We start from the raw sequence: 72,089 nt of genomic DNA, 5'->3' as shown, positions 1-72,089 counted from the left end.
GAACTGACATGGGACTGAAGTGTCTCTCTGCTGGACTGGAGGAACTGACATGGGACTGAAGTGTCTCTCTGCTGGACTGGAGGAACCACACTGGGCGATACAGAAACTGGGGTGACAAATGATGATAGTAAAACGCTGTAAAAAAAAATATATATATATATATATATAAATAAAATAAATGTATGTGTGTGGTATACATAGTTTTATTTTATATTCTGTATGAATTTGGAACCAAACCAAAATCTTATTTTCAATCTTTCTCTCCCCAACTCCATTCCCCAACTCTCTCCCTCGTTCTTCTCTTAGACTGAGGCAGTGTAATCTATCGGAGTTATCCTGTGAGTCCCTGGCCTCTGTCCTGTGTTCAAACTCCACCCTGAGAGACAATGACTTGGGGGATTCAGGAGTGGAGCGACTCTCTGCTGCACTGGGGGACCTCGCTGTGCCTTGAAGGTTTTGGTGGTGATGGTCTCACACAATGCTGTTGCAGTATACATGTAATATTGAGTGCGAGTGTGTTTGAGTGTGTTTCACTCATTTCAATGCCACCTGCTCTCTGCAGGATGTCTGGTCACAGAGGAGGGCTGTGCTTCTCTGGCTTCAGTTCTGAGGTCAAACCCCTCCCACCTGAGAGAACTGGACCTGAGCTTCAATCACTCAGGAGACTCTGGAGTGAAGCTGCTCTCTGATAGACTGGAGAAACTCAGGTAAATGGAAAATGTTGCTTCTGTTAACACCTCATTGCTCAATGGGCTTTCAAGACCCTATTTTACATGGTGAAATCATCAAGGTAATCTCCACTGTAATCAGGTGCAATAGGTCCTACATGACAAGTTAGTGTAGGAGGAGGATCCACATTGTAGACTGGAGGAATTTCCCCACTTTGAATATCGCTGAACAGATGACAACAATGACTGGAGGAACTGTATGAACAGCACAATGAAGTCTGTCTCTCAGTCTGTCTCTCTGTCTGTCTGTCTGTCTGTCTCTGTCTGTCTCTGTCTGTCTCTCAGTCTCTCAGTCTCTCTCTCTCTCTCTCTCTGCCTCTCTCTCTCTCTGCCTCTCTCTGCCTCTCTGCCTCTCTCTGCCTCTCTCTCTCTCTCTGCCTCTCTCTCTCTCTGCCTCTCTCATATTGTGGAACATGGTGGAGAAAACAGGATCAAAACCAGGCATGATAAAATGTGAGTCTGAATACAAATGTGATATAGAAGAATATGATGTACAGGAACCTGTCCAGCCCCAACATGTTATTGCAGATCTGAATCAGCATCAGTATGCAAAACATGTGACCTAGATGACGACACCTTGTAGAGTTTCCTAGGCTCCTTCCTGTGTGTTTTCTTCTGTACATGCTTGTGAGCTCACCATGGACCCTGGTTGCATAGCCAGCTTCTGAGGAGAACAAGAGACTAGAGCGGAGACAGATTCCAGGGATAGTAAACTAGAACGACTTCCGCTACTCCCTGTCTGTGTGCCGTACCCAGGGCCTGTCTGTGTGCCGTACCCAGGGCCTGTCTGTGTGCCGTACCCAGGGCCTGTCTGTGTGCCGTACCCAGGGCCTGTCTGTGTGCCGTACCCAGGGCCTGGCTGTGTGCCGTACCCAGGGCCTGGCTGTGTGCTATACCAGGGCCTGTCTGTGTGCTGTACCCAGGGCCTGTCTGTGTGCTGTACCCAGGGGCTGTCTGTGTGCTGTACCCAGGGGCTGTCTGTGTGCTATATACCCAGGGCCTGTCTGTGTGCTGTACCCAGGGCCTGTCTGTGTGCTATACCCAGGGCCTGTCTGTGTGCTGTACCCAGGGCCTGTCTGTGTGCTGTACCCAGGGCCTGTCTGTGTGCTGTACCCAGGGTCTGTCTGTGTGCTGTACCCAGGGCCTGTCTGTGTGACGGATATTATATCTCCACCTTAAACTGACGGATATTATATCTCTACCTTAAACTGATATTATATCTCTACCTTGAACTGACAGATATTATATCTCTACCTTAAACTGATATTATATCTCCACCTTAAACTGATATTATATCTCTACCTTGAACTGACGGATATTATATCTCTACCTTAAACTGACGGATATTATATCTCTACCTTAAACTGACGGATATTATATCTCTACCTTAAACTGACGGATATTATATCTCTACCTTAAACTGACAGATATTATATCTCTACCTTAAACTGATATTATATCTCTACCTTAAACTGACAGATATTATATCTCTACCTTAAACTGACGGATATTATATCTCTACCTTAAACTAATATTATATCTCTACCTTAAACTGACAGATATTATATCTCTACCTTAAACTGACGGATATTATATCTCTACCTTAAACTGATATTATATCTCTACCTTGAACTGACGGATATTATATCTCTACCTTAAACTGACGGATATTATATCTCTACCTTAAACTGACGGATATTATATCTCTACCTTAAACTGACAGATATTATATCTCCACCCTAAACTGATATTATATCTCTACCTTAAACTGACAGATATTATATCTCCACCTTAAACTGACTGATATTATATCTCTACCTTAAACTGATATTATATCTCTACCTTAAACTGACGGATATTATATCTCTACCTTAAACTGACAGATATTATATCTCCACCCTAAACTGATATTATATCTCTACCTTAAACTGACAGATATTATATCTCCACCTTAAACTGACAGATATTATATCTCTACCTTAAACTGATATTATATCTCTACCTTGAACTGACGGATATTATATCTCTACATTAAACTGACGGATATTATATCTCTACCTTAAACTGACAGATATTATATCTCTACCTTAAACTGATATTATATCTCCACCTTAAACTGACAGATATTATATCTCTACCTTAAACTGATATTATATCTCCACCTTAAACTGATATTATATCTCTACCTTGAACTGACGGATATTATATCTCTACCTTAAACTGACGGATATTATATCTCTATCTTAAACTGACAGATATTATATCTCTACCTTAAACTGACGGATATTATATCTCTACCTTAAACTAATATTATATCTCTACCTTAAACTGACAGATATTATATCTCTACCTTAAACTGACGGATATTATATCTCTACCTTAAACTAATATTATATCTCTACCTTAAACTGACAGATATTATATCTCTACCTTAAACTGACGGATATTATATCTCTACCTTAAACTGACAGATATTATATCTCTACCTTGAACTGACGGATATTATATCTCTACCTTAAACTGACGGATATTATATCTCTACCTTAAACTGACGGATATTATATCTCTACCTTAAACTGACAGATATTATATCTCCACCCTAAACTGATATTATATCTCTACCTTAAACTGACGGATATTATATCTCCACCTTAAACTGATATTATATCTCTACCTTGAACTGACGGATATTATATCTCTACCTTAAACTGACGGATATTATATCTCCACCTTAAACTGATATTATATCTCTACCTTGAACTGACGGATATTATATCTCCACCTTAAACTGACAGATATTATATCTCCACCTTAAACTGACAGATATTATATCTCTACCTTAAACTGACGGATATTATATCTCTACCTTAAACTGACGGATATTATATCTCTACCTTAAACTGATATTATATCTCTACCTTGAACTGACGGATATTATATCTCTACCTTAAACTGACGGATATTATATCTCTACCTTAAACTGACAGATATTATATCTCTACCTTAAACTGACGGATATTATATCTCTACCTTAAACTGATATTATATCTCTACCTTGAACTGACGGATATTATATCTCTACCTTAAACTGACGGATATTATATCTCTACCTTAAACTGACAGATATTATATCTCCACCTTAAACTGACAGATATTATATCTCTACCTTAAACTGATATTATATCTCTACCTTGAACTGACGGATATTATATCTCTACCTTAAACTGACGGATATTATATCTCTACCTTAAACTGACAGATATTATATCTCTACCTTAAACTGACGGATATTATATCTCTACCTTAAACTGATATTATATCTCTACCTTAAACTGACGGATATTATATCTCTACCTTAAACTGACAGATATTATATCTCTACCTTAAACTGACGGATATTATATCTCTACCTTAAACTGATATTATATCTCTACCTTGAACTGACGGATATTATATCTCTACCTTAAACTGACAGATATTATATCTCTACCTTAAACTGACGGATAATATATCTCTACCTTAAACTGATATTATATCTCTACCTTAAACTGACAGATATTATATCTCTACCTTAAACTGACAGATATTATATCTCTACCTTAAACTGACAGATATTATATCTCTACCTTAAACTGACAGATATTATATCTCTACCTTAAACTGACAGATATTATTTCTCTACCTTAAACTGACGGATATTATATCTCCACCTTAAATTGATATTATATCTCTACCTTCAACTGACGGATATTATATCTCTACCTTAAACTGACAGATATTATATCTCTACCTTAAACTGACGGATATTATATCTCCACCTTAAACTGATATTATATCTCTACCTTAAACTGACAGATATTATATCTCTACCTTAAACTGACGGATATTATATCTCTACCTTAAACTGACAGATATTATATCTCCACCCAAAACTGATATTATATCTCTACCTTAAACTGACAGATATTATATCTCCACCTTAAACTGACAGATATTATATCTCTACCTTAAACTGATATTATATCTCTACCTTGAACTGACGGATATTATATCTCTACCTTAAACTGACGGATATTATATCTCTACCTTAAACTGACAGATATTATATCTCTACCTTAAACTGACGGATATTATATCTCTACCTTAAACTAATATTATATCTCTACCTTAAACTGACAGATATTATATCTCTACCTTAAACTGACGGATATTATATCTCTACCTTAAACTGATATTATATCTCTACCTTGAACTGACGGATATTATATCTCTACCTTAAACTGACGGATATTATATCTCTACCTTAAACTGACGGATATTATATCTCTACCTTAAACTGACAGATATTATATCTCTACCTTAAACTGATATTATATCTCCACCTTAAACTGATATTATATCTCTACCTTAAACTGATATTATATCTCTACCTTAAACTGACAGATATTATATCTCCACCCTAAACTGATATTATATCTCTACCTTAAACTGACAGATATTATATCTCCACCCTAAACTGATATTATATCTCTACCTTAAACTGACAGATATTATATCTCCACCCTAAACTGATATTATATCTCTACCTTAAACTGACAGATATTATATCTCTACCTTAAACTGATATTATATCTCTACCTTAAACTGACAGATATTATATCTCTACCTTAAACTGATATTATATCTCTACCTTGAACTGACGGATATTATATCTCTACCTTAAACTGACGGATATTATATCTCTACCTTAAACTGATATTATATCTCCACCTTAAACTGACAGATATTATATCTCTACCTTAAACTGATATTATATCTCTACCTTGAACTGACGGATATTATATCTCTACCTTAAACTGACGGATATTATATCTCTACCTTAAACTGATATTATATCTCCACCTTAAACTGACAGATATTATATCTCTACCTTAAACTGATATTATATCTCCACCTTAAACTGATATTATATCTCTACCTTGAACTGACGGATATTATATCTCTACCTTAAACTGACGGATATTATATCTCTACCTTAAACTGACAGATATTATATCTCTACCTTAAACTGACGGATATTATATCTCTACCTTAAACTGACAGATATTATATCTCCACCCTAAACTGATATTATATCTCTACCTTAAACTGACAGATATTATATCTCCACCCTAAACTGATATTATATCTCTACCTTAAACTGACAGATATTATATCTCCACCCTAAACTGATATTATATCTCTACCTTAAACTGACAGATATTATATCTCCACCTTAAACTGACAGATATTATATCTCTACCTTAAACTGATATTATATCTCTACCTTGAACTGACGGATATTATATCTCTACCTTAAACTGACAGATATTATATCTCTACCTTAAACTGACAGATATTATATCTCTACCTTAAACTAATATTATATCTCTACCTTAAACTGACAGATATTATATCTCTACCTTAAACTGACGGATATTATATCTCTACCTTAAACTGATATTATATCTCTACCTTGAACTGACGGATATTATATCTCTACCTTAAACTGACGGATATTATATCTCTACCTTAAACTGACAGATATTATATCTCTACCTTAAACTGATATTATATCTCTACCTTAAACTGACGGATATTATATCTCTACCTTAAACTGACAGATATTATATCTCTACCTTAAACTGACGGATATTATATCTCTACCTTAAACTGATATTATATCTCTACCTTAAACTGATATTATATCTCTACCTTAAACTGACGGATAATATATCTCTACCTTAAACTGATATTATATCTCTACCTTAAACTGACAGATATTATATCTCTACCTTAAACTGACAGATATTATATCTCTACCTTAAACTGACAGATATTATATCTCTACCTTAAACTGACAGATATTATATCTCTACCTTAAACTGACAGATATTATTTCTCTACCTTAAACTGACGGATATTATATCTCCACCTTAAATTGATATTATATCTCTACCTTCAACTGACGGATATTATATCTCTACCTTAAACTGATATTATATCTCTACCTTAAACTGACGGATATTATATCTCCACCTTAAACTGATATTATATCTCTACCTTAAACTGACAGATATTATATCTCTACCTTAAACTGACGGATATTATATCTCTACCTTAAACTGATATTATATCTCTACCTTGAACTGACGGATATTATATCTCTACCTTAAACTGACGGATATTATATCTCTACCTTAAACTGACAGATATTATATCTCTACCTTAAACTGACGGATATTATATCTCCACCTTAAACTGATATTATATCTCCACCTTAAACTGACGGATATTATATCTCTACCTTAAACTGACGGATATTATATCTCTACCTTAAACTGATATTATATCTCTACCTTGAACTGACGGATATTATATCTCTACCTTAAACTGACGGATATTATATCTCTACCTTAAACTGACGGATATTATATCTCTACCTTAAACTGACAGATATTATATCTCCACCCTAAACTGATATTATATCTCTACCTTAAACTGACAGATATTATATCTCCACCCAAAACTGATATTATATCTCTACCTTAAACTGACAGATATTATATCTCCACCTTAAACTGACAGATATTATATCTCTACCTTAAACTGATATTATATCTCTACCTTGAACTGACGGATATTATATCTCTACCTTAAACTGACGGATATTATATCTCTACCTTAAACTGACAGATATTATATCTCTACCTTAAACTGACGGATATTATATCTCTACCTTAAACTAATATTATATCTCTACCTTAAACTGACAGATATTATATCTCTACCTTAAACTGACGGATATTATATCTCTACCTTAAACTGATATTATATCTCTACCTTGAACTGACGGATATTATATCTCTACCTTAAACTGACGGATATTATATCTCTACCTTAAACTGACGGATATTATATCTCTACCTTAAACTGACAGATATTATATCTCCACCCTAAACTGATATTATATCTCTACCTTAAACTGACAGATATTATATCTCCACCCTAAACTGATATTATATCTCTACCTTAAACTGACAGATATTATATCTCCACCTTAAACTGACAGATATTATATCTCTACCTTAAACTGATATTATATCTCTACCTTGAACTGACGGATATTATATCTCTACCTTAAACTGACGGATATTATATCTCTACCTTAAACTGACAGATATTATATCTCTACCTTAAACTGATATTATATCTCCACCTTAAACTGACAGATATTATATCTCTACCTTAAACTGATATTATATCTCCACCTTAAACTGATATTATATCTCTACCTTAAACTGACGGATATTATATCTCTACCTTAAACTGATATTATATCTCTACCTTGAACTGACGGATATTATATCTCTACCTTAAACTGACGGATATTATATCTCTACCTTAAACTGACAGATATTATATCTCTACCTTAAACTGACGGATATTATATCTCTACCTTAAACTGACAGATATTATATCTCTACCTTAAACTGACGGATATTATATCTCTACCTTAAACTGATATTATATCTCTACCTTAAACTGACAGATATTATATCTCTACCTTAAACTGACAGATATTATATCTCTACCTTAAACTAATATTATATCTCTACCTTAAACTGACAGATATTATATCTCTACCTTAAACTGACGGATATTATATCTCTACCTTAAACTGATATTATATCTCTACCTTGAACTGACAGATATTATATCTCTACCTTAAACTGATAGATATTATATCTCTACCTTAAACTGACAGATATTATATCTCTACCTTAAACTGACAGATATTATATCTCTACCTTAAACTGATATTATATCTCTACCTTGAACTGACGGATATTATATCTCTACCTTAAACTGATATTATATCTCTACCTTGAACTGACAGATATTATATCTCTACCTTAAACTGATAGATATTATATCTCTACCTTAAACTGACAGATATTATATCTCTACCTTAAACTGACAGATATTATATCTCTACCTTAAACTGATATTATATCTCTACCTTAAACTGACGGATATTATATCTCTACCTTAAACTGACAGATATTATATCTCTACCTTAAACTGACGGATATTATATCTCTACCTTAAACTGATATTATATCTCTACCTTAAACTGACGGATATTATATCTCTACCTTAAACTGACAGATATTATATCTCTACCTTAAACTGACGGATATTATATCTCTACCTTAAACTGATATTATATCTCTACCTTGAACTGACGGATATTATATCTCTACCTTAAACTGACAGATATTATATCTCTACCTTAAACTGACGGATAATATATCTCTACCTTAAACTGATATTATATCTCTACCTTAAACTGACAGATATTATATCTCTACCTTAAACTGACAGATATTATATCTCTACCTTAAACTGACAGATATTATATCTCTACCTTAAACTGACAGATATTATATCTCTACCTTAAACTGACAGATATTATTTCTCTACCTTAAACTGACGGATATTATATCTCCACCTTAAATTGATATTATATCTCTACCTTCAACTGACGGATATTATATCTCTACCTTAAACTGACGGATATTATATCTCTACCTTAAACTGACAGATATTATATCTCTACCTTGAACTGACAGATATTATATCTCTACCTTAAACTGACGGATATTATATCTCTACCTTAAACTGATATTATATCTCTACCTTAAACTGACGGATATTATATCTCCACCTTAAACTGATATTATATCTCTACCTTAAACTGACAGATATTATATCTCTACCTTAAACTGACGGATATTATATCTCTACCTTAAACTGATATTATATCTCTACCTTGAACTGACGGATATTATATCTCTACCTTAAACTGACGGATATTATATCTCTACCTTAAACTGACAGATATTATATCTCTACCTTAAACTGACGGATATTATATCTCCACCTTAAACTGATATTATATCTCCACCTTAAACTGACGGATATTATATCTCTACCTTAAACTGACGGATATTATATCTCTACCTTAAACTGATATTATATCTCTACCTTGAACTGACGGATATTATATCTCTACCTTAAACTGACGGATATTATATCTCTACCTTAAACTGACGGATATTATATCTCTACCTTAAACTGACAGATATTATATCTCCACCCTAAACTGATATTATATCTCTACCTTAAACTGACAGATATTATATCTCCACCCAAAACTGATATTATATCTCTACCTTGAACTGACGGATATTATATCTCTACCTTAAACTGACGGATATTATATCTCTACCTTAAACTGACGGATATTATATCTCTACCTTAAACTAATATTATATCTCTACCTTAAACTGACAGATATTATATCTCTACCTTAAACTGACGGATATTATATCTCTACCTTAAACTGATATTATATCTCTACCTTGAACTGACGGATATTATATCTCTACCTTAAACTGACGGATATTATATCTCTACCTTAAACTGACGGATATTATATCTCTACCTTAAACTGATAGATATTATATCTCTACCTTAAACTGACAGATATTATATCTCCACCTTAAACTGACAGATATTATATCTCTACCTTAAACTGATATTATATCTCTACCTTGAACTGACGGATATTATATCTCTACCTTAAACTGACGGATATTATATCTCTACCTTAAACTGACAGATATTATATCTCTACCTTAAACTGATATTATATCTCCACCTTAAACTGACAGATATTATATCTCTACCTTAAACTGATATTATATCTCCACCTTAAACTGATATTATATCTCTACCTTAAACTGACGGATATTATATCTCTACCTTAAACTGACAGATATTATATCTCTACCTTAAACTGACGGATATTATATCTCTACCTTAAACTAATATTATATCTCTACCTTAAACTGACAGATATTATATCTCTACCTTAAACTGACAGATATTATATCTCCACCTTAAACTGACAGATATTATATCTCTACCTTAAACTGATATTATATCTCCACCTTAAACTGATATTATATCTCTACCTTAAACTGACGGATATTATATCTCTACCTTAAACTGACAGATATTATATCTCTACCTTAAACTGACGGATATTATATCTCTACCTTAAACTGATATTATATCTCTACCTTGAACTGACGGATATTATATCTCTACCTTAAACTGACGGATATTATATCTCTACCTTAAACTGACGGATATTATATCTCTACCTTAAACTGACGGATATTATATCTCTACCTTAAACTGACAGATATTATATCTCCACCCTAAACTGATATTATATCTCTACCTTAAACTGACAGATATTATATCTCCACCCTAAACTGATATTATATCTCTACCTTAAACTGACGGATATTATATCTCTACCTTGAACTGACGGATATTATATCTCTACCTTAAACTGACAGATATTATATCTCCACCTTAAACTGACAGATATTATATCTCTACCTTAAACTGACGGATATTATATCTCTACCTTAAACTGATATTATATCTCTACCTTGAACTGACGGATATTATATCTCTACCTTAAACTGACGGATATTATATCTCTACCTTAAACTGACAGATATTATATCTCTACCTTAAACTGACGGATATTATATCTCTACCTTAAACTGACAGATATTATATCTCCACCTTAAACTGACAGATATTATATCTCTACCTTAAACTGACGGATATTATATCTCTACCTTAAACTGATATTATATCTCTACCTTGAACTGACGGATATTATATCTCTACCTTAAACTGACAGATATTATATCTCCACCTTAAACTGACAGATATTATATCTCTACCTTAAACTGATATTATATCTCTACCTTGAACTGACGGATATTATATCTCTACCTTAAACTGACGGATATTATATCTCTACCTTAAACTGACAGATATTATATCTCTACCTTAAACTGACGGATATTATATCTCTACCTTAAACTGATATTATATCTCTACCTTAAACTGACGGATATTATATCTCTACCTTAAACTGACAGATATTATATCTCTACCTTAAACTGACGGATATTATATCTCTACCTTAAACTGATATTATATCTCTACCTTGAACTGACGGATATTATATCTCTACCTTAAACTGACAGATATTATATCTCTACCTTAAACTGACGGATAATATATCTCTACCTTAAACTGATATTATATCTCTACCTTAAACTGACAGATATTATATCTCTACCTTAAACTGACAGATATTATATCTCTACCTTAAACTGACAGATATTATATCTCTACCTTAAACTGACAGATATTATTTCTCTACCTTAAACTGACGGATATTATATCTCCACCTTAAATTGATATTATATCTCTACCTTCAACTGACGGATATTATATCCCTACCTTAAACTGACGGATATTATATCTCTACCTTAAACTGATATTATATCTCTACCTTAAACTGACAGATATTATATCTCCACCCTAAACTGATATTATATCTCTACCTTAAACTGACAGATATTATATCTCCACCTTAAACTGACAGATATTATATCTCTACCTTAAACTGACGGATATTATATCTCTACCTTAAACTGATATTATATCTCTACCTTGAACTGACGGATATTATATCTCTACCTTAAACTGACGGATATTATATCTCTACCTTAAACTGACAGATATTATATCTCTACCTTAAACTGACGGATATTATATCTCTACCTTAAACTGATATTATATCTCTACCTTGAACTGACGGATATTATATCTCTACCTTAAACTGACGGATATTATATCTCTACCTTGAACTGACGGATATTATATCTCCACCTTAAACTGACGGATATTATATCTCTACCTTAAACTGATATTATATCTCTACCTTGAACTGACGGATATTATATCTCTACCTTAAACTGACGGATATTATATCTCTACCTTAAACTGACAGATATTATATCTCTACCTTAAACTGACGGATATTATATCTCTACCTTAAACTGATATTATATCTCTACCTTAAACTGACGGATATTATATCTCTACCTTAAACTGATATTATATCTCTACCTTGAACTGACGGATATTATATCTCTACCTTAAACTGACAGATATTATATCTCTACCTTAAACTGACGGATAATATATCTCTACCTTAAACTGACGGATATTATATCTCTACCTTAAACTGATATTATATCTCTACCTTAAACTGACAGATATTATATCTCCACCTTAAACTGACAGATATTATATCTCTACCTTAAACTGACGGATATTATATCTCTACCTTAAACTGATATTATATCTCTACCTTGAACTGACGGATATTATATCTCTACCTTAAACTGACGGATATTATATCTCTACCTTAAACTGACAGATATTATATCTCTACCTTAAACTGACGGATATTATATCTCTACCTTAAACTGACAGATATTATATCTCCACCTTAAACTGACAGATATTATATCTCTACCTTAAACTGACGGATATTATATCTCTACCTTAAACTGATATTATATCTCTACCTTGAACTGACGGATATTATATCTCTACCTTAAACTGACAGATATTATATCTCCACCTTAAACTGACAGATATTATATCTCTACCTTAAACTGATATTATATCTCTACCTTGAACTGACGGATATTATATCTCTACCTTAAACTGACGGATATTATATCTCTACCTTAAACTGACAGATATTATATCTCTACCTTAAACTGACGGATATTATATCTCTACCTTAAACTGATATTATATCTCTACCTTAAACTGACGGATATTATATCTCTACCTTAAACTGACAGATATTATATCTCTACCTTAAACTGACGGATATTATATCTCTACCTTAAACTGATATTATATCTCTACCTTGAACTGACGGATATTATATCTCTACCTTAAACTGACAGATATTATATCTCTACCTTAAACTGACGGATAATATATCTCTACCTTAAACTGATATTATATCTCTACCTTAAACTGACAGATATTATATCTCTACCTTAAACTGACAGATATTATATCTCTACCTTAAACTGACAGATATTATATCTCTACCTTAAACTGACAGATATTATTTCTCTACCTTAAACTGACGGATATTATATCTCCACCTTAAATTGATATTATATCTCTACCTTCAACTGACGGATATTATATCCCTACCTTAAACTGACGGATATTATATCTCTACCTTAAACTGATATTATATCTCTACCTTAAACTGACAGATATTATATCTCCACCCTAAACTGATATTATATCTCTACCTTAAACTGACAGATATTATATCTCCACCTTAAACTGACTGATATTATATCTCTACCTTAAACTGACGGATATTATATCTCTACCTTAAACTGATATTATATCTCTACCTTGAACTGACGGATATTATATCTCTACCTTAAACTGACGGATATTATATCTCTACCTTAAACTGACAGATATTATATCTCTACCTTAAACTGACGGATATTATATCTCTACCTTAAACTGATATTATATCTCTACCTTGAACTGACGGATATTATATCTCTACCTTAAACTGACGGATATTATATCTCTACCTTGAACTGACGGATATTATATCTCCACCTTAAACTGACGGATATTATATCTCTACCTTAAACTGATATTATATCTCTACCTTGAACTGACGGATATTATATCTCTACCTTAAACTGACGGATATTATATCTCTACCTTAAACTGACAGATATTATATCTCTACCTTAAACTGACGGATATTATATCTCTACCTTAAACTGATATTATATCTCTACCTTAAACTGACGGATATTATATCTCTACCTTAAACTGATATTATATCTCTACCTTGAACTGACGGATATTATATCTCTACCTTAAACTGACAGATATTATATCTCTACCTTAAACTGACGGATAATATATCTCTACCTTAAACTGATATTATATCTCTACCTTAAACTGACAGATATTATATCTCTACCTTAAACTGACAGATATTATATCTCTACCTTAAACTGACAGATATTATATCTCTACCTTAAACTGACAGATATTATTTCTCTACCTTAAACTGACGGATATTATATCTCCACCTTAAATTGATATTATATCTCTACCTTCAACTGACGGATATTATATCTCTACCTTAAACTGACGGATATTATATCTCTACCTTAAACTGACAGATATTATATCTCTACCTTGAACTGACAGATATTATATCTCTACCTTAAACTGACGGATATTATATCTCTACCTTAAACTGATATTATATCTCTACCTTAAACTGACGGATATTATATCTCCACCTTAAACTGATATTATATCTCTACCTTAAACTGACAGATATTATATCTCTACCTTAAACTGACGGATATTATATCTCTACCTTAAACTGATATTATATCTCTACCTTAAACTGATATTATATCTCTACCTTGAACTGACGGATATTATATCTCTACCTTAAACTGACAGATATTATATCTCTACCTTAAACTGACGGATAATATATCTCTACCTTAAACTGATATTATATCTCTACCTTAAACTGACAGATATTATATCTCTACCTTAAACTGACAGATATTATATCTCTACCTTAAACTGACAGATATTATATCTCTACCTTAAACTGACGGATATTATATCTCTACCTTAAACTGATATTATATCTCTACCTTAAACTGATATTATATCTCTACCTTGAACTGACGGATATTATATCTCTACCTTAAACTGACAGATATTATATCTCTACCTTAAACTGACGGATAATATATCTCTACCTTAAACTGATATTATATCTCTACCTTAAACTGACAGATATTATTTCTCTACCTTAAACTGACGGATATTATATCTCCACCTTAAATTGATATTATATCTCTACCTTCAACTGACGGATATTATATCCCTACCTTAAACTGACGGATATTATATCTCTACCTTAAACTGATATTATATCTCTACCTTAAACTGACAGATATTATATCTCCACCCTAAACTGATATTATATCTCTACCTTAAACTGACAGATATTATATCTCCACCTTAAACTGACAGATATTATATCTCTACCTTAAACTGATATTATATCTCTACCTTGAACTGACGGATATTATATCTCTACCTTAAACTGACGGATATTATATCTCTACCTTAAACTGATATTATATCTCTACCTTGAACTGACGGATATTATATCTCTACCTTAAACTGATGGATATTATATCTCTACCTTAAACTGACAGATATTATATCTCTACCTTAAACTGACGGATATTATATCTCTACCTTAAACTGATATTATATCTCTACCTTGAACTGACGGATATTATATCTCTACCTTAAACTGACGGATATTATATCTCTACCTTAAACTGACAGATATTATATCTCCACCTTAAACTGACAGATATTATATCTCTACCTTAAACTGATATTATATCTCTACCTTGAACTGACGGATATTATATCTCTACCTTAAACTGACGGATATTATATCTCTACCTTAAACTGACAGATATTATATCTCTACCTTAAACTGACGGATATTATATCTCTACCTTAAACTGATATTATATCTCTACCTTAAACTGACGGATATTATATCTCTACCTTAAACTGACAGATATTATATCTCTACCTTAAACTGACGGATATTATATCTCTACCTTAAACTGATATTATATCTCTACCTTGAACTGACGGATATTATATCTCTACCTTAAACTGACAGATATTATATCTCTACCTTAAACTGACGGATAATATATCTCTACCTTAAACTGATATTATATCTCTACCTTAAACTGATATTATATCTCTACCTTAAACTGACAGATATTATATCTCTACCTTAAACTGACAGATATTATATCTCTACCTTAAACTGATATTATATCTCTACCTTAAACTGATATTATATCTCTACCTTAAACTGACAGATATTATATCTCTACCTTAAACTGACAGATATTATATCTCTACCTTAAACTGACAGATATTATTTCTCTACCTTAAACTGACGGATATTATATCTCCACCTTAAATTGATATTATATCTCTACCTTCAACTGACGGATATTATATCTCTACCTTAAACTGACGGATATTATATCTCTACCTTAAACTGACAGATATTATATCTCTACCTTGAACTGACAGATATTATATCTCTACCTTAAACTGACAGATATTATATCTCCACCTTAAACTGATATTATATCTCTACCTTGAACTGATATTATATCTCTACCTTAAACTGACGGATATTATATCTCCACCTTAAACTGATATTATATCTCTACCTTGAACTGACGGATATTATATCTCTACCTTAAACTGACGGATATTATATCTCTACCTTAAACTGACAGATATTATATCTCTACTTAAACTGATATTATATCTCTACCTTAAACTGATATTATATCTCTACCTTAAACTGACGGATATTATATCTCCACCTTAAACTGATATTATATCTCCACCTTAAACTGACAGATATTATATCTCTACCTTAAACGGATATTATATCTCTACCTTAAACTGACGGATATTATATCTCTACCGTAAACTGATATTATATCTCTACCTTGAACTGACGGATATTATATCTCTACCTTAAACTGACGGATATTATATCTCTACCTTAAACTGACAGATATTATATCTCTACTTAAACTGACGGATATTATATCTCCACCTTAAACTGATATTATATCTCCACCTTAAACTGACGGATATTATATCTCTACCTTAAACTGACGGATATTATATCTCTACCTTAAACTGACAGATATTATATCTCCACCTTAAACTGACAGATATTATATCTCTACCTTAAACTGATATTATATCTCTACCTTGAACTGACGGATATTATATCTCTACCTTAAACTGACGGATATTATATCTCTACCTTAAACTGACGGATATTATATCTCTACCTTAAACTGACGGATATTATATCTCTACCTTAAACTGACGGATATTATATCTCTACCTTAAACTGACAGATATTATATCTCTACCTTAAACTGATATTATATCTCCACCTTAAACTGACAGATATTATATCTCTACCTTAAACTGATATTATATCTCCACCTTAAACTGATATTATATCTCTACCTTGAACTGACGGATATTATATCTCTACCTTAAACTGACGGATATTATATCTCTACCTTAAAATGACAGATATTATATCTCTACCTTAAACTGACGGATATTATATCTCTACCTTAAACTAATATTATATCTCTACCTTAAACTGACGGATATTATATCTCTACCTTAAACTGATATTATATCTCTACCTTGAACTGACGGATATTATATCTCTACCTTAAACTGACGGATATTATATCTCTACCTTAAACTGACGGATATTATATCTCTACCTTAAACTGACGGATATTATATCTCTACCTTAAACTGACAGATATTATATCTCCACCCTAAACTGATATTATATCTCTACCTTAAACTGACAGATATTATATCTCCACCTTAAACTGATATTATATCTCTACCTTAAACTGATATTATATCTCTACCTTAAACTGACAGATATTATATCTCCACCCTAAACTGATATTATATCTCTACCTTAAACTGACAGATATTATATCTCCACCTTAAACTGACGGATATTATATCTCTACCTTAAACTGACGGATATTATATCTCTACCTTAAACTGATATTATATCTCTACCTTAAACTGACAGATATTATATCTCTACCTTAAACTGACAGATATTATATCTCTACCTTGAACTGACGGATATTATATCTCTACCTTAAACTGACGGATATTATATCTCTACCTTAAACTGATATTATATCTCTACCTTGAACTGACGGATATTATATCTCTACCTTAAACTGACGGATATTATATCTCTACCTTAAACTGATATTATATCTCTACCTTGAACTGACGGATATTATATCTCTACCTTAAACTGACGGATATTATATCTCTACCTTAAACTGACAGATATTATATCTCCACCTTAAACTGACAGATATTATATCTCTACCTTAAACTGATATTATATCTCTACCTTGAACTGACGGATATTATATCTCTACCTTAAACTGACGGATATTATATCTCTACCTTGAACTGACAGATATTATATCTCTACCTTAAACTGACGGATATTATATCTCTACCTTAAACTGATATTATATCTCTACCTTAAACTGACAGATATTATATCTCTACCTTAAACTGACAGATATTATATCTCTACCTTAAACTGACGGATATTATATCTCTACCTTAAACTGATATTATATCTCTACCTTAAACTGACGGATATTATATCTCTACCTTAAACTGACAGATATTATATCTCTACCTTAAACTGACGGATATTATATCTCTACCTTAAACTGATATTATATCTCTACCTTGAACTGACGGATATTATATCTCTACCTTAAACTGACAGATATTATATCTCTACCTTAAACTGACGGATAATATATCTCTACCTTAAACTGATATTATATCTCTACCTTAAACTGACAGATATTATATCTCTACTTTAAACTGACAGATATTATATCTCTACCTTCAACTGACGGATATTATATCTCTACCTTAAACTGACAGATATTATATCTCTACTTTAAACTGACAGATATTATATCTCTACCTTAAACTGACAGATATTATTTCTCTACCTTAAACTGACGGATATTATATCTCCACCTTAAATTGATATTATATCTCTACCTTCAACTGACGGATATTATATCTCTACCTTAAACTGACAGATATTATATCTCTACCTTGAACTGACAGATATTATATCTCTACCTTAAACTGACGGATATTATATCTCTACCTTAAACTGATATTATATCTCCACCTTAAACTGACGGATATTATATCTCCACCCTAAACTGATATTATATCTCTACCTTAAACTGACGGATATTATACCTCCACCTTAAACTGATATTATATCTCTACCTTAAACTGACAGATATTATATCTCTACCTTAAACTGACGGATGTTATATCTCTACCTTAAACTGATATTATATCTCTACCTTGAACTGACGGATATTATATCTCTACCTTAAACTGACGGATATTATATCTCTACCTTAAACTGATAGATATTATATCTCTACCTTAAACTGATATTATATCTCTACCTTAAACTGACGGATATTATATCTCCACCTTAAACTGATATTATATCTCCACCTTAAACTGACAGATATTATATCTCCACCTTAAACTGACGGATATTATATCTCTACCTTAAACTGACGGATATTATATCTCTACCTCCTTAAACTGATATTATATCTCTACCTTAAACTGACAGATATTATATCTCTACCTTAAACTGATATTATATCTCTACCTTAAACTGACAGATATTATATCTCTACCTTAAACTGATATTATATCTCCACCTTAAACTGATATTATATCTCCACCTTAAACTGACGGATATTATATCTCTACCTTAAACTGACAGATATTATATCTCTACCTTAAACTGACAGATATTATATCTCTACCTTAAACTGACGGATATTATATCTCTACCTTAAACTGACAGATATTATATCTCTACCTTAAACTGATATTATATCTCTACCTTAAACTGACAGATATTATATCTCTACCTTAAACTGATATTATATCTCTACCTTAAACTGACAGATATTATATCTCTACCTTAAACTGATATTATATCTCTACCTTAAACTGACAGATATTATATCTCCACCTTAAACTGATATTATATCTCTACCTTAAACTGATATTATATCTCTACCTTAAACTGACAGATATTATATCTCTACCTTAAACTGACGGATATTATATCTCCACCTTAAACTGACGGATATTATATCTCCATCTTAAACTGATATTATATCTCTACCTTAAACTGACAGATATTATATCTCCACCTTAAACTGATATTATATCTCCACCTTAAACTGACAGATATTATATCTCTACCTTAAACTGACAGATATTATATCTCTACCTTAAACTGACAGATATTATATCTCCACCTTAAACTGACAGATATTATATCTCCACCTTAAACTGATATTATATCTCTACCTTAAACTGACAGATATTATATCTCTACCTTAAACTGACGGATATTATATCTCTACCTTAAACTGATATTATATCTCTACCTTAAACTGATATTATATCTCTACCTTAAACTGATATTATATCTCTACCTTAAACTGATATTATATCTCCATCTTAAACTGATATTATATCTCCATCTTAAACTGATATTATATCTCTACCTTAAACTGATATTATATCTCCACCTTAAACTGACAGATATTATATCTCTACCTTAAACTGACAGATATTATATCTCCACCTTAAACTGACAGATATTATATCTCTACCTTAAACTGACGGATATTGATTAGGATTTTTAAAAATGTATCACCGGTGCGTCAATCGACTCTAGAGGGTTAACTCCTGAGGTTCTGACCTGTTGCACCCTCTATAACCACTGTGATTATTATTGGACCCTGCTGGTCATCTATGAATGTTTGAACATCTTGAAGAACAATCTGGCCTTAATGTCCATGTACTCTTATAATCTCCACCCGGCACAGTCAGAAGAGGACTGGCCACTCCTCAGAGCCTGGTTCCTCTCTAGGTTTCTTCCCAGGTTCCAGCCTAGGAGTTTTTCCTAGTTGCATTGCTTCTGTTTGGGGTTTTGGCTGGGTTTCTGTATAAGCACTTTGACATCTGTCGATGTAAAAAGGGATTTATAACTAAATGTGATTGAGAGAGGAGGAGGGAGAGTGATTCTATATCAGCAGGGATGGGTAAACTTTTGGGGGGGTGGACTGATTTGTTGGTGGAAAAAGGGCTTTATAACTAAATGTGATTGAGAGAGGAGGAGGGAGAGTGATTCTATAGCAGCAGGGATGGGTAAACTTTTGGGGGGATGGACTGATTTGTTGGTAGAAAAAGGTCAGTTATTAAAATATACAGGTCCATCATCATTCCTCCATTCTTTCTATCTGGTTCAAGACGTTCAAGTGTGGCCTGAAGAGGGGTGTGGTCTGAAGAGGGGTGTGGTCTGAAGAGGGGTGTGGTCTGAGGAGGTGTGTGGTCTGAAGAGGTGTGTGGCCTGAAGAGGGGTGTGGCCTGAGGAGGTGTGTGGCCTGAAGGGGGGTGTGGCCTGAAGAGGTTTTCTAACCCCCCCTCTTTAGGATGCACACAAAGATGAACAGTCAGCTAGAATGCAGTGTAGCCTGTTAAACCTGTCTGGTGATGACAACACTAAAGTTACTTACAGCTTCTGATCAGTAATGTAACAGGTGGGTTAGAATCTGATCCTCGGTCTGATCTTAGTCCTGACTCGGGGAAGAACAGGTGGGTTAGAATCTGATCCTCAATCTGATCTTAGTCCTGACTCGGGGAAGAACAGGTGGGTTAGAATCTGATCCTCAATCTGATCTTAGTCCTGACTCGGTGAAGAACAGGTGTGTTACTGTCATACAGCCTCCATTTTGACTGAGACACAGAGGAGACTTGACAGACAGCAGAGTGACACAACACACAACTACAGTGAGTATCTGTGTGTGAGAGAGATGTTCTGAAAGTTTGTTTGTGGTGTTTGACTGTATGCTGGTTTTGTGTACCATGTCTAAGTGTGTATGTCTTTCCCAATATTAGCTTGTGAATGTTTGTTTCATGTCCAAGTTCAGCTGTTTGTTTGGTGTGTGTGTGTGTGTGTCTATGTGCAAATGAGTAGTCTTGCATTATGTCTGTTTTTTGGGTCATTTGAATTTAGTATTAATGAACCGTTTGCTATCATGTCATTCCAGATCAGTACACAAGAACCTCAGCTCTCTTCCTCTCCTCCCTGTCTGCTACGGTGGGCTCCTCTCCCCCTGTCTGCTACGGTGGGCTCCTCTCCTCCCTGTCTGCTACGGTGGGCTCCTCTCCCCCTATCTGCTATGGGGGGCTCCTCCTCTAAGAAGACTGTATTTGGGGGGAGAAAGAAGCAACAGGACTCAGTGTTGACCTGGAGTGAACTGAAGGGGGCACTATCCAGTAAGAAACAGAAGAGAAGCATCAATATTCCTCCTCTGGACAAACTGTCAGTGGATAACCTGAAGAGGGAGGTCCTTACTCCCAATAATACGTTTTCAGTGGCCGGGAAGAGGAAGGAGTCGCTGTCAATCAAGAGGCTGTCATTGGGTAACTCTAGGAAGGAGTCAGTGTCACCGAAGTCTCTCTCTCTGGGTAAGAGGAAGAAAGGAGAGCAGAAGATATTCTCTTTGCTTAACACCAAGAAGGAATCACCTCCTCCACCACCAGCCAAAAATATATTCTCTCTGCTTAACACCAAGAAGGAATCACCTCCTCCACCACCAGCCAAAAATATATTCTCTCTGCTTAACATCAAGAAGGAATCACCTCCTCCACCAGCAGCCAAAAATATATTCTCTCTGCTTAACACCAAGAAGGAATCACCTCCTCCACCACCAGCCAAAAATATATTCTCTCTGCTTAACACCAAGAAGGAATCACCTCCTCCACCACCAGCCAAAAATATATTCTCTCTGCTTAACACCAAGAAGGAATCACCTCCTCCTCCACCAGCCAAAAATATATTATCTCTGGTTAACATCAAGAAGGAATCACCTCCTCCACCACCAGCCAAAACGATATTCTCTCTGGTTAACATCAAGAAGGAATCACCTCCCAAAGAGAGATTATCCCTGGCAAATGTTAACCCCTTACTTTAAACCTGACCTCGGCCCTGGACAGAGAGACGGATGGATGGACAGGCAAGCAGACAGGACAGACCGGTGGACAGAGAGACAGGTGGATGGATGGACAGACAGTCAGAGAGACCGGTGGACAGAGAGAGACAGGTGGACTGAGAGTGTTTAACTTCTAGTTTGTGTCTTTATTCTCGTTCCTAGCAGCATCATAAAGACAGACATGATCAAGCGATGGCCGCCACCAGGCATAACCAAGCGATCAGGCAGACAGACACAGATTAGGAATGTGTTCATTTTTCTGGCTTTATTTAGAGATGTTTTGGTACAAAAATAAAACTAAAAAACAGTAACAGATTTTTTTAAATGAAAGAGAAAAATAACAGCTTCTCAACATGTAGTCTGTAATTTGGGGAAATTATTTTTATGGTGAAAAATGTTTTCATATGTGCTTATGAAAATAATGCATATTAACAGGCATATTTCAATATTCATAACCAGCATTTCCCTTTTATAGTTTCTCAGTTATAAACATTTTCCCTTTTCAGAGATGATTTCAGCCAGTAATGGTGAGAGTTGGGCTACGTACCAGTAATCTCTCCTTAAGGGTGCACCCGTTCACTACAGAGTCAGAGATGGACAGACAGTCAGAGAGAGGGAGAGATGGACAGACAGTAACAGAGAGACCGATGGACAGACAGTAACAGAGACAGATGGACAGACAGTAACAGAGAGACCGATGGACAGACAGTAACAGAGACAGATGGACAGACAGTAACAGAGACAGATGGACAGACAGTAACAGAGAGACAGATGGACAGACAGTAACAGATACAGATGGACAGACAGTAACAGAGACAGATGGACAGACAGTAACAGAGAGACCGATGGACAGACAGTAACAGAGAGACAGATAGTAACAGAGAGACAGATGGACAGACAGTAACAGAGAGACAGATGGACAGACAGTAACAGAGACCGATGGACAGACAGTAACAGAGAGACAGATGGACAGACAGTAACAGAGACCGATGGACAGACAGTAACAGAGAGACAGATGGACAGACAGTAACAGAGACCGATGGACAGACAGTAACAGAGAGACAGATGGACGGACAGTCAGAAGTGTTGTAGGTTCTTTAATAGAAGCGGTTTCCATCATTTCTGACCATGAAACTGATTGTGAGGTCACAGAAACAACCAGAACACATCAGTCTACAATACAGACTGGCCTATAGTCTATTCCTTCATTCTCCAGACAGCTAGACAGATAAGAGGGACGGCTGGCAGATGGCTGGAAGGCCAAGACAACGATGCAACATGTAGGCAGTATTGGGCAACAGATGGCAGTTCTGAGAAGATACACCCCTTGCAGCTGAGGCATTCAGTGCGGTGAATAAACTTGGTTTGAGTTTTTACCAGTCGTCCGTTTGAGTTTTTACTCTGTTCAGAACCTAACAATACATTTAATAACAGTAAAATGTCTTTACAAATACCCCCCCCCCCTTCTTAAAACTCACCTAACATGTTATGCAGTACACATACACACACACACCTCTCCAACCCCTGCACACACACCTCTCCCCTCACTGTATACACTCAGCGCAGACTATTATCGTAAGATCAACAACAACAAAAATGCATAAATAAAATGTCAAATGAAAAATAAAAAGTAATAAATATACAGTTGTGATTGTAATGATGACTTTTCTACTGAGCTGACTGGCTCAGGTAGACCACGTGTCAACACATATCTGAGGAGTGTATATGGGACAATGTCAATAAAGTTGTTTCAAACAGAAATGTCAGTGCCTGTAGGTAACTGTAGTCATGTTTTCTGTAACATACAGTATCATACAAACAACATTTTACATCAATACAACTAAACTATCACATCTATACAATAAAAACATTTAGCATGATTCAGAAACTCCCCCCAAATAATCACACACTATGTGTGTGTGTGTGTGTGTGTGCGTGCGCACGCATGCTCGTGTCAGCTCTCTGTGGACGTCATCATGTCCTCTGTTCCCTTCAGGATGAGAGGAGCTCCCCTGGTCTTCTCCACCAGCTCCGCATCACCATTCTCATACGGCTGGAGAGGCAGGATGAAGGGGACGAGGAGAGAGGATGGAGAGGGAGGATGAAGGGGACGAGGAGAGAGGATGGAGAGGGAGGATGAAGGGGACGAGGAGAGAGGATGGAGAGGGAGGATGAAGGGGACGAGGAGAGAGGATGGAGAGGGAGGATGAAGGGGACGAGGAGAGAGGATGGAGAGGGAGGATGAAGGGGACGAGGAGAGAGGATGGAGAGGGAGGATGAAGGGGACGAGGAGAGAGGGATGGAGAGGCAGGGTGAAGGGAACGAGGAGAGAGGGATGGAGAGGGAGGATGAAGGGGACGAGGAGAGAGGGATGGAGAGGGAGGATGAAGGGGACGAGGAGAGAGGGATGGAGAGGGAGGATGAAGGGGACGAGGAGAGAGGGATGGAGAGGGAGGATGAAGGGGACGAGGAGAGAGGGGTGGAGAGGCAGGGTCAAGGGGACGAGGAGAGAGGGATGGAGAGGCAGGGTGAAGGGGACGAGGAGAGAGGGATGGAGAGGGAGGATGAAGGGGACGAGGAGAGAGGGATGGAGAGGGAGGATGAAGGGGACGAGGAGAGAGGGATGGAGAGGCAGGGTGAAGGGGACGAGGAGAGAGGGATGGAGAGGGAGGATGAAGGGGACGAGGAGAGAGGGATGGAGAGGCAGGGTGAAGGGGACGAGGAGAGAGGGATGGAGAGGGAGGATGAAGGGGACGAGGAGAGAGGGATGGAGAGGCAGGGTGAAGGGGACGAGGAGAGAGGATGAAAGGAGAAAGAGAGGGATGGAGAGGCAGGGTGAAGGGGACGAGGAGAGAGGGGAGAAAGAGGGATGGAGAGGCAAGGTGAAGGGGATGAGGAGAGAGGGGAGAAAGGGATGGAGATGCAGGGTGAAAGGGGATGAGGCGAGAGGGGAGAAAGAGAGGGATGGAGAGGAAGGATGAAGGGGATTAGGTGGAGGACGAGGAGAGAAAGAGAGGCAGGGTGAAGGGGATTAGGTGGAGGACGAGGAGAGAAAGAGAGGCAGGGTGAAGGGGATTAGGTGGAGGACGAGGAGAGAAAGAGAGGCAGGGTGAAGGGGATTAGGTGGAGGACGAGGAGAGAAAGAGAGGCAGGGTGAAGGGGATTAGGTGGAGGACGAGGAGAGAAAGAGAGGCAGGGTGAAGGGGATTAGGTGGAGGACGAGGAGAGAAAGAGAGTCAGGGTGAAGGGGATTAGGTGGAGGACGAGGAGAGAAAGAGAGGCAGGGTGAAGGGGATTAGGTGGAGGACGAGGAGAGAAAGAGAGATAGAGAGGCAGGGTGAAGGGGATTAGGAGAGAGGGGAGAAAGAGGGATGGAGATGCAGGGTGAAGGGGATTAGGTGGAGGACGAGGAGAGAAAGAGAGATAGAGAGGCAGGGTGAAGGGGATTAGGAGAGAGGGGAGAAAGAGGGATGGAGATGCAGGGTGAAGGGGACGAGGAGAGAAAGAGAGGCAGGGTGAAGGGGATTAGGTGGAGGACGAGGAGAGAAAGAGAGATGGAGAGGCAGGGTGAAGGGGATGAGGAGAGAGGGGAGAAAGGAGAAAGAGAGAGTTAGTAAGGTCCAGCCATCGGAGAGAGATAGAGATGAAGAAACAGAGAAATACAGTGTGGTGTCTTTCACAGAGGTGTTCAGTAGCTTCATCTCTGCTCCTCTCCATGACAAGCACAGCAATAAGCTGGATCACAGCACATACAGATATCCTCCCTGCTCCTCTCCATGACAAGCACAGCAATAAGCTGGATCACAGCGCGTACAGATATCCTCCCTGCTCCTCTCCATGACAAGCACAGCAATAAGCTGGATCACAGCGCGTACAGATATCCTCCCTGCTCCTCTCCATGACAAGCACAGCAATAAGCTGGATCACAGCGCGTACAGATATCCTCCCTGCTCCTCTCCATGACAAGCACAGCAATAAGATGGATCACAGCACATACAGATATCCTCCCTGCTCCTCTCCACGACAAGCACAGCAATAAGCTGGATCACAGCGCGTACAGATATCCTCCCTGCTCCTCTCCATGACAAGCACAGCAATAAGCTGGATCACAGCGCGTACAGATATCCTCCCTGCTCTTCTCCATGACAAGCACAGCAATAAGCTGGATCACAGCGCGTACAGATATCCTCCCTGCTCCTCTCCATGACAAGCACAGCAATAAGCTGGATCACAGCGCGTACAGATATCCTCCCTGCTCCTCTCCATGACAAGCACAGCAATAAGCTGGATCACAGCGCGTACAGATATCCTCCCTGCTCCTCTCCATGACAAGCACAGCAATAAGCTGGATCACAGCACGTACAGATATCCTCCCTGCTCCTCTCCATGACAAGCACAGCAATAAGCTGGATCACAGCGCGTACAGATATCCTCCCTGCTCCTCTCCATGACAAGCACAGCAATAAGCTGGATCACAGCGCGTACAGATATCCTCCCTGCTCCTCTCCATGACAAGCACAGCAATAAGCTGGATCACAGCGCGTACAGATATCCTCCCTGCTCCTCTCCATGACAAGCACAGTAATAAGATTTATCACAGCGCGTACAGATAGGAAACACAATAAGGACACAATACAACCAAGCTATAACCTAAATTAAACCCAACTATAACCCACAACCTATTTATTGAGCCATTTCTGTGGGTGGTAGGTAGCCAAGCGGTTAAGCGTGTTGGGACAGTAACCGAGACGACTAGGGGAAGAATCTGTCAACGTGCCCTTGAGCAAGGCACTTTAACCCTGGTGCTCCTGTAAGTGGCTGTGGATAAGAGCGTCTGCTAAATGACTAATATGTTTAGCTTCTAGTTTGTGTCCTAATTCTCGTTCCTGGCAGCATCATAAGAGACAGACATGATCAAGCGATGGCCGCACCCCGATGCCGCCAGGCATAACCAAGCGATCAGGCAGACAGGCACAGATTAGGAATATTTTCATTTTTCTGGTTTTATTTTCAGAGATTTTTTTGGTACAAAAATAAAACTAAAAAACAGTAACAGATGTTTAAATGAGAAAAAACAGTTTCTCTGTTAAATGGAGTATTGTTTTATTTTACAATCTGGGAAAAATGTGTTTTCATACGTGCTTATGAAAATAATGCATATTAACAGGCATATTTATATATTTAAATATTCATAACCAGCATTTCCCTTTTATAGTTTCTCAGTTATAAACATTTTCCCTTTTCAGAGATGATTTCAGCCAGTAATGGTGAGAGTTGGGGTACGTCCCAATGATCTCTCCTTAAGGGTGCACCCGTTCACTACAGTCAGAGAGACAGATGGACAGACAGTCAGAGAGGGAGAGAGTTGAGGTACGTCCCAATGATCTCTCCTTAAGGGTGCACCCGTTCACTACAGTCAGAGAGACAGATGGACAGACAGTCAGAGAGGGAGAGAGTTGGGGTACGTCCCAATGATCTCTCCTTAAGGGTGCACCCGTTCACTACAGTCAGAGAGACAGATGGACAGACAGTCAGAGAGGGAGAGAGTTGGGGTACGTCCCAATGATCTCTCCTTAAGGGTGCACCCGTTCACTACAGTCAGAGAGACAGATAGTCAGAGAGGGAGAGAGTTGAGGTACGTCCCAATGGTCTCTCCTTTCTCCTGAAGGGTGCACTCGTTCATGACATTCTGACAGCATTGGATTGGTGGAGGGCTGGAGGGAGTTCCCACCATACATCTGACAGCATTGGATTGGTGGAGGGCTGGAGGGAGTTCCCACCATACATCTGACAGCATTGGATTGGTGGAGGGCTGGAGGGAGTTCCCACCATACATCTGACAGCATTGGATTGGTGGAGGGCTGGAGGGAGTTCCCACCATACATCTGACAGCATTGGGTTGGTGGAGGGCTGGAGGGAGTTCCCACCATACATCTGACAGCATTGGATTGGTGGAGGGCTGGAGGGAGTTCCCACCATACATCTGACAGCATTGGATTGGTGGAGGGCTGGAGGGAGTTCCCACCATACATCTGACAGCATTGGGTTGGTGGAGGGCTGGAGGGAGTTCCCACCATACATCTGACAGCATTGGATTGGTGGAGGGCTGGAGGGAGTTCCCACCATACATCTGACAGCATTGGGTTGGTGGAGGGCTGGAGGGAGTTCCCACCATACATCTGACAGCATTGGATTGGTGGAGGGCTGGAGGGAGTTCCCACCATACATCTGACAGCATTGGGTTGGTGGAGGGCTGGAGGGAGTTCCCACCATACATCTGACAGCATTGGGTTGGTGGAGGGCTGGAGGGAGTTCCCACCATACATCTGACAGCATTGGGTTGGTGGAGGGCTGGAGGGAGTTCCCACCATACATCTGACAGCATTGGATTGGTGGAGGGCTGGAGGGAGTTCCCACCATACATCTGACAGCATTGGGTTGGTGGAGGGCTGGAGGGAGTTCCCACCATACATCTGACAGCATTGGGTTGGTGGAGGGCTGGAGGGAGTTCCCACCATACATCTGACAGCATTGGGTTGGTGGAGGGCTGGAGGGAGTTCCCACCATACATCTGACAGCATTGGATTGGTGGAGGGCTGGAGGGAGTTCCCACCATACATCTGACAGCATTGGGTTGGTGGAGGGCTGGAGGGAGTTCCCACCATACATCTGACAGCATTGGGTTGGTGGAGGGCTGGAGGGAGTTCCCACCATACATCTGACAGCATTGGATTGGTGGAGGGCTGGAGGGAGTTCCCACCATACATCTGACAGCATTGGGTTGGTGGAGGGCTGGAGGGAGTTCCCACCATACATCTGACAGCATTGGATTGGTGGAGGGCTGGAGGGAGTTCCCACCATTATTTCTTAAACCAGTAATTTCCTTTCAAATCAGTGAAGGGAAGTGAACGAGTGCACACTTTGGGAGGAAGAAGAGACAATTGGGACGTGGCCCCAGGAGTGTAGAAGAAGACGACTTGATTTCACTTGACCACTGGGGGGCGCTAATGTATATCACACTTTACTGTGTGTGTGTGTGTGTGTGTAAAACAAAATGACAGTCCGTGTCATGGGTGGGGTAGGGTAAGTACGAGGGGAACATATTTCACTGTCACACCAGAGTTAGTGCAGAATAGCGTGCGACACTGAAATGTTTCCCCCCCCTGCCTGTAATTGTGTTCGTTCTCCATTAGTGACATCACTGACAGGATGTGTAGACGTTTAACTGGTGTTTGTGTGGGGTACTGTAAACACACACACACTCCTGTGTCTCCACACAGAGCAACGACACAGTGATGAGTCAGCCGTGTGTTTGTTTGTGTGTGTGTGTGTGGTGTGTGTGTGTGTGTGTGTACATGCCATAGCTACAGGTCACAGGAAACATGACAACTAGTCAGACCCGTTTGAACCACTTTAACATCTGGTTCACATCCCACCAGGCTGTCCAGGGGTGGCAGACAGCCTTCCTACAACGTTCCTACAACGTTCCAACAACGTTCTAGAGACATTGTCACTATATAGAAAGTCTGTATGGAAAACAGTTGCATTATCAGAGTCCAGTATGGACCCAGCTGAAGACCAAAACATTCACCGCGGGGGGCTGGTCTTACTCAACCGGACTCATTCAAGTCTTGGCGTTGTAGAACGTCTCTCTCTCTCTAGACACACAGATTGAGACATCTGCGTTAGAAGCTGCACGGCACCATGTTAACAGAGTAGAGAAATCAGCCCCATCACTCTCAATCCACTCACAACGTTATGTTTGATCAGGTCTCTTTTTACAAACAGCACGTAGGCTCCGGTTTCTAATAACACGCAGTCACTTCTCCAGACAGTACAGCTACCGTTAGTTTCCAAACAATAATATCTGCATGATTAACTATTCATATGGTTCTATATTGATTAGAACAGAGACTGACAGGGCTGCTATGTTACAGCGCCACATACAGTATTATAACAACGATGCTACAAACACTCATATAGGCCATGTTCTCTGTCTGCTTGTAAAGGGAGATACCTCGTCAGTTGTACAACCGAATGCCTCCTACTGAAATGTGTCTTCCGCATTTAACCCAACCCTCTCTGAATCAGGAGGTGGTTGTCGTCGAGGCCTGGTTGTTGTAGGGCTATTTTGTGACATTGTTATGGTAGTTGTTGCACTGTAATTCTGTTGTTGTAGGTGTTGTCGTGGTATTGTGTTATGTTGTTGTTATTGTAGGTGTTGTCGTGGTATTGTGTTACGCTATACTTGTTGTCATGGTATTTTGTTACATTGTCGTCATTGTAGGTGTTGTCGTGATATTGTGTTACGTTGTCGTTGTTGTAGGTGTTGTCATGGTATTTTGTTACGTTGTACTTATTGTAAGTGGTGTCATGGGATTTTGTTATGTTGTTATTGTAGGTGTTGTTGTGGTATTTTGTTACATTGTACTTATTGTAAGTGGTGTCATGGGATTTTGTTATGTTGTTATTGTAGGTGTTGTCGTGGTATTTTGTTACGTTGTACTTATTGTAAGTGGTGTCATGGGATTTTGTTATGTTGTTATTGTAGGTGTTGTCGTGGTATTTTGTTACATTGTACTTATTGTAAGTGGTGTCGTGGTATTGTGTTACGTTGACGTAGGTGTTGCCATGGTATTTTGTTACTTGGTAGTAGTCACTTAAGTGGTCTTTTGTCCAGTGTAGTTATTTTAATTTTTTTTTGTTAAATTGTAGTGGTTACAGTGGTTGATGTTGTTAAGGTGTGTCAGTGCATGGTGGTTGCTATGGTATAGTTTGGAGGCCATAACGTTGTTGTTACGGTGTAGTTTATGTCATTGTGACAGTGTAGCTACATTGTTGTCACAGGACTGTTAGCTAGTTGTCTGGGCATGGTAATGAAAGTTACTATAGCACCCTGTCAGTGTTGACATTGTTACGGTGTAACTGCTTGTTACGTCGTCATCGTACGCCTGTCACCTATATGTGTCTACTGTCCTCGTCTAATCGTCTGTGTCCGAGTGGTCGCCGCGGGGACTTATATGATTGTTGTCGTCGTTGTGGTTGTCGTGGTGATTGTTGCCGTTGCTCTCGGAGAGTACCTCTTGCTCCAGGGTGTTGCAGCGCATGCCGGACAGCGTGTCTTTGCGGCCGGCGTCGCCGCGGCGACACAGGCAGCAGAGGATCCGCTTGAAGGTCTGTAACATGTCCGTGTCTCTGAAGCTGTAGATGATGGGGTTGACCAGGGAGTTACACTCAGCCAGGACCAGACAGTACTTCTCATAACGCAGCACCTGGCAAGATTCACAGCCCAGACCATCCAACATCAACAACACCAGGCCCGGGGTCCAGCAGATCACAAAACAACCTGGAGGAGAGGGGGGGGGGGGGGGGGGGAGTGGGGGGAGGAGAGGAGAGAAGAGGGGGGAGGGGGAGAGGAGGAGAGGGGGAGGAGAGGAGGAGGAGGGGGAGAGGAGGAGAGGGAGAGACAATTGTAAAATGTCAGCTGGTCAGTGAATACTGTACACACACAGAGTCAGTATCCACTGTCGGTGTGTGGCTTGGGGTTGGTCGGACAGATCTGATTTCATTATGATAATATTCAATTACACAATTTCACCCTTCAGGAATTCATACTGTACACAGACACAGAGACACACAGACACACAGACACACACAGACACACACACAGACACACACACAGACACACACACAGACACACACACACACACACACACAGACACACACAGACACACACACACTGTGACAGAGAGAAGGGGAGGTTGAAATGGAGGAGTGTATTTGCGTCGTGGTTGTTTAACTATGCTGTTCCCTGTCAGGACATGCACAGACATTCCTCACTCACATTTTTTGTTTTACTATCCTTGTGAGGACCAAACAATTGATTCCCATTCAAAATCCTATTTTCCCTAACATCTAACCCTAAACCTAACCCCTAACATCTAACCCTAAACCTAACCCCTAACATCTAACCCTAACCCCTAACATCTAACCCTAAACCTAACCCCTAACATCTAACCCTAAACCTAACCCTTAACATCTAACCCTAAACCTAACCCCTAACATCTAACCCTGAACCTAACATCTAACCCTAAACCTAACATCTAACCCCTAACCCTAAACCCTAACCCTAAACCTACCCTTAACATCTAACCCTAAACCTAACCCCTAACATCTAACCCTAAACCTACCCCTAACATCTAACCCTAAACCTAACCCCTAACATCTAACCCTAAACCTAACCCCTAACATCTAACCCTAAACCTAACCCCTAACATCGAACCCTAAACCCTAACATCTAACCCTAAACCTAACCCCTAACATCTAACCCTAAACCTAACCCCTAACATCTAACCCTAAACCTAACATCTAACCCTGAACCTAACATCTAACCCTAAACCTAACCCCTAACATCTAACCCTAAACCTAACCCTAAACCTAACCCCTAACATCTAACCCTAAACCTAACCCCTAACATCTAACCCTAAACCTAACCCCTAACATCTAACCCCTAACATCTAACCCTAAACCTAACCCATAACATCTAACCCTAAACCTAACCCCTAACATCTAACCCTAAACCTAACCCCTAACATCTAACCCTGAACCTAACATCTAACCCTAAACCTAACCCCTAACATCTAACCCTAAACCTAACCCCTAACCCTAAACCTAACCCCTAACATCTAACCCTAAACCTAACCCCTAACATCTAACCCTAACCCCTAACATCTAACCCCTAACATCTAACCCTAAACCTAACCCCTAACATCTAACCCTAAACCTAACCCCTAACATCTAACCCTAAACATCTAACCCTAAACCTAACCCCTAACATCTAACCCTAAACCTAACCCCTAACATCTAACCCTGAACCTAACATCTAACCCTAAACCTAACATCTAACCCCTAACCCTAAACCTAACCCCTAACATCTAACCCTAAACCTACCCCTAACATCTAACCCTAAACCTAACCCCTAACATCTAACGCTAAACCTACCCCTAACATCTAACCCTAAACCTACCCCTAACCCTAAACCTAACCCCTAACATCTAACCCTAAACCTAACCCCTAACATCTAACCCTAAACCTAACCCCTAACATCTAACCCTAAACCTAACCCCTAACATCTAACCCTAAACCTAACATCTAACCCTAACGCCTAACCCCTAACATCTAACCCTAACATCTAACCCTAAACCTACCCCTAACATCTAACCCTAAACCTAACCCCTTAACATCTAACCCTAAACCTAACCCCTAACATCTAACCCCTAACATCTAACCCTAAACCTAACCCCTAACATCTAACCCTAAACCTAACCCCTAACATCTAACCCTAAACCTAACCCCTAACATCTAACCCTGAACCTAACATCTAACCCTAAACCTAACATCTAACCCCTAACCCTAAACCTAACCCCTAACATCTAACCCTAAACCTACCCCTAACATCTAACCCTAACCCCTAACATCTAACCCTAAACCTACCCCTAACATCTAACCCTAAACCTACCCCTAAACCTAACCCCTAACATCTAACCCTAAACCTAACCCCTAACATCTAACCCTAAACCTAACCCCTAACATCTAACCCTAAACCTAACCCCTAACATCTAACCCTAAACCTAACATCTAACCCTAAACCTAACCCCTAACCCTAAACCTAACCCCTAACATCTAACCCTAAACCTAACCCCTAACATCTAACCCTAAACCTAACCCCTAACCCTAAACCTAACCCCTAACATCTAACCCTAAACCTAACCCCTAACATCTAACCCTAAACCTAATATCGAACCCTAAACCTACCCCTAACATCTAACCCTAACCCCTAACATCTAACCCTAAACCGAACCCCTAACATCTAACCCTAACATCTAACCCTAAACCTAACCCCTAACATCTAACCCCTAACCCCTAACATCTAACCCTAAACCTAAACCTAACCCCTAACATCTAACCCTAAACCTAACCCCTAACATCTAACCCTAAACCTAACCCCTAACATCTAACCCTAACATCTAACCCTAAACCTAACCCCTAACATCTAACCTTAAACCTAACCCCTAACATCTAACCCTAAACCTAACATCTAACCCTAAACCTAACCCCTAACATCTAACCCTAAACCTAACATCTAACCCTAAACCTAACCCCTAACCCTAACATCTAACCCTAAACCTAACCCCTAACATCTAACCCTAACCCCTAACCCCTAGCCCCTAACCCCTAAGCGTGAATGAGCCTCTTTCCTTGTGAGGACCGGCGAAATGTCCCCAATTGTCTGAATGTTCTTTGTTTTACCATCCTGGGAGGACTTCTAGTATCCAGTAAAACCCCAAACACACACAGCCTCTCTCACTCACACTTACCATGCCAGAAAGAGTACACACACAGCCTCTCTCACTCACACTTACCATGGCAGAGAGTACACACACAGCCTCTCTCACACTCACCATGCCAGAAAGAGTACACACACAGCCTCTCTCACTCACACTTACCATGCCAGAAAGAGTACACACACAGCCTCTCTCACTCACACTTGCTATGCCAGAAAGAGTACACACACATCCTCTCTCACTCACACTTGCTATGCCAGAAAGAGTACACACACATCCTCTCTCACTCACACGTGCTATGCCAGAAAGAGTACACACACAGCCTCTCTCACTCACACTTGCTATGCCAGAAAGAGTACACACACACAGCCTCTCTCACTCACCATGCCAGAAAGAGTACACACACAGCCTCTCACTCACACTTGCTATGCCAGAAAGAGTACACACACAGCCTCTCTCACTCACACTTGCTATGCCAGAAAGAGTACACACACACAGCCTCTCTCACTCACACTTGCTATGCCAGAAAGAGTACACACACATCCTCTCTCACTCACACTTGCTATGCCAGAAAGAGTACACACACAGCCTCTCTCACTCACACTTGCTATGCCAGAAAGAGTACACACACACAGCCTCTCTCACTCACCATGCCAGAAAGAGTACACACACAGCCTCTCTCACTCACACTTGCTATGCCAGAAAGAGTACACACACACAGCCTCTCTCACTCACACTTGCTATGCCAGAAAGAGAGACAACCAGAAATTCAAAGATTGTATGAGCCTATATGTGAGAAACAGAGACGTCAAATTCCTTCTAGAGGAATTTAATCAGAAGTTAAAAATGCTGGAGCAGAAGCTTGGGAGAGAAGCAGGAAAGAGGAGAAGGAAGGAAGGAAGGAGGAAGGGAGGGAGAGAGTGAGGGATGTGGGGGTGGAAGTAGAGTGTCTGGTTAAACGAGTTAGGACAAGCCAGAGAGGTGCCTGAATGCCGGAGAGAGAGAGTGTGTGTGTATAGGTATATACAGTTGAAGTCAGAAGTGTACATACACTTAGGTTGGAGTCATTAAAACTAGTTTATTCAACCACTCCGCAAATTTCTTGTTAACAAACTATAGTTTGGGCAAGTCGGTTAGGACATCTACTTTGACACATGACACAAGTCATTTTTCCAACGATTGTTTACTGACAGATTATTTCACTTACAATTCACTGTATCACAATTCCAGCGGGTCAGAAGTTTACATACATTAAGTTGACTGTGCTTTTAAACAGCTTTTTGCTCATTTGCACACCAGTATATCTTCTGCACATCTGTCACTCCAGTGTTTAATTGCTAAACCTGAATTATTTCGGCACTATGGATTATTTATTGCCTTGCCTCCCTTATCTTACCTCATTTGCACTCACTGTATATAGACTTTTCTATTGTATTATTGACTGTGTTTGTTTACTCCATGTGTAACTCTGTGTTGTTGTTTGTGTCGCACTGCTTTGCTTTATCTTGGCCAGGTCGCAGTTGTAAATGAGAACTCATTCTCAACTGGCCTATCTAGCATACACTAACCTACCTAAGTACACTAACCTACTAACCTAAGTTGTTCTCAACCTGGTTAAATAAAGGTGAAATAAAAATAAACGTTTGACCCAAGTTAAAACAATTTAAAGGCAATGCTACCAAATACTAATTGAGTGTATGTAAACTTCTGACCCACTGGGAATGTGATGAAAGAAATAAAAACTGAAATAAATCATTCTCTCTACTATTATTCTGACATCATTTTAGGGACCTAAGGGGACCTAAGACAGGGAATTTTTACTGGGACTAAATGTCAGGAATTGTGAAAAACTGAGTTTAAATATATTTGGCTAAGGTGTATGTAAACTTTAACTATACGTGTGTGTGTGTGTGTGTGTGTGTGTGTGTGTGTGTGTGTGTGTATGTATATATATATATATATATATATATATATATATATATATATATATATATATATATATATATAGTTGTCCAGGCCCTCCTCACCCAGGATCATAGAAACCGTCTTCATCAGGTTGAACACAGTCTCCTTGTGACGTATCTGGCTGGTGTGCTGAGACATCCTCTGGCTCTTGTGTCTGACGTACACAAAGATCCTGGTGTAGGCAGCCACCATGAGAGAGAAGGTGAACAGGTTGAGCACAGCCCAGAACACCAGGTAGGAGCGTTTGTACATGGGGGCCATGGTGGAGCAGTTTTCCAGGTCACACAGACAGTGCCAGCCCATGGTGGGAACCAGGCCCATGAAGATGGCTAGGCCCCAGATAAGGGCGATGAGCAGCACCACGCGGCGGTTGGTCATCTTACTGTGGAGCTGAGATTATATATACTTTATTAGTCCATAACAGATGGAAATGTGTCTACCGCTTTCTCCCGACCACTCTACTGTAATATCAACACTCACACACACACACACACACCTGCATGGTGAAGATGGTCTGGTGGCGCTCCAAGGCGATGGCCAGGAGGTTCAACACCGATGCTGTCAGACTGGAGTCGATCAGGGTCTGGAGGGAGGAATAATTCATCTAAATTTGAAGGGTTTTTAACATATTGATTGAGATAGGACAGTTGAAAGGAGACAGGAAAGGTAGGAGAGATGGCGAGTCAGAAGACCAGAGGGTGGATTTACAACCCACGCTGACTGGTAAACTTGGCTGTACAGTCGTGGCCAAAAGTTTTGAGTGTCAAAGGCTTTTATTGACAATTACATGAAGTTGATGCAAAGAGACAATATTTGCAGTGTTGACCCTTCTTTTTCAAGACCTCTGCAATCCGCCCTGGCATGCTGTCAATTAACTTCTGGGTCACATCCTGACTGATGGCAGGATGTTTTCTTGGAGTTTGTCAGAGTTTGTGGGTTTTTGTTTGTCCACCCGCCTCTTGAAGATTGACCACAAGTTCTCAATGGGATTAAGGTCTGTGGAGTTTCCTGGCCATGGACCCAAAATATCGATGTTTTGTTCCCCGAGCCGCTTAGTTATCACTTTTGCCTTATGGCAAGGTGCTCCGCTAAGCTGGGAAAGGCATTGTTTGTCACCAAACTGTTCCTGGATGGTTGGGAGAAGTTGCTCCCGGAGGATGTGTTGGTACCATCCTTTATTCATGGCTGTATTCTTAGGCAAATTTGTGAGTGAGCCCGCTCCTGTGGCTGAGAAGCAACCCCACACATGAATGGTCTCAGGATGCTTTACTGTTGGCATGACACAAGACTGATGCTAGCGCTCACCTTGTCTTCTCCGGACAAGCTTTTTCATGATGCCCCAAACAATCAGAAAGGGGATTCAGAGAAAATGACTTTACCCCAGTCCTCAGCAGTCCAATCCCTGTACCTTCTGCAGAATATCAGTCTGTCCCTGATGTTTTTCCTGGAGAGAAGTGGATTCTTTGCTGCCCTTCTTGACACCAGGCCATCCTCCAAAAGTCTTCACCTCACTGTGCGTGCAGATGCACTCACACCTGCCTGCTGCCATTCCTGAGCAAACTCTGTACTGGTGGTTCCCCGATCCCGCAGCTGAATCAACTTTAGGAGATGGTCCTGGCGCTTGCTGGACTTTCTTGGGAGCCCTGAAGCCTTCTTCACAACAATTGAACCGCTCTCCTTGAAGTTCTTGATGATCCGATAAATGGTTGGTTTAGGTGCAATCTTACTGGCAGCAATATCCTTGCCTGTGAAGCCCTTTTTGTGCAAAGCAATGATGACACGTGTTTCCTTTCAGGTAACCATTGTTGACAGAGGAAGAACAATGATTCCAAGCCCCACTCTCCTTTTGAAGCTTCCAGTCTGTTATTCGAACTCAATCAGCATGACAGAGGGATCTCCAGCCTTGTCAACACCTGTGTTAACGAGAGAATCACTGACATGATGTCAGCTGGTCATTTTGTGGCAGGGCCTAAATGCAGTGGAAATGTTTTTTGGGGGATTCAGTTCATTTGCATGGCTAAGATGGACTTTGCAATTAATGACAATTCATCTGATCACTCTTCATAACATTCAGGAGTTTATGCAAATTGCCATCATACAAATTGAGACAGCAGACGTTGTGAAAATTAATATTTGAGTCATTCTCAAAACATTTGGCCACGACTGTACATGTGTGCCCATGTTCCTCGGCATTAAATGCTGGACCACAGCGGGTCCTTTTTTCAACTATGTGGGCCTTTTGCTTATAATAGCTTAGTAAGCATAAATCACACAAACCTACAGTACTTTGACAGGAAAAGTTTTCCCAGTTTGAAATAAAAAATTTGGATTAATGGGCCCTAGCAAGCATCAACTCAGGAACGGACCATGGATCAGAAATCAGCCCAGGCTTTTCTGACATGCCGGCCCATTTTTTCCTCAAGGACCTCATCACTAGCTAAGTAATGCTAATTATGTGGAAAAGAAACTGCCCTTTGGCCAGTCCATTTCTGCATCAACTAATCCTATGGGAAGAACGTGTCTTGTGCACCTGGCTTACTGGCCATTGGTTCTTGGGCCGGATTGATGGTCCAGGGTTAGTTAGGGTGTGTGTTGGACTCTCCTACCTGGCGTACAAACCACTGGTTCTTGGACAGATTGATGGTCCAGGGTTAGTTAGGGTGTGTGTTGGACTCTCCTACCTGGCGTACAAACCACTGGTTCTTGGTCCAGATTGATGGTCCAGGGTTAGTTAGGGTGTGTGTTGGACTCTCCTACCTGGCGTACAAACCACTGGTTCTTGGGCCAGATTGATGGTCCAGGGTTAGTTAGGGTTAGGGTGTGTGTTGGACTCTCCTACCTGGAGTACAAACCACTGGTTCTTGGGCCAGATTGATGGTCCAGGGTTAGTTAGGGTTAGGGTGTGTGTTGGACTCTCCTACCTGGCGTACAAACCACAGGTTCTTGGACAGATTGATGGTCCAGGGTTAGTTAGGGTTAGGGTGTGTGTTGGACTCTCCTACCTGGCGTACAAACCACTGGTTCTTGGGCCAGATTGATGGTCCAGGGTTAGTTAGGGTTAGGGTGTGTGTTGGACTCTCCTACCTGGCGTACAAACCACTGGTTCTTGGGCCAGATTGATGGTCCAGGGTTAGTTAGGGTTAGGGTGTGTGTTGGACTCTCCTACCTGGCGTACAAACCACAGGTTCTTGGACAGATTGATGGTCCAGGGTTAGTTAGGGTGTGTGTTGGACTCTCCTACCTGGAGTACAAACCACTGGTTCTTGGGCCAGATTGATGGTCCAGGGTTAGTTAGGGTGTGTGTTGGACTCTCCTACCTGGCGTACAAACCACTGGTTCTTGGACAGCTTGATGGTCCAGGGCCCAGTGTGGAACATCAGGTGCAGGTAAGCGATACCTGAGAACAGGTCTGCTGCCGCCAGGTTGCCTAGGGGATAGTCGGCAAGGACATTAGTAGGGTTGCTAAGGGGGGGTAATATTACTGGTAACTTTCTAAAAATGTACCAGTTAACTCCTGGATTTTAGGGAATTTTCACAGATATAAAGAATATGACATAAATATGACTAAATGTATTGAAAGTATCATTTACCAAATTTTGTAGATTTAAAAATGACCAAAACTTCTGAAAATTCTGGTAAGTTTGGTAAATTAGTGGGAGCAGCTGCTAATTGACAGACACACACATACACCCTACCTAGCAGATAGTAGATAGGGAAGTGGAATCGTCGGTTGATGAAGATGGCCACCATGACCAGGATGTTGGCCAAGATGACGATGACAGACACACCCATGCCCAGGCTCACCACCACGTAGTCCCGAGGACGCCAGTGGGCGCTGATGTTCTTGCCACTATGTTCGTAGAAGAACTGCACTGTACGGTTGTAGTAGCACCCGGGGACATCGTCTGTCAACTTGTCCATCTTGACCAATCAGAGGGGGTGGATGGGGTGGAGCGTAGAGTGGGCAGGAGTTAAGTGGAGTGAGGGGGACCAATTGGATTGTCCGGACGGATGAGTGGTGGCGGGGGTTCGAGTGGATGGGACTCGCCCTATTGGTGGGTTGGGGGTGGTCTCGCCATGAGGGGTGGGAGGGAATGGACGGCGTCCAGTTTGATTGACGTCTATCTTCTCCAATCGTGTGTGGGCTGAGACGTTGTCCCTTCTCTTTGGTCTGTTGGGGGAAAGAGAAGAAAAACATGTAACAACATAGTTGAAGACACACACACTCTCTATTTTAATTATTACTAGTGTTAGGAGTTTTTCCTTTAGAGCCTTCAACTAGGGTCTAGAGACTTTCTTTCAGAGCCCTCAACTCAGGTCTATAGACTTTCCTTCAGAGCCTTCAACTAGGGTCTATAGACTTTCCTTCAGAGCCCTCAGCTCAGGTCTATTGTCTTTCCTTCAGAGCCTTCAACTCGGGTCTAGAGATGTTCCTGGTCCTGAGGTTAACACTGATGAAACATCCTCCCCTGTAACAAACATCTCTACAGCAGGTTGTTCTGGTCCTGAGGTTAACACTGATGAAACATCCTCCCCTGTAACAAACAGCAGGTTGTTCTGGTCCTGAGGTTAACACTGATGAAACATCCTCCCCTGTAACAAACAGCAGGTTGTTCTGGTCCTGAGGTTAACACTGATGAAACATCCTCCCCTGTAACAAACAGCAGGTTGTTCTGGTCCTGAGGTTAACACTGATGAAACATCCTCCCTGTAACAAACACCTCTACAGCAGGTTGTTCTGGTCCTGAGGTTAACATCCTCCCTGTAACAAACACCTCTACAGCAGGTTGTCCTGGTCCTGAGGTTAACACTGATGAAACATCCTCCCTGTAACAAACATCTCTACAGCAGGTTGTTCTGGTCCTGAGGTTAACATCCTCCCTGTAACAAACAGCAGGTTGTTCTGGTCCTGAGGTTAACACTGATGAAACATCCTCCCTGTAACAAACATCTCTACAGCAGGTTGTTCTGGTCCTGAGGTTAACATCCTCCCTGTAACAAACAGCAGGTTGTTCTGGTCCTGAGGTTAACACTGATGAAACATCCTCCCTGTAACAAACATCTCTACAGCAGGTTGTTCTGGTCCTGAGGTTAACATCCTCCCTGTAACAAACAGCAGGTTGTTCTGGTCCTGAAGTTAACACTGATGAAACATCCTCCTGTAACAAACACCTCTACAGCAGGTTGTCCTGGTCCTGAGGTTAACACTGATGAAACATCCTCCCTGTAACAAACATCTCTACAGCAGGTTGTTCTGGTCCTGAGGTTAACATCCTCCCTGTAACAAACAGCAGGTTGTTCTGGTCCTGAGGTTAACACTGATGAAACATCCTCCTGTAACAAACATCTCTACAGCAGGTTGTTCTGGTCCTGAGGTTAACACTGATGAAACATCCTCCCTGTAACAAACACCTCTACAGCAGGTTGTTCTGGTCCTGAGGTTAACACTGATGAAACATCCTCCTGTAACAAACACCTCTACAGCAGGTTGTTCTGGTCCTGAGGTTAACACTGATGAAACATCCTCCCCTGTAACAAACACCTCTACAGCAGGTTGTTCTGGTCCTGAGGTTAACACTGATGAAACATCCTCCCTGTAACAAACACCTCTACAGCAGGTTGTTCTGGTCCTGAGGTTAACACTGATGAAACATCCTCCCCTGTAACAAACACCTCTACAGCAGGTTGTTCTGGTCCTGAGGTTAACACTGATGAAACATCCTCCCTGTAACAAACACCTCTACAGCAGGTTGTTCTGGTCCTGAGGTTAACACTGATGAAACATCCTCCCTCTGCAGTGTTGACTGTAAACCAGGCTGCCTGCTGGGGTTTAGATAACAACAACATTCCTTCTACCTCAGTGTATGATCTGTGTAGTCTTTACTGAACCAGGGGAGTTATTACCTATGTAGTGATGTCTTCATTCTAGCAGGTTAGTGGACTGAAGACAGTGATTTAGTAACGTAACTAGTCCCTCCCTCGGCTCTACTCTCCTCCTAACAAAAGAAACAACAGAGCAGCTTTCTGGAGCAGAGAGACACACCTCACAATTACACAATCTAGCAGTGTAACCTAATCTCAATCCAAACACACAGCAACACACATACCGCCTTGGTGCCGCGCTCTACGACCGCGAGACAGAGGGAGAGAGAGGGAAACAGAAAGAGATTGAAAGCGGAAGAGTGGAAACGAGAGAGGGAAGATTAGATGTACACAGGAGAGGAATGGAAGAGACTGAAAGGTAATGAAAACATGAAGGATTGGGGGAGAGAGAGGTGTTAAATAGCTGAGTTGGAGTCAGAAACAGAGGAATGCAGAGGGAGTGTTTGTGGTGTGTGAGCCGTGTACTAAAAGATTGTCGTCTGGCCTCGAGGTCCCTCCCACCAGTCTCCTTGTCTGACCCCTAAACAGAATGGAAGTACAGCTGTCCCTCTCTAAAGCACCAGATATCTAAACCACGACCACTAACGAACCTTCTCCTGACATAATCACCCGGCCTTTACGGAGCAGACATCTTAATCCACAGCCACTCAGAGTAGTGTCTGCACTGTGCAGACGGTCACTTCAAATGGGAGGCCACCGAGGAAATCAAACGTGAGAACCATGCTCTACCAACTGAACCATACAGGACCTCTACCCTGATCTAACTGTCTAACTGAACCCCACAGGACCTCAACCCTGATCTGACTGTCTAACTGAACCATACAGGACCTCTACCTCTACCCTGATCTGACTGTCCAACTGAACCATACAGGACCTCTACCATATCCCTGATCTGACTGTCCAACTGAACCATACAGGACCTCTACCCTGACCTTACTGTCTAACTGAACCATACAGGACCTCTACCCTGATCTGACTGTCTAACTGAACCATACAGGACCTCTACCATATCCCTGATCTGACTGTCTAACTGAACCATACAGGACCTCTACCTCTACCCTGATCTGACTGTCCAACTGAACCATACAGGACCTCTACCATATCCCTGATCTGACTGTCCAACTGAACCATACAGGACCTCTACCCGGACCTTACTGTCTAACTGAACCATACAGGACCTCTACCCTGATCTGACTGTCTAACTGAACCATACAGGACCTCTACCATATCCCTGATCTGACTGTCTAACTGAACCATACAGGACCTCTACCTCTACCCTGATCTGACTGTCTAACTGAACCATACAGGACTTCTACCTCTACCCTGATCTGATTGTCTAACACTCACAGCAGAATAAACAGCTGTAGGACTACTAGGTGCTTATAGGTTCTGACAATCTGTTTTGTGTCACTGTGTGTACCACAATGACCATGGAGAAAAGAAAATGAAATTCTCTGGTTTTCTGAGGTCAGACACAAGATTGTAGCCCAACAAGGCTACACGTCCAAACAAGGCTACACGTCCAAACAAGGCTACACGTCCAAACAAGGCTACACGTCCAAACAAGGCTACACGTCCAAACAAGGCTACACGTCCAAACAAGGCTACATGTCCATCTCCAGAGACTTTGATGTTCCTGTTTCCACCGTACGTAATGCTAACTAGAAGTGTAAGGCCCATTCCACTGTAAGTCGACCTCCCAGGACGTGGCTGTAAGAGAACACCTGATAGAAGATCGCAGCGACGGATTGGTTGAAAGGTGGAGAAAGCGCCTCGATCAACTGCAACACAGATTCAAGCTGACCTTCGGACACACATCGGTACGACAGTTTCAACTCTGTCCATCTGTCTCCAACTCAATGAAAGGGGGGTTTTATGGTAGGAGAGCCAGCAGGATCCCACTGTTGGGAGAGAGACATCAGAATTGGCCCAAAACACACATGAACATCTCAAAATCCTTCTGGGAGAATGTCCTGTTAACAGATGATACCAAATTAGAGATTTCTGGTAAAGCACACCATCTCTGTGTGTACAGCCTTCAAAGAACGAACACCTTCAATACAGTCAAATATTGAGGAGGTTCAGCCTTCAAAGAACGAACACCTTCCCTACAGTCGTACATCACAGCTCCATCTAGATATCTGGTAGCAGTACATCACAGCTCCATCTAGATATCTGGTAGCAGTACATCACAGCTCCATCTATCTAGATATCTGGTAGCAGTACATCACAGCTTCATCTATCTATCTAGATATCTGGTAGCAGTACATCACAGCTCCATCTAGATATCTGGTAGCAGTACATCACAGCTCCATCTATCTAGATATCTGGTAGCAGTACATCATAGCTCCATCTAGATATCTGGTAGCAGTACATCACAGCTCCATCTAGATATATGGTAGCAGTACATCACAGCTCCATCTATCTAGATATCTGGTAGCAGTACATCACAGCTCCATCTAGATATCTGGTAGCAGTACATCACAGCTCCATCTAGATATCTGGTAGCAGTACATCACAGCTCCATCTAGATATCTGGTAGCAGTACATCACAGCTCCATCTATCTAGATATCTGGTAGCAGTACATCACAGCTCCATCTAGATACCTGGTAGCAGTACATCACAGCTCCATCTAGATATCTGGTAGCAGTACATCACAGCTCCATCTATCTAGATATCTGGTAGAAGTACATCACAGCTTCATCTATCTATCTAGATATCTGGTAGCAGTACATCACAGCTCCATCTAGATATCTGGTAGCAGTACATCACAGCTCCATCTAGATATCTAGTAGCAATACATCACAGCTCCATCTATCTAGATATCTGGTAGAAGTACATCACAGCTTCATCTATCTATCTAGATATCTGGTAGCAGTACATCACAGCTCCATCTATCTAGATATCTGGTAGCAGTACATCACAGCTCCATCTAGATATCTGGTAGCAGTACATCACAGCTCCATCTATCTATCTAGATATCTGGTAGCAGTACATCACAGCTCCATCTAGATATCTGGTAGCAGTACATCACAACTCCATCTATCTATCTAGATATCTGGTAGAAGTACATCACAGCTCCATCTATCTAGATATTAGGTAGCAGTACCTGAGCCTGAAGGTAGGGAGGGCCAAGAGGGCCAAGAGACCAGAGGTGGCAGAACAGAGTACTCTGGTTGGGGTGTAGGGTTTCAGCAGAGCCTGAAGGTAGGGAGGACCAAGAGACCAGAGGTGGCAGAACAGAGTACTCTGGTTGGGGTGTAGGGTTTCAGCAGAGCCTGAAGGTAGGGAGGACCAAGAGACCAGAGGTGGCAGAACAGAGTACTCTGGTTGGGGTGTAGGGTTTCAGCAGAGCCTGAAGGTAGGGAGGACCAAGAGACCAGAGGTGGCAGAACAGAGTACTCTGGTTGGGGTGTAGGGTTTCAGCAGAGCCTGAAGGTAGGGAGGGCCAAGAGACCAGAGGTGGCAGAACAGAGTACTCTGGTTGGGGTGTAGGGTTTCAGCAGAGCCTGAAGGTAGGGAGGGCCAAGAGACCAGAGGTGGCAGAACAGAGTACTCTGGTTGGGGTGTAGGGTTTCAGCAGAGCCTGAAGGTAGGGAGGACCAAGAGACCAGAGGTGGCAGAACAGAGTACTCTGGTTGGGGAGTAGGGTTTCAGCAGAGCCTGAAGGTAGGGAGGACCAAGAGACCAGAGGTGGCAGAACAGAGTACTCTGGTTGGGGTGTAGGGTTTCAGCAGAGCCTGAAGGTAGGGAGGACCAAGAGACCAGAGGTGGCAGAACAGAGTACTCTGGTTGGGGAGTAGGGTTTCAGCAGAGCCTGAAGGTAGGGAGGGCCAGTTCCTCTTGCTGCACCGTAGGTAAGTACCATTAGCATCCACACTTCTACATTCATGTGGATCCAGTGACACAAAATGTAGATTTAATTGATTTTTAAGTCAGCCTATAACACAACAAAATGTGGATAAAGTCAAGGGATGTGAATAGTTTCTTAAGGCTCTGTACATACCAAACACAGGCTCTAGTAAAGACTCTGACCTTCACCCAGTAGCTCAGACTGTCACTGGTCATAGTAAAGAGACCTTCACCCAGTAGCTCAGACTGTCACTGGTCATAGTAAAGAGACTCTGGTCTTCACCCAGTAGCTCAGACTGTCACTGGTCATAGTAAAGAGACCTTCACCCAGTAGCTCAGACTGTCACTGGTCATAGTAAAGAGATCTTCACCCAGTAGCTCAGACTGTCACTGGTCATAGTAAAGAGACTCTGGTCTTCACCCAGTAACGCAGAATGTCACTGGTCATAGTAAAGAGACCTTCACCCAGTAGCTCAGATTGTCACTGGTCATAGTAAAGAGACCTTCACCCAGTAACTCAGACTGTCACTGGTCATAGTAAAGAGACCTTCACCCAGTAGCTCAGACTGTCACTGGTCATAGTAAAGAGACTCTGGTCTTCATCCAGTAACTCAGACTGTCACTGGTCATAGTAAAGAGACTCTGGTCTTCACCCAGTAGCTCAGACTGTCACTGGTCATAGTAAAGAGACCTTCACCCAGTAGCTCAGACTGTAACTGGTCATAGTAAAGAGACCTTCACCCAGTAGCTCAGACTGTCACTGGTCATAGTAAAGAGACCTTCACCCAGTAGCTCAGACTGTCACTGGTCATAGTAAAGAGACCTTCAGCGAGTAGCTCAGACTGTCACTGGTCATTGTAAAGAGACTCTGGTCTTCACCCAGTAGCTCAGACTGTCACTGGTCATAGTAAAGAGACCTTCACCCAGTAGCTCAGACTGTCACTGGTCATAGTAAAGAGACCTTCACCCAGTAACTCAGACTGTCACTGGTCATAGTAAAGAGACCTTCACCCAGTAGCTCAGACTGTCACTGGTCATAGTAAAGAGACTCTGGTCTTCACCCAGTAGCTCAGACTGTCACTGCTCATAGTAAAGAGACCTTCACCCAGTAGCTCAGACTGTTACTGGTCATAGTAAAGAGACCTTCACCCAGTAGCTCAGACTGTCACTGGTCATAGTAAAGAGACCTTCACCCAGTAGCTCAGACTGTCACTGGTCATAGTAAAGAGACCTTCACCCAGTAGCTCAGACTGTCACTGGTCATAGTAAAGAGACCTTCACCCTGTAGCTCAGACTGTCACTGGTCATAGTAAAGAGACTCTGGTCTTCACCCAGTAACTCAGACTGTCACTGGTCATTTCACTTCCCTTACATGCTTTTAACGTGTTCCCATTGTGACTCTTGGTGTGTTAGGCTACAGGACTGGTATGTTTTAGTCGGAAAATACAATTGTCATTAGATGCCTTATTCTTATCATATTTTGTAATTCCAGACCAATATCCCTGAGATTAATATTGTATATAATGTTATGATAGCATGGCTTTTTGTAGCATATTGGGGGGTTTTACCTTAGTCTTTCAATAAAAGGTACTGTTTTACTAATGTGACATTACTAGTGCATTTCCCTTCTCTGCAAGGCACTGGAAAACCTCCCTGGTCTTTGTGGTTCAATAATCTGTGTTTCAAATTCACTGCTCGACTGAGGGACCTTACAGATAATTGTACGTGTGGGTTACAGAGATGAGGTAGTCATTCAATAATCATGTTAAACACCATTATTGCACACAGAGTGAGTCCATGCAGCGTATTATGTGACTTGTGTTGGAAACTGACTAATGCAGGCTATCACATCCGGACATGATTAGGAGTCCCATAGGGCATCGTCCGGTTTTGGCCGGGGTAGGCCGTCATTTTAAATAAGAATTTGTTCTTAACTGACTTCCCTAGTTAAAAGGTTAAACAAACAAAACAAAAAAAATACTGTAAATTCATACTTTGTCTTTGCAGCTGTATGATCCAGTGCGGTTTAATTTAGGCGGTAAATTTAGGCGGTAACACAATAAAATGTGGAAAAGGTCAAATATACTATCCAGATAATAAACTGTCTGATCACAGAACATAGAATTCTACAAAAATACCTCCTTTCACTAGAACAGCTGTAACTCATCATTCACAGTAACAAGGTCTTCTGATTTCAAATGATCAATCCTTACACAATAAGAAAAGAAAGTAGAGCATGTTGAGTCTATCGTCATTAGGAAGTTGTGCTCAAGGCAGTTGTTTGAGGGGTGGGGGAGCGCACAAGAGACATTTCACAGGTGTTTTTTCTTGACTGATTACCGTTTGATCGATGTGTATTGGATGTCATATCATTTGAAAGGGCTGTTTCTCAGCTTTCAAAATATGTATCATACTTTCATATATGGTTTGACAACAGTAAAGTATGCTCATTAATGTAGGCACTGGTCACGGTCTCAGAAAAATTCAGGCATTCCAAAAGTCTCTCCGATGATGCAACAATGCCAATATGGCGATTTCCAGTTAGCTGGTGTTCTAAAGACTAGTGTTTCATTCTCCTTCAACTGAGAGTGACAAACAGACAGCTGACAGTTACAAATGGGCCATGCAAAAACACAGACATCCTGTAGCTTACCACAAACACACAGAGTACTATGGTGAGTGTTTTTGTGTAACTATGTGTGTGTACAGTAGATTGTTCCGTTGCCCTACAAACTGAAGAAGGCCAAAACAGTCAGTTATAAGACCAAATCCTGACATGTGGAGTCAGTTGTTCCTCCATACAGACTGTGTTGTTTTGTCCAGACCGTGTTGTTTTGTCCAGACCGTGTTGTTTCGTCCAGACTGTGGTAACATGTTAAAGAGTGTGACATCACCAGAACAGGCTCAGTGGCTGTTATAAAAGTCTAGAGTCATGATCCAGGGGTCATCCATGTTATTAGATGTGTAGAGAGAAGGGAAGTGAGAAGGTGACATGATTTCTCTGTACTCAGAGGAAGAGAGATGTTCACAGGTCTATCTTTAATTCTTAAAAGTCTAAGCCATTGGGGGGGAAACACATTGAATAACACATTCATTAAATGGCAAAGAAAACAGTCAAAATATAAAAAATAATGAATACTGTTCTGAGGTGTCTGTCCCTAATATCTAGTAGATAGAAGATCAGGAAATCTGCTTTGTTTTCACTCGTTTTTCGGCACACATATTTCACTCGTTTTGAATTAAGGCACACAACTACCTTCATACTTCAATTTATTGTATTTATTTTTTAACAGGTACCGGTTACCTTCAGACGAGTTCTGTGAACGGAGAACACCATCGTGTTCGTGAGAGCCATCTTCCCATAGAGGGGGGGGGGGGCATCTTCCCATAGAGGGGGGGGGGGGGGGGGGCATCTTCCCATAGAGGGGGGGAGGGGGGGGGGGGGGGGCATCTTCCCATAGAGAGGGGGGGGGGGGGGGGGGGGGGGCATCTTCCCATAGAGGGGGGGGGGGGGGGGGGCATAATAGTTTGTAGGTGAAACCATTCGGATTAGTGATGCACTGATATGACATTTTTGTCCGATACGATTGATATGACATTTTTATCCGATACCCGATATTTATCCTTGCCAAAAAAACGGTAATGATACCGATAACCGATATTGAAAAATGTTGCGGCCTTTTATGGATTCGAGTACAGTTAAATCGTTAACACACACACGGACGCAGCGGTCTAAGGCACTGCATCTCAGTGCAAGAGGCGTCACTACAGTCCCTGGTTCGAATCAAGGTTGTATCACATCCGGCCGTGATTGGGAGTCCCATATGGCGGCACACAATTGGCCCAGCGTCGTCCGGGCCGTCATTGTAAATAAGAATTTGTTCTCAACTGACTTGACTAGTTAAATAAAGGTGACACACACACACCACCAAGTGTGTTGTTTTTATAACCAAAACCTATTTTTTTCACTTACTTGCTGTGCTGTTTCATTGTTTATTTGTTCAGTCGTTTCATTCTCAACCAAGATTTCTACGGAACACCGTTTGGGTTCCATCGATACGTCAAATAAGACTATTTGACGTGTTCACCAATCAGGACCTGAATATGACTCCATGTTCACCAATCAGGACCTGAATATGACTCCATGTTCACCAATCAGGACCTGAATATGACTCCATGTTCACCAATCAGGACCTGAATATGACTCCATGTTCACCAATCAGGACCTGAATATGACTCCACGTTCACCAATCAGGACCTGAATATGACTCCACGTTCACCAATCAGGACCTGATTATGACTCCACGTTCACCAATCAGGACCTGAATATGACTCCACGTTCACCAATCAGGACCTGAATATGACACCATGTTCACCAATCAGGACCTGAATATGACTCCACGTTCACCAATCAGGACCTGAATATGACTCCACGTTCACCAATCAGGACCTGAATATGACTCCACGTTCACCAATCAGGACCTGAATATGACTCCACGTCAAATAATATATTTTTTAAAATTCATACATTTTTTAAAGTAGTTATTACACCATCATTCGTATTTCATATATCACAACGATTCATCGATACGTATGCTATGATACTGGTAAACTTATCTCGAGCACCTACAGTGCTGGTCCTAAAAATAGCTAGCTAGCTCATGGATGCAAACTATCTTCTTCCCCATAAACAATGCAAAACAACATCTGTTTTAGTAGCTATAGCTAACTATATAGCTAGCTAGCTAACTATATAGCTAGGTGTCGTCATCTAAAATAACCCTTACTTATAAGACAGTTCTTATTTGATTAATCGTGGTCGGACCCATCTATGTGAAGCTAGCCACAATAAGGATTAACCACAATAGTGGATTTTGTGGTTAGCCTTCAAAATAAAAGTATGGCATAATTCTACTATCTGTATTCATTTGCATCACAGTCAATTACATACTTTTATTTAGAAGGCAAAAAGCAAATTCCACTATTCTGCCTAATCCTCATTGTGGCTAGCTTCACAACACATAACCCGGTCCAGTCAAGCCTCACTAGCCAGATGAAGCTAGCTGGCTGCTTATAACGTTAGCTTTGGATAACAGGGTTAAGTAGCTAGCTAGCTATTTATTTTCATGAACTGAAGTTCAATTTCAATAGGCAAACAACAAGTGGCAACCTAGCTAATACGTACTCACAGGGATTCCTAAATCATTGCTAAGAATAATGAAAATTACTGCAATTTCAACTGGTCATTGTTTCCAGGCTGGCTGTATTGGTGCTAGCTAGGTACCAAGCTAAAGCTAGCTACCCTAGAAGTTGCGGTTGTACAAATTATGCTTTATTACCAATGCGGTATTGTAAACATTGTTCGTGGCCGGTGTTTGCAGGCTTTTTTTGTATAGCTTTGACAGTGCTACTGTATCTTTTCTGGCACGCAAAGACCCTAAACGGCATTCCATAGTATGTATGTCGAAAAGCTAATAGCAGTGACGCTATTACTGTGTAACTTCCGGCAGGTCAACATCTGAAAAATAGCGCACTTGTTAGTGTGTACCGGTGCTCGACCAGTCGGCGAAAGCCGACATCACCCACGACAGAGAACGGTTGACTGTCAAGGGCAATGAATTCCATTATGTTGGCTTTAAATGGATTTCGCCTTTGCGTTGTCTCGCTGAAATTGTCTTACTCTTTCAAAATACCTCCTCGACTTATTGACTGCTCGATCCACACAGCAGACATTGTGGGCCAGGTTAGGAATGCTGTGTTGCAGTGTAGCGCAACATTTTACATGGCGTTATTACGTCATGTACCTACTTTGTTCAGGTATGCACAGTAGCTTCAACATAAGTTTCTAACATCGGGCGTTAAACTAGACATCGGGCCGATACCGATGTTGGCATTTTTAGCTAATATCGTCCGATTCCGATATGTTCACCGATATATCGTGCATCCCTAGTTCGGATGTTAAGAACCGTTTTTGTGAGAAGACCGGTGTTCGGTATGTCATTGTCTGACAAACAATGCTGTAGCTCAGCCACCGTCCACCACAGATGCAGAAGTGAGACATCGGCTGTGATTTGAGACGCATCCAATGCAACAAAACATTTCTAGATGAAATTGACAGATTCTGATGGGGATGACCGGTGCTTCCTGACTGACTCTAGGGAGCTAAACAGATTCTGAGAGGTGTGTGTGTGCGTGTGATTAAGAGAGAGGAAGTGCGTGTCTCATATATCAGAACTCTAAACACTGAGCTGTCTGATTTATACTTCCTGTTATGCCAGTGTGTGTGTGTGTGTGTGTGTGTGTGTGTGAGTACTGGGAAGAATCAGTAAACACTAGTTTGAATGCAAACAGGTCATTACAGATGGAGACACACCCTTTGCGGGAGCCTCATCCCTTCTTTCCCTCTCTCTCTCTCTCCGTGTTTCTTAAAGGAGAAGTGATTTTTTTTTCTTACAACCAAATCTAAAAACAAATATGTAAATGGTATGTTCTAGAAGTATCCCCCCTGTATTAGGTTGTATTCCCTGTAGTGTGACTCGAGCCGTCTCACCTACACAGCCGTTCCGTTCACCGTGTAGCCTGCTGATACAGGTAACTCCCAAAATAAAGGAAACACCAGCATAAAGTGTGTTAACAGGGCATTGGGCCACCAGATCAGCTTTACTGTGCCTTGGCATACATTCTACAAGTGTCTGTAACTTCCTGTATGGAAGCAACCCATGCTTCAGTTTCAATATACTTTCTACCCCTCTTTTACTAAAGCGCACCCTTTATTTTGGCAGTTACCTGTAGAATGGAAAGGAGAGGTGTCGCTGGAGGCACATCAAAATGGACAGGAGAGGTATCGCTGGAGGCACATCAAAATGGAAAGGAGAGGTATCGCTGGAGGCACATCAAAATGGAAAGGAGAGGTATCGCTGGAGGCACATCAAAATGGAAAGGAGCGTTGTGGCCAAAGTTCAGGATGACACAATGTCATGTGTAGTTATAACTCTGTTATATTGTCTACATTCTACTGTCTAGTCTGTCTAGTTATAACTCTGTTATATTAGTCTACATTCTACTGTCTAGTTATAACTCTGTTATATTGGTCTACATTCTACTGTCCAGTCTGTCTAGTTATAACTGTTATATTAGTCTACATTCTACTGTCTAGTTATAACTCTGTTATATTAGTCTACATTCTACTGTCCAGTCTGTCTAGTTATAACTCTGTTATATTAGTCTACATTCTACTGTCCAGTCTGTCTAGTTATAACTCTGTTATATTAGTCTACATTCTACTGTCTAGTTATAACTCTGTTATATTAGTCTACATTCTACTGTCTAGTCTGTCTAGTTATAACTCTGTTATATTAGTCTACATTCTATAAAACAGCAATGCTGTGTGTGTGTGTGTGTCTGTGTCTCTGTGTGTGTGTGTCTGGGTGTGTGTGTCTGTGTGTCTGTCTGTGTGTGTGTGTCTGTGTCTGTGTGTGTGTCTGTGTCTGTGTGTGTGTGTGTGTGTGTGTGTGTCTGTGTGTGTGTGTGTGTGTCTGTGTGTGTGTGTGTCTGTGTGTGTGTGTGTCTGTGTGTGTGTGTGTCTGTGTGTGAGTCAGATAGACCCCCTATATGCGGCTCCGTGCAGCGAGTCTCCTCTATTCTAGTCATTCAACCGCACACACACACAGACACAGACACAGACACACACACAGACACAGACACACACACACACTACTCCCCCTCTCCTCCTGCCTGCGTTATCAGTCGAGATGTTGTTTCGTTCCAATCTTACCGAGAATTAAGAGCAGTTTCAACCACATCAGAGAGAACCCCCCCACCTCTTCTTTCTATTACATCAGAGAGAACCCCCCACCTCATCTTTCTATTACATCAGAGAGAACCCCCCACCTCTTCTTTCTATTACATCAGAGAGAACCCCCCACCTCTTCTTTCTATTACATCAGAGAGAACCCCCCACCTCTTCTTTCTATTACATCAGAGAGAACCCCCCACCTCATCTTTCTATTACATCAGAGAGAACCCCCCACCTCATCTTTCTATTACATCAGAGAGAACCCCCCACCTCTTCTTTCTATTACATCAGAGAGAACCCCCCACCTCATCTTTCTATTACATCAGAGAGAACCCCCCACCTCATCTTTCTATTACATCAGAGAGAACCCCCCACCTCATCTTTCTATTACATCAGAGAGAACCCCCCACCTCATCGTTCTATTACATCAGAGAGAACCCCCCACCTCTTCTTTCTATTACATCAGAGAGAACCCCCCACCTCATCTTTCTATTACATCAGAGAGAACCCCCCCCACCTCTTCTTTCTATTACATCAGAGAGAACCCCCCACCTCTTCTTTCTATTACATCAGAGAGAACCCCCCACCTCTTCTTTCTATTACATCAGAGAGAACCCCCCACCTCTTCTTTCTATTACATCAGAGAGAACCCCCCACCTCATCTTTCTATTACATCAGAGAGAACCCCCCCACCTCTTCTTTCTATTACATCAGAGAGAACCCCCCACCTCTTCTTTCTATTACATCAGAGAGAACCCCCCACCTCATCTTTCTATTACATCAGAGAGAACCCCCCACCTCTTCTTTCTATTACATCAGAGAGAACCCCCCACCTCTTCTATTACATCAGAGAGAACCCCCCACCTCATCTTTCTATTACATCAGAGGCTACTAGAATGAACTGAGGTGAGAGAGACGTCGACTGTTTTCTGAGAAACAAAAGGTGTTTTCTTTGTTCACATCTCCAACTGTCAGCTAAAGACTGAAACTGGACCCACATCCACTAGTTGACTTCCAGGATGCGGGTCTAGTTGACTTCCGTCTCCCGGTTCCTCACTTTACAGCGTCATTATTCAGATCCTCTCAGCCCATTTACACAGACAAAACCCTGTTTCTTGACATTCAGTTCGCTTCTTTTTGGGATATGTTAAAGGGGTAGGAGGTAAAGAACATGGTACATATTGACCCAGCTGGAGACCCTCTGCCTCAGTCTCTCGCCTTCTGCCTCAGTCTCTCGCCTTCTGCCTCAGTCTCTCGCCTTCTGCCTCAGTCTCTCGCCTTCTGCCTCAGTCTCTCGCCTTTTGCCTCAGTCTCTCGCCTTTTGCCTCAGTCTCTCGCCTTCTGCCTCAGTCCCTCGCCTTCTGCCTCAGTCTCTGCCAGTCTCTCACCTTCTGCCTCAGTCTCTGCCAGTCTCTCACCTTCTGCCTCAGTCTCTGCCAGTCTCTCACCTTCTGCCTCAGTCTCTGCCAGTCTCTCACCTTCTGCCAGTCTCTCACCCTCTGCCTCAGTCTCTCACATTCTGCCTCAGTCTCTCACATTCTGCCTCAGTCTCTCACATTCTGCCTCAGTCTCTCACATTCTGCCTCAGTCTCTCACATTCTGCCTCAGTCTCTCACATTCTGCCTCAGTCTCTCACATTCTGCCTCAGTCTCTGCCTGTGTGCAAGTGGATGTGTTTGAGTAGTCGTCGTCGCCCCCCCCCCCCCCATCTCACACACCTTTACAACGTTTAATTGACAGGCTACTAAAGAGATAAGGTGATCAACAGTCTATTCGTGGTGTTGTGGTGAGCTCTGTGTAGATCTACAGGGGGGCAAAGCCGTGCTGGACAGGGCAATCACCGTGGAGGAGCCGCCCGCGCCGGGGGGCAATAAAAACAACAGATAACACCGTGAGATCAACTCTGACCCATTAAATAGCCTTCTTTTACGCGCTCTCTCTCGCTCTCCCGCCGAACGCTCCACAGAGCGAGTGCGTGGGAATTGCAGAAGCAGAGCGCTTACAACATGTGGGTGCGCCAGGCCGAGTGTGCGCCTTTTTTAGTTTTTTTGGTGTGAAACATGTTGGTTTGACAAGTTTAGAAACATTACTCTCAATAGGTCTATGCAACATGCTGTAATTCACCATATGGCAGCTGGGAAAAAAGAACAGAACAAAAACATGTAGACTAAAAAAGCCACATAAAATCTATATATTTTACAGCCTATATCCGGGAAACGAGCACATACACTACGTGCACAGATCAACTCTTGCATCCGTGCAGTTACCACGGAATGTCACGCGATACAGCGGTGCAACCGCGAGCCAGCCAGCGAGACACAGCAAAAACCGAGAATATTTTACAAAGGTTATTAACATTTTTTTTTTTCCCGTAAGGAAAAACTCCACAACCATTATCCAAAAGTGCTGAGAATGCGTAATGTTCTTTTACGACTTGTTTTTACGAGTTTATCAAGTTAAACCAGTCATTAAGGCCTATTACGTAGCCTAAATTAAGTTTTTCGCAAGTAGCCTATCCGAGTTTAGCTTTCACTCACTAAACAATGAAAATGTGCTTTCGTTAAAACTAAAAACATATTAAAATATCAAATTCCTTACCTTAGTCTTGCCTTAGCGCCTATCCCTTCATATCCGCTTCCAGACACGAGTTTAGTCTTTGTTTAATCCATAAATTTGGCCAAAAATTACAATCCAAATGTGACTTTCGAGTGACTTTGGTCGTTTGGCCGCAGTTTACCTGTGCGCGGTAGAGAAAGGGTGCGGCAGAGTTGGCTCTCTGTCTCTGACTGTCAGAATGTGGCCTCGGACAACCTGGGAGCCCAACGTACCCGCCTCCACTGCTCCCCGGTTGGATACTGGAACGGCAAGACAACCAATGAGAGGAGAAGAAAGGATGATTGACAGCGTAAGTACGGCGTTTGGCGAAGGCAGTGTTTTTACCCCCATGCTGGGCTGTAGTGTTGGGTGTGATTTTGTTTTGACAAGGAGCAAGACATTATGTATAGAACAAGACAATAGAAAGGCTAAAGGGTTCCTGGGACGTCTGAAGACAGATTATGCTATAGGCGTTAGCAGATGACAGTGAAGACAGTTATGCTAGGAGGCTAACAGAATAATACTCTACACATTATAAACATTGAGACGGGATAAAATACGTTTAAAATAAGCAAAATAATATAATTATAGCCTGCATACATTTTTAGCTGTCTCTCCCTCACCATAGTTAATAAATAAAGGTTAAAAAAAAACATTTTTTTAAATATATATATTTCATGGACTGAGGTTGAGAGCTCTTTTTAGGCAGGACGGTGGGCAGGCATATTACCACTGGCCGTGATTGGGAGTCCCATAGGGCGGCGCACAATTGGCCCAGCCGTCGTCCGGGTTAGTGTTTGGCCGTGGTAGGCCGTCATTGTAAATAATAATTTGTTCTTAACTGACTTGCCTAGTTAAATAAAAGTTCAATAAAAAAAAACGTCTGTTGTTATGCGGAGTGCCTGGACACAGCCTCCCCCCAAAAATACTAAATAAACACATTTTCACAAGCTCCTTTTAGGCAGGACGATGGGCAGGCATATTCTTACAATGATACATGTGTAGATGTTTATATTTAAGCAATAAGGCCCGAGGTGGTGTGGTATATGGCCAATATACCACGGCTAACGGCTGTTCTTGTGCATGACGCAACGCGGAGTGCCTGGACTCAGCTCTTAGCAGTGGTATATTAGCCAGATACAACAAACTCTGAGGTGCCTTATTGCTATTATAAACTGGTTACCAATGTAATTAGAACAGTAAAAATGTATGTTTTGTCCTACCGGTGGTATACTGTCTGATGTACCACGGCTGTCGGCCAGGGCTCGATGTACCACGGCTGTCGGCCAGGGCTCGATGTACCACGGCTGTCGGCCAGGGCTCGATGTACCACGGCTGTCGGCCAGGGCTCGATGTACCACGGCTGTCGGCCAGGGCTCGATGTACCACGGCTGTCGGCCAGGGCTCGATGTACCACGGCTGTCGGCCAGGGCTCGATGTACCACGGCTGTCGGCCAGGGCTCGATGTACCACGGCTGTCGGCCAGGGCTCGATGTACCACGGCTGTCAGCCAGGGCTCGATGTACCACGGCTGTCAGCCAGGGCTCGATGTACCACGGCTGTCAGCCAGGGCTCGATGTACCACGGCTGTCAGCCAGGGCTCGAGCCACCCAGTTGAAAATCAGAATCCCCCCTCACCCCTTACTCTCTCTCTTTCCCCTCCTCTCTACCGTCTCGCTCACCTTCATTTCTCTCCACCCATCTCTCTAACCCCTCCCCCGTCTCTCTAACCCCTCCCCCGTCTCTCTAACCCCTCTCCCTCTCCTCTCTGCTTCACATTATGAATGACTCAAACCCCAGCCCTTTCGCTCCAGTGCCACATAGTTACTCAATATGTTCCCCACATTTGTTGTGGTTTACGTGTTTACAACAGGGAAGGCTTTTTCTGTGACACACAGCGTTGTTTAAGGAGAGGTTGATCTCTCCAGCTTGTTGTTTGACAACAGACGTAATCAAAACATTTAAACTAGACTAATGAAACCGTTTTATTTTGCGTCTCAAATAGAACCCTATTCCCTATTTTTATTATTATTATTATTTATTTATTTAACTAGGCAAGTCAGTTAAGAACAAATTCTTATTTTCAATGAGGGCCTATGTTAACTGGGTAAACTGGGTTAACTGGGAAAACTGGGTAAACTGGGTAAACTGGGAAAACTGGGTAAACTGGGTAAACTGGGTAAACTGGGTAAACTGGGTTAACTGGGTAAACTGGGTAAACTGGGTTAACTGGGTAAACTGGGTAAACTGGGTTAACTGGGTTAACTGGGAAACTGGGAAACTGGGTAAACTGCCTTGTTCAGGGGCAGAACGACAGATTTCTACCTTGTCAGCTCGAGGAGTCGATCTGGCAAACTTTCGGTTACGAGTCCAACGCTCTAACCACTAGGCTATCGAGTGCACTACTTTCGACTAGAGCCCTACATGTTGGCTTGACGTCCAATATATACATGAGCCCCTCCTTATACGACTATCCTCAAGACCACAGTCTAGTTTCCTAGCAGCAGTCTCTCATTCTGTGTGTGTTACAAGCAGTTTCTTTGCGCAATCGTCTCTCTGTGTGTTGCTGTATGTATGTATCTCTGTGTAGCTGTGTGTCTCTGTGTAGCTGTGTGTCTCTCTGTGTAGCTGTGTGTCTCTCTGTGTGTTGCTGTATGTATGTATCTCTGTGTAGCTGTGTATCTCTGTGTAGCTGTGTGTCTCTCTGTGTGTTGCTGTATGTATGTATCTCTGTGTAGCTGTGTGTCTCTGTGTAGCTGTGTGTCTCTCTGTGTAGCTGTGTGTCTCTGTGTGTTGCTGTATGTATGTCTCTCTCTGTGTGTGTGTGTGTGTGTGTGTGTGTGTGTGTGCGTGCCTGTGTGTGGCTGTGTATTTATCTGTGTGTGTGTGTGTGTGTGTGTGTGTGGCTGTGTATTTCTCTGTGTGTGCGTGTGTGTGTGTGTGTGTGTGTGTGAGGCTGTGTACTTCTCTGTGTGTGTGCGTGTGTGTGTGTGTGTGTGTCTGTGTGTGTGTGTGTGGCTGTGTATTTCTCTGTGTGTGTGTGCGTGTGTGTGTGTGTGTGTGAGGCTGTGTATTTCTCTGTGTGTGTGCGTGTGTGTGTGTGAGGCTGTGTATTTCTCTGTGTGTGTGCGTGTGTGTGTGTGTGTGTGTGTGTGTGTGAGGCTGTGTATTTCTCTGTGCGTGTGTGTGTCTCCGTGTGATCACAGCCTGATCCATCATCCAGACCAACACAATCTGTGTAGTGAACAGAAGGCAAACTGACAAGATCAGGATGGTTGAACAAGGCTAGTTTTAATCAGTGACCCACGGAGAACTAGATCTAGCTGTGCCTCATTACTTGGCAACCGCAGTGCCATTTTGAAGGAACTATTGACTTGAGATGATCAAATGTAAGGATATGAATTCTTGGCTGTTTGGTTTGGAGATGATTAAACAGTTACGACACAATGTTCAATGTTTACGGAAGATTAGCTATCAGACATACAAATGTGCGTGTCCAGCATGTGTGTCCCCAGTATGTGTGTGTGTGTTTGTGTGTCTGTCATTGTTTCCAGTTATTTAACTAGCCGTCTCAACTTCCTGCTGTGTTCTTCGTGTCACAGGAAGCAGTGCCGCTGCTAGGCAACCCAGACGTGCATGCCCTGTGCACACACCACACACACACACACACACACACCTGTGAGAGGAAGTGTAATTGGAGATAGGAAGAGGAGAGATACATTAGGGCAAGAAAAGGAGGGAAGATGAGAAAGAGGGCGAGGAAGCTGGGAGAATATGTTTAGAAAAGAGAGAGGGGTAGGAGAGAAAGAAAGAGGGGTAGGAGAGAAAGAGAGAGGGGTGGTAGGAGAGAAGAGAGGGGTGGTAGGAGAGAAATAGGGGGATGGTAGGAGAGAAAGAGGGGGATGGTAGGAGAGAAAGAGAGAGGGGTGGTAGGAGAGAAAGAGAGAGGGGTGGTAGGAGAGAAAGAGAGAGGGAGGGGAGGAGAGAAAGAGAGAGGGGTGGTAGGAGAGAAAGAGAGGGGTGATAGGAGAGAAAGAGAGAGGGGTGATAGGAGAGAAAGAGAGGGATGGAAGAGAAAGAGAGAGGAATGGAAGAGAAAGAGAGAAGGAGGGTAGGAGAGAAAGAGAGGGATGGTAGGAGAGCAAGAGAGAGGGGTGATAGGAGAGAAAGGGAGAGGGGTGATAGGAGAGAAAGGGAGAGGGGTGATAGGAGAGAAAGAGAGAGGGGTGATAGGAGAGAAAGAGAGGGGTGATAGGAGAGAAAGAGATAGGGGTGATAGGAGAGAAAGAGAGAGGGGTGATAGGAGAGAAAGAGAGAGGGGTGATAGGAGAGAAAGAGAGAGGGGTGATAGGAGAGAAAGAGAGAGGGGTGATAGGAGAGAAAGAGAGAGGGGTGATAGGAGAGAAAGAGAGGAATGGAAGAGAAAGAGAGAGGGAGGGTAGGAGAGAAAGAGAGAAGGAGGGTAGGAGAGAAAGAGAGAGGGAGGGGAGGAGAGAAAGAGAGGGAGGGGAGGAGAGAAAGAGAGGGAGGGGAGGAGAGAAAGAGAGAGAGAGGGGAGGAGAGAAAGAGAGAGGGAGGGGAGGAGAGAAAGAGAAAGGATGGTAGGAGAGAAAGAGAGAGGGATGGTAGGAGAAAGAGAAGGATAGTAGGAGAGAAAGAGAGAGGGATGGTAGGAGAAAGAGAAGGATAGTAGGAGAGAAAGAGAGAAGGGTGGTAGGAGAAAGAGGGAGGGTAGTGGAGAAAGAGAGAGGGGGGGTAGGAGAGAAAGAGAGGTTGCGAGAATTGGAAACATGTAAGAGAGAGAGAGAGAAGGAAGGAGGAAAGAAGTGGGGGATGACAGCCAAACTGCATCACCCTCCCATCATAAAACCGACTCCCAGCCTGGAACAGTGACTGGGCCTGCTACAATGCGTCAGTCAATCTCAACTTGATGTGTGAGCATTTGCAATTATCAGTGTGTGTGAGAGAGTTCTGTGTGTGTGAATCACATATGGAGTTGATTATTGTCATCTGGCATCAATTTAGGGAGGGCCTTGATGTCCCAATGATTACCCTCCATCCCTTCTGAGAGAGAGGGAGAGGGTGTGAGAGGGTGTGTGAGAGTCTGAGAGACGCTCAAGTGTTTTAGTACTATATCTCTTGACACAATGATGAAAATAATCATGGCCTCTAAACCTTCAAGCTGCATACTGGACCCTATTCCAACTAAACTACTGAAAGAGCTGCTTCCTGTGCTTGGCCCTCCTATGTTGAACATAATAAACGGCTCTCTATCCACCGGATGTGTACCAAACTCACTACAAGTGGCAGTAATAAAGCTTCTCTTGAAAAAGCCAACCCTTGACCCAGAAAATATGAAAAACTATCGGCCTATATCGAATCTTCCATTCCTCTCAAAAATTTTAGAAAAGGCTGTTGCGCAGCAACTCACTGCCTTCCTGAAGACAAACAATGCATACGAAATGCTTCAGTCTGGTTTTAGACCCCATCATAGCACTGAGACTGCACTTGTGAAGGTGGTAAATTACATTTTAATGGCATCGGACCGAGGTTCTGCATCTGTCCTCGTGCTCCTAGACCTTAGTGCTGCTTTTCATACCATCGATCACCACATTCTTTTGGAGAGATTGGAAACCCAAATTGGTCTACACGGACAAGTTCTGGCCTGGTTTAGATCTTATCTGTCGGAAAGATATCAGTTTGTCTCTGTGAATGGTTTGTCCTCTGACAAATCAACTGTAAATTTCGGTGTTCCTCAAGGTTCCGTTTTAGGACCACTATTGTTTTCACTATATATTTTACCTCTTGGGGATGTCATTCGAAAACATAATGTTAACTTTCACTGCTATGCGGATGACACACAGCTGTACATTTCAATGAAACATGGTGAAGCCCCAAAATTGCCCTTGCTAGAATCATGTGTTTCAGACATAAGGAAGTGGATGGCTGCAAACGTTCTACTTTTAAACTCGGACAAAACAGAGATGCTTGTTCTAGGTCCCAAGAAACAAAGAGATCTTCTGTTGAATCTGACAATTAATCTTAATGGTTGTACAGTCGTCTCAAATAAAACTGTGAAGGACCTCGGCGTTACTCTGGACCCTGATCTCTCTTTTGAAGAACATATCAAGACCATTTCAAGGACAGCTTTTTTCCATCTACGTAACATTGCAAAAGTCAGAAACTTTCTGTTCAAAAATGATGCAGAAAAATTGGTCCATGCTTTTGTCACTTCTAGGTTAGACTACTGCAATGCTCTACTTTCCGGCTACCCGGATAAAGCACTAAATAAACTTCAGTTAGTGCTAAATACGGCTGCTAGAATCCTGACTAGAACCCAAAAATTTGATCATATTACTCCAGTGCTAGCCTCTCTACACTGGCTTCCTGTCAAAGCAAGGGCTGATTTCAAGGTTTTACTGCTAACCTACAAAGCATTACATGGGCTTGCTCCTACCTATCTCTCTGATTTGGTCCTGCCGTACATACCTACACATACGCTACGGTCACAAGACGCAGGCCTCCTAATTGTCCCTAGAATTTCTAAGCAAACAGCTGGAGGCAGGGCTTTCTCCTATAGAGCTCCATTTTTATGGAACCGTCTGCCTACCCATGTCAGAGATGCAAACTCGGTCTCAACCTTTAAGTCTTTACTGAAGACTCATCTCTTCAGTGGGTCATATGATTGAGTGTAGTCTGGCCCAGGAGTGGGAAGGTGAACGGAAAGGCTCTGGAGCAACGAACCGCCCTTGCTGTCTCTGCCTGGCCGGTTCCCCTCTTTCCACTGGGATTCTCTGCCTCTAACCCTATTACAGGGGTTATCACTGGCTTACTGGGGCTCTCTCATGCCGTCCCTGGAGGGGGTGCGTCACCTGAGTGGGTTGATTCACTGATGTGGTCATCCTGTCTGGGTTGGCGCGCCCCCCCCCCCCCCCCCCCCCCCTTTGGGTTGTGCCGTGGCGGAGGTCTTTGTGGGCTATACTCAGCCTTGTCTCAGGATGGTAAGTTGGTGGTTGAAGATATCCCTCTAGTGGTGTGGGGGCTGTGCTTTGGCAAAGTGGGTGGGGTTATATCCTTCCTGTTTGGCCCTGTCCGGGGGTGTCCTCGGATGGGGCCACAGTGTCTCCTGACCCCTCCTGTCTCAGCCTCCAGTTTTTATGCTGCAGTAGTTTATGTGTCGGGGGGCTAGGGTCAGTTTGTTATTTCTGGAGTACTTCTCCTGTCCTATTCGGTGTCCTGTGTGAATCTAAGTGTGCGTTCTCTAATTCTCTCCTTCTCTCTTTCTTTCTCTCTCTCTCTCGGAGGACCTGAGCCCTAGGACCATGCCCCAGGAATACCTGACATGATGACTCCTTGCTGTCCCCAGTCCACCTGACCGTGCTGCTGCTCCAGTTTCAACTGTTCTGCTTTATTATTATTTGACCATGCTGGTCATTTATGAACATTTGACCATCTTGGTCATGTTCTGTTATAATCTCCACCCGGCACAGCCAGAAGAGGACTGGCCACCCCACATAGCCTGGTTCCTCTCTAGGTTTCTTCCTAGGTTTTGGCCTTTCTAGGGAGTTTTTCCTAGCCACCATGCTTCTACACCTGCATTGCTTGCTGTTTGGGGTTTTAGGCTGGGTTTCTGTACAGCACTTTGAGATATCAGCTGATGTACGAAGGGCTATATAAATACATTTGATTTGATTTGATAGAGAGAGAGGCGGGCACGGGGTGGGGGGGTGCGGGGGGAGAGGGGCATGTGCTTTGCGTGTAAAACTCCTAGCACCTCTCTATAACGACTAGCACCTCTCTATAACTACTAGCACCTCTCTATAACTCCTAGCACCTCTCTATAACTCCTAGCACCTCTCTATAACTACTAGCATCTCTCTATAACTACTAGCACCTCTCTATAACTACTAGCACCTCTCTATAACTCCTAGCACCTCTCTATAACTACTAGCACCTCTCCTAGCACCTCTCTATAACTCCTAGCACCTCTCTATAACTCCTAGCACCTCTCTATAACTCCTAGCACCTCTCTATAACTCCTAGCACCTCTCTATAACTCCTAGCACCTCTCTATAACTACTAGCACCTCTCTATAACTCCTAGCACCTCTCCTAGCACCTCTCTATAACTACTAGCACCTCTCTATAACTACTAGCACCTCTCCTAGCACCTCTCTATAACTACTAGCACCTCTCTATAACTACTAGCACCTCTCCTAGCACCTCTCTATAACTACTAGCACCTCTCTATAACTCCTAGCACCTCTCCTAGCACCTCTCTATAACTCCTAGCACCTCTCTATAACTCCTATCACCTCTCTATAACTACTAGCACCTCTCTATAACTACTAGCACCTCTCTATAACTCCTAGCACCTCTCCTAGCACCTCTCTATAACTCCTAGCACCTCTCCTAGCACCTCTCTATAACTCCTAGCACCTCTCTATAACTCCTAGCACTCCTAGCACCTCTCTATAACTCCTAGCACCTCTCCAATTATTTCTCTATTCCAATTATTTTACAGGAGTAGATCATCATAGGGGATCATAGGCTGAACTAAGGTCAGTCATGTCCACCCCCTGAACGTTTCCATTGGGGTAAGCAAAACTGATCCTAGATCTGTTGTTAGGGACAAGGTCTGCCTTGAGAAGGGAATGAATGTGACTCAGCTACAAGAGGCACATGATTAGAACATGGAACACACAAAAACACACAAGAGAACCAGAGAACCAGTATCAGGGAGGGAGACCCGCACGCACAAGCACACACACTTCTATTTCATTCACCAAAACCACTGTAGTGACTGAGCCAGTGCTCTCACACACACACACACACACACACACACACACACACACACACACACACACACACACACACACACATTATATCTGAGCCAGCTTCTCACTCTCCCCTTCACTTTCTATCTTCCTCCCAGCTTTGTCTCACTCTCTTTCATCCTCCCACCCTTCTCTCTCTCTTCCTCCCATCCTTCTCTCTCTCTCTCTCTCTCTCTTCCTCCCACCCTTCTCTCTCTCTCCCTCCCACCCTTCCCTCTCTCATCCTCCCACCCTTCCCTCTCTCATCCTTCCACCCTTCCCTCTCATTTTCTCCCCCTCCCTCTCTCCTTTCTACTCATCGTCTCCCTCACTCGTTCTTCCTCTCGCCCTTTTTCACCTCTCCATCATTTTCTCTCTCTAACAACTTCTCCCCGTGTCTCTCTCCCCCTCCTATGTACACAGCTTCACCCTCTCTCCCCTGTCCCATCCTAATTTCCCTTATATTTTCTCCTACACTCTTACACCCCCCCCCTCCCCCCTCATCTCTCCCACCTCTCTCTCCCCCCACCCCCTTCCCTCCCTCTCTCCCTGGGTGATGATAAAGTCATGGATGTGCTCTGGCGGCGAGCCCTCTAATTTGGTTTCTACTCTGTGGGGTTCTGGAAACGCTCTGTGTTTCTGTCACGCCCTTGACTTGATTCTCACGAACAAAATCAATATGCAAAAGCACAATGGCCATGATGTCAGTGTGTGTGTGAGAGAGAGAGGGAGTGCGAGGAGAACATTTGCACTAATTTGTTACTGAACGTTCTAGGCTGTTTTAATAAGAGAGGAGTTATGCTTTAAATCTGAGAGCAGGAAAGTATCGGACAGTCACACACCTCTCTCTCTCTCCCTGTGATTATCAGCAGCACAGTAGAGACACACGGCTATCAGTCCTACGAAGGTCGTAGCAACCTAAACAATGTCTCCATGGAGACAACACACACACAGGACTTACAGTACAGTGTCGGGGAAGCTACTCTGAAAACATAGTTTACCTGTTACATCACACTGGAAGAAGCTAAGCTACACTAACAAAAAATATTTTCTTAACTAAAGTCTCTTTTCAAAAGTAGTTAATGATGAATGATCATATCTAAATCTGAAATGTCATAGACAACACATTGCAAGAAAGGGAAATACCTAGTTAGTTTTACAACAATGCACTCAACTGAAATGTGTCTTCCGAACATATCACTATGGACTCAGATGTAAACAGAATGTGTCTTCCGAACATATCACTATGGACTCATATGTAAACAGAATGTGTCTTCCGAACATATCACTATGGACTCAGATGTAAACAGAATGTGTCTTCCGAACATATCACTATGGACTCAGATGTAAACAGAATGTGTCTTCCGAACATATCACTATGGACTCAGATGTAAACAGAATGTGTCTTCCGAACATATCACTATGGACTCAGATGTAAACAGAATGTGTCTTCCGAACATATCACTATGGACTCAGATGTAAACAGAATGTGTCTTCCGAACATATCACTATGGACTCAGATGTAAACAGAATGTGTCATTTGGCCTATTAAACAAAAACTAGTTCCAGCAGTTAGCTACACAGCTACACGGCAAAACAAGTAGTTCCAGTAGTTAGCTACATGGCAAAACAAGTAGTTCCAGTAGTTAGCTACGCAGCTACACGGCAGAACAAGTAGTTCCAGTAGTTAGCTACATAGCAGAACAAGTAGTTCCAGTAGTTAGCTACACAGCTACACGGCAAAACAAGTAGTTCCAGTAGTTAGCTACAGAGCTACATGGCAAAATAAGTAGTTCCAGTAGTTAGCTACACGGCAGAACAAGTAGTTCCAGTAGTTAGCTACACGGCAGAACAAGTAGTTCCAGTAGTTAGCTACATAGCAGAACAAGTAGTTCCAGTAGTTAGCTACACAGCTACATGGCAGAACAAGTAGTTAGCTACACAGCAAAACAAGTAGTTCCAGTAGTTAGCTACACAGCTACATGGCAAAACAAGTAGTTCCAGTAGTTAGCTACACAGCTAAATGCAGAACAAGTAGTTCAAGTAGTTAGCTACACAGCTAAATGCAAAACAAGGAGTTCCAGTAGTTAGCTACACGGCAGAACAAGTAGTTCCAGTAGTTAGCTACATAGCTACATGGCAGAACAAGTAGTTCCAGTAGTTAGCTACACAGCTACATGGCAGAACAAGTAGTTCAAGTAGATAGCTACACGGCAGAACAAGTAGTTCCATTAGTTAGCTACATAGCAGAACAAGTAGTTCCAGTAGTTAGCTACACAGCAGAACAAGTAGTTAGCTACACGGCAAAACAAGTAGTTACAGTAGTTAGCTACACAGCTACATGGCAAAACAAGTAGTTCCAGTAGTTAGCTACACAGCTAAATGCAGAACAAGTAGTTCCAGTAGTTAGCTACACAGCTAAATGCAAAATTGTACTTCCAGTAGTTAGCTACAGAGCTACATGGCAGAACAAGTAGTTCCAGTAGTTAGCTACACGGCAGCACAAGTAGTTCCAGTAGTTAGCTACATGGCAGAACAAGTAGTTCCAGTAGTTAGCTACATAGCAGAACAAGTAGTTCCAGTAGTTAGCTACACAGCTACATGGCAGAACAAGTAGTTAGCTACACGGCAAAACAAGTAGTTCCAGTAGTTAGCTACACAGCTACACGGCAGAACAAGTAGTTCCAGTAGTTAGCTACACAGCTAAATGCAAAACAAGTAGTTCCAGTAGTTAGCTACACAGCTAAATGCAGAACAAGTAGTTCCAGTAGTTAGCTACACAGCTACACGGCAGAACAAGTAGTTCCAGTAGTTAGCTACACAGCTACACGGCAGAACAAGTAGTTCCAGTAGTTAGCTCCACAGCTACATGGAAAAACAAGTAGTTCCGGTAGTTAGCTACACGGCAAAACAAGTAGCTCCAGTAGTTATCTACATGGCAGAACAAGTAGTTCCGGTAGTTAGCTACACAGCGGTTTGATTCCATTCTGCTGATTCCGCTCCAGTCATAACAACGAGCCTGTCCTCCCCAATTAAGGTGCCACTAACCTTCCCAACACTGCTTATATCACAGACACATGTAATACCACAGACAGGTATGGAAGCACAGAGACAGACTAGTGTGTATTTAATACTACAGACAGGTATGGAAGCACACAGACAGACTAGCGTGTATTTAATACCACAGACAGGTATGGAAGCACACAGACAGACTAGCACTTCCCCCTCTCCCTTGATCTACTTCAGACACACTGTGACGACCCTCCCACTCTGTCTGCCGTATTCTGTTCTTGTTTCCTTATTAGGATACCGGTGGGCGGAGTTGGGAGGGTCGTCAGCTACATGGGAAACACCTGGGCCAGGTGTGTCCCAGGATAAATACACCTCTTCCACATTCATGGAGGAGACTCTCTCCATGCAGACACCTTTGTAGATTGTGTTGTGGTTCTTGGTGGCCTTTTGTTTGTTTGCTTTGGCACCTTTCAACACCCTGCATTATCACATTCATGCATGCAAAACACTCACTTACACTACTGATTACTGATTACACACACCATTGTATATTTTCCTTAGTTGTTTTAGTTAATAAATATATATTTTGTTACTCCTTATCTCCACGTTGTCTCCCTTTGTTACGGGCTTTGAGCCGGTTCGTGACACACACACTCATAGTATTTACACAAGACTTTACTGTACATACACACATTCAATAACTTTCAGGTATATACGCACACAACCACCCTCTCTCTCTCCAGCAACCTCACCTCAACCACACTCTCCAGCAGCCTCAACTCAACCACACTCTCTCTCCAGCAGCCTCACCTCAACCACACTCTCTCTCCAGCAGCCTCACCTCAACCACACTCTCTCTCCAGCAGCCTCACCTCAACCACACTCTCTCTCTCCAGCAGCCTCACCTCAACCACACTCTCTCTCTCCAGCAGCCTCACCTCAACCACACTCTCTCTCCAGCAGCCTCACCACACTCTCACTCCAGCAGCCTCACCTCAACCACACTCTCTCTCCAGCAGCCTCACCTCAACCACACTCTCTCTCCAGCAGCCTCACCTCAACCACACTCTCTCTCCAGCAGCCTCACCTCAACCACACTCTCTCACCAGCAGCCTCACCTCAACCACACACTCTCTCTCCAGCAGCCTCACCTCAACCACACTCTCTCTCCAGCAGCCTCAACTCAACCACACTCTCTCTCCAGCAGCCTCAACTCAACCACACTCTCTCTCCAGCAGCCTCACCTCAACCACACTCTCTCTCCAGCAGCCTCACCTCAAACACACACTCTCTCTCCAGCAGCCTCACCTCAACCACACCCTCTGCTGGTTACCACCGGAACTGCAGGGTGAATATCCATTAAACTGAACCACGGAAGGCTTTCTTTGGATGAGCAATGTCAGCACGGCATAGAACAGAATACAGTATATACATATGAGATGAGTAATGCATAGACTAAGATACAGTAGAATAGAACAGAATACAGTATATACATATGAGATGAGTAATGCATAGACTAAGATACAGTAGAATAGTATAGAATACAGTAGAATAGTATAGAATACATATGAGATGAGTAATGCATAGACTAAGATACAGTACAATAGAATACAGTAGAATAGTATAGAATACATATGAGATGAGTAATGCATAGACTAAGATACAGTACAATAGAACAGAATACAGTATATACATATGAGATGAGTAATGCATAGACTAAGATACAGTACAATAGAACAGAATACAGTATATACATATGAGATGAGTAATGCATAGACTAAGATACAGTACAATAGAACAGAACACAGTATATACATATGAGATGAGTAATGCATAGACTAAGATACAGTACAATAGACTAGAGTGCAAAATATGTAAACATTATTAAAGTGACTAGTGTTACATTATTAAAACGGCCAGTGATTTCAAGTCTAGAAAGGCTGCATCACATCCAGCTGTGATTGGGAGTCCCGTAGGGCGGAGCACAAATGGCCCAGTGCCGTCCGGGTTTGGCCGGGGGTTTGGCTGTCATTGTAAATAAGAATTTGTTCTTAACTGACTGACCTAGTTCTTTTCTTTCTTTAACATAGTGTATATATATATATACATAAACATAGTATATATACACACAATGTTTATATAACTGTATATACTATGTATATATATATATATATATATACACACAATGTTTATATAACTGTATATACTATGTATATATATATATATATATAT

The 72,089-nt window shown here is 41.7% G+C and overlaps 1 protein-coding gene and 2 long non-coding RNA genes across 12 annotated transcripts; 2 read left to right on the top strand and 1 right to left on the bottom strand.

Moving 5' to 3' along the window:
- Positions 1–22,038: 22,038 nt before the first annotated feature.
- Positions 22,039–24,972, top strand: LOC118940258 (uncharacterized). The gene is made up of 2 exons (XR_016485622.1): positions 22,039–22,391; positions 22,652–24,972. It is a non-coding gene; the product is annotated as an uncharacterized LOC118940258 (long non-coding RNA).
- On the bottom strand, positions 23,843–58,403 carry lpar2b (lysophosphatidic acid receptor 2b). Of its 10 annotated transcripts, none has more exons than XM_090195117.1 (8): positions 58,034–58,223; positions 54,428–54,558; positions 41,601–42,076; positions 41,223–41,332; positions 38,402–38,488; positions 37,968–38,295; positions 32,677–32,942; positions 23,843–25,649 (listed from the first exon to the last, which is right to left on the bottom strand). In XM_090195117.1, exons 3-8 carry the CDS (start codon positions 41,824–41,826, stop codon positions 25,551–25,553), a joined length of 1,116 nt encoding a protein of 371 aa, XP_090051243.1. In that variant the 5' UTR covers positions 41,827–42,076; positions 54,428–54,558; positions 58,034–58,223; the 3' UTR covers positions 23,843–25,550. The 10 variants fall into 10 exon arrangements, with proteins under 10 accessions (XP_090051243.1, XP_090051246.1, XP_090051245.1 ...); XM_090195120.1 differs by having other exon boundaries at positions 54,428–54,488; XM_090195119.1 differs by having other exon boundaries at positions 54,428–54,523; positions 58,034–58,116.
- On the top strand, positions 28,327–29,912 carry LOC149978696 (uncharacterized). The gene is made up of 2 exons (XR_016485621.1): positions 28,327–28,875; positions 29,232–29,912. It is a non-coding gene; the product is annotated as an uncharacterized LOC149978696 (long non-coding RNA).
- Positions 58,404–72,089: the final 13,686 nt, after the last annotated feature.

This window comes from Oncorhynchus mykiss, chromosome 13 (genome assembly GCF_057628025.1).
Source record: "Oncorhynchus mykiss isolate SJ-2025 chromosome 13, ASM5762802v1, whole genome shotgun sequence".
Lineage (NCBI taxonomy): Eukaryota > Metazoa > Chordata > Actinopteri > Salmoniformes > Salmonidae > Oncorhynchus > Oncorhynchus mykiss.
Note: the sequence above shows the minus strand (reverse complement) of the source record. Positions and strands in the feature narration are given on the sequence as shown.

Coding starts and splice junctions, on each gene's coding strand:
- lpar2b (XM_036940016.2), bottom strand. CDS start 41,826: ATGGACAAGTTGACAGACGATGTCCCCGGGTGCTACTACAACCGTACA. Junction 41,333..41,600: donor CCCTATCTACTATCTGCTAG/GTAGGGTGTATG, acceptor ACTATCCCCTAG/GCAACCTGGCGGCAGCAGAC. Junction 25,650..32,676: donor GCAACACCCTGGAGCAAGAG/GTACTCTCCGAG, acceptor CTGCCTCTCCAG/CCGTATGAGAATGGTGATGC.